Genomic DNA, 70674 nt, shown 5'->3' on the forward strand with positions numbered 1-70674 from the left:
GCCCCAAGCGATGAGTAAAGATGGCTTTCTGAGTTAGCAAACAGCTTAGAATCCTGGAAAGTACTGATCTTTTTAGATGGCATAAAAAACTGTTTCTGAATACCTTGTGTCCCCCTCCCACTGCTTCTAGCAGCCCACTGTGGCTACTGAAGAGGTGAATCGAGTACCATCCTGTCACTCCTTTGTGCCAGCCCAAGCCTGCCCTCCACTGGCATTGCCATGCGTGCTGGCTCTTATTGCTCCCATCAAGCTGAAGACACAAGCTCATTTTTATTAATTCGCTGGAAAAAAATCTACTTTTCTATTTCCTTATAAGAACTTCAGCTCACAAAATAATATTTATAATACATGTTCTCTGACTGAAAGGGGAAACCAGAAAAAAGCAAAATGGAACAAGAAATTAATCTCCAATTTACAAGAATATTAACAGATGATGTATGGTTAGAAAGAATTTCCTGAAATAAAATAGCCACAGCACATTTAAACCTTGCCAGTTTCCCTTAATGTGGTCTGTTTGAATAGTAAATAAGACCTATTACAATAATGCTGGGATTCCTTCGAAGCAAATGTTTTCACTCAGTTAAAGCAAACAAAACCACCCCAAGGCTTCCTTCCTCCCTGGTCCCAGAGATAATGATGATGACCTTGACTTCCAGCAGGGTACAATGCTTTCCTTACTTTATCTCCATAGAGAAGGTCCCTGAAAGGAAAGATACAAACCCAGAATGAAGTGACCAATCCTTTCCCACTCAGACCAGGCCAGCGCAGCCTTCTCCGCCTTGCAGACCACCCAGCACACAGGGAGGCCAGGGCATCACTCCTCCATCCTTTCCTGAGTGCCACTCCTGGGTCTCCATTCTGTCTCACTACACCCCTGGCGGGGGGGCCCTCTCCTCCCCCTTCTCTGCCATCTTGGCTCGCCCATTAGAATGTAAGCTCCCTGCACTTTGCCCACACAGGTGCTACGCATTCATCATATGCATTGCCGCATAACCCTAAATGTTGCGGCTGCTTTAGAGTCAGTGAGCAGTTTATAAATGCTTGCTGCATGTTAATGGGCTAGTGCACCCATCTTCCAAATCCTGACTTCAGCTGGGCCTTTCTCAGCCTCCTAACTGGGAAACTAACAATCAAAGAAGTGCTGAATTAACGGAGTCACCTGGGAGACAGCTGGCTCAGCAGGGCCTGGGGAGCCCCCTGCTCCGGCCTCTCTCATTTATCGGCACCTCAGCCCTACGAATGGCGCGAGGCATTTATTACGATGCCCATTTTCCAGATGAGGAAACTGGAGCTAAAATTTTAGCAACACTACTAAGCTAGATCACGTGGAGAAGCTAGGTGGCACACCGAGTACAGCACCCAGCCCTGAGTTCAAATTCAGTTTTAAGATGCTTCCTAGCTGTGTGACCCCAGGTAAGTTACTTCAACAGCTTTCAGCCTCCATTTCCTCTTCCGTGAAATGGGGATAATGTTAGCATCTGCCTCTCGGGGTTGTAGGAAGATCAAATGGCTCACCACCGCAAAGCTCTTAGCCCCAGTACCTGGCACACGCTGGGCACCACATAAATTTGTTATTAAGCACCCAGTATGTATCAGGCCCTGCTCTCAAGGTGCTCATGGACTACTGGGAGAGACAACAGTGGGCACACAGCTGTGTGCAAACAGCAGCTAAGCTGGAGCTGGGAGTCACTGAGGGGTCCTGGCTCCAAACCCAGGGCAGTGGGCATGTACACTCAGGCTGGGGTTGGGATAGCCTTGCTCTCCACCCTACAGTCCACTAGGCACTATTCTCTACCCTCGAGTCACTTGATCTTGTTGACCATCTACCTTCTAAATACCAGCTTCCTTCCATTCATGTAGCTCCCCTAATCCACCAGTCCACCCATACTCTGCCTGAACTCATTCCCTCACCGTTAAAACACTCCCATCCTCCTTTTGCTTCCCCATCTCCGTGATACTGAACCTCGATGCCAAAAAACCCCCTTTACCCACCCCTGCTGCTTGCTCCTTCACCCCCACCCCACAATATCTGCACTCACTAATTTCCTTTCACTTGAGACCTCATTCATTCTTATGTCCTCCATTTTCTGGGGCTTCCTGGGACCTGGCTCCCGCTCTGGCTTCCTGGACAGTTGTGCCATCTGTCTTCTGACTCACTTGCTTCCCAGACTCTCACAGTACTGTCATCACTCAGACCCTGGTGACCTTCAGGATTTGTGCCCTTTTTTCTCAATGATTTTGGCATCTGGGTCATAGCATATTTTACCCCTCAGAACTTTCACTGGCCATCACCCATGCTGCAGATCACTGTTAATTAGCCAATTACCTGTTAAACAATGATTAAGCATCTACTGCATGTCAAATGCTGGGGATACAAAGAAAAGCAGTCCTTGCTTTCCAGGAGCTCACATCCTAATGGGGGAGAAAACATGCAAAACAACTGTGAATGAACCAGCTATAGATGGGATAAATCAGGAATCAGATGGGATAAATCAGGAATCATCTAGAGAGGGAAGGTGGCAGAACCCAAGGGGATGGATTGGGGAAGGTTTCCTAGAGCTGTTGGGATGTGGGCTGGGACGTGAAGGGAGCTAGGCAAGCCTAAAGATAAGAAGGAATTCCAGGGATGGGAGACATTCAGTGAGAATGCCCAGGTCAGACAATGTTGTGCAAGAAAATGCCAGGAATGTGTGAGGTGCAGAGTGAGGTGGTGGGGGTCGTATGCAAAAAGCCTGGAAAAGTAGAAGGTCAGGTTTGGAAGGGCTTTAAAAGTAAAAAGGGGACTTTCTATTTGATACTGAAGGTAATCAAAGACTGGAGTTTATTATGCTGGGGAGGGGGCAGGGAGAGCCAAGCATGATCAGGCCTGCTCTTTTGTGTAATCTGTTTGACCACTCAGTGAATAAGGAACTGCAGGGGGAGAGACCTGCCTCAGTCGCAATGGTCTGGGCAGGTGATGAGGGCCTGACCAGGCTGGTCACTGTCACAGGAGAAAGGAGGGTCTATGTGTTAGAGATGCGATGAAAGCAGAAACAACAGAACTCGAAAACTGAGCAGACATGGGTGGGTAACAGTGAAGGGTCAAGTGTTAGGCTTGGGTTGTGAGACCCGGTGACAGGGAGGAGGATGGGACCCTAGACAATAGAGTTTGGAAAGCATTTGGGGAAAAGATGAGTTCCACTACAGGCATGGTGAGTTTCAGGCATTTATAAGGCACCCTGTTTGAATGTCCACTATGCAGTTGGGGATAAGAGTCCAGAAGTGAAGAGAGAGGTCAGGGCTGGATAAATGGTTCTGAGGATCATCAGCGCAGAGATGATAACTGAATTCATGTAAGCTGATGAAATCAAGTTGTACAAGGGGGGAAAAGATGAGAAGGCCCAGGACAGAGGCTTCTCAGACTCATAGTTAGTAGTGGGGATGGGGCCCTGGATGAAGATCCAGCCAAGAACACAGTGAAAGCCTGCTCAGAAAGGGAGGGGAGAATGGGGGAGGGGGGAATGTCCCAGAAACCTGGAGAGAAGAAAGTATCCAGGAGAAGAGAGGGACCCACCGTGTCCCAAGCTGCAGCAAGGTCAAGAAGGACTGAGAAAAGGTCATTGGATCTGGTAACTAAGGACTCTTCAGTTAACACTATCTACTGGAGGACCCAGTTCTCTCAGAAGAAGTGTGCCCACCCTGGGGGGTAAAAGGCCAAACTGAAACAAAAAGTTCTAGGAGTGAGCTAGCACTGCTGTTCTCACTCACCCTTCCAGAAGGCAGCACTGGTCAATGAGAAAATGTTCTCTACCAAGGATGTGACCCAATACTTTCATTCTTGTGAAGAAGGTTCCTGTCCTCCAAGAACAGTTAATGTTGTGCCAAGGAGAAAGAGGTCACCCCCTTTGCCGTGTCCTTGCCTAGGCAGGGGCACGTCAGGTGGTTATTCCTCCATCCCTCCCCCCCAGGGTCATCAGTCACTTAGGAGAGAACAGTTTCTGTTGAATGATGAGGCCAGAAGAGCCAAAAGACCAGTGAGAAGAAACCTACTGCCCACGGGCTTCTCAAGGGCTATAACCAGCAGGCTAAGACCACTAGCAGGGCAGCAGAGGGTCAGCCTGGGCAGCAGAGGGTTAGCCTGGGCAGCACGGGGGTCAGCCTGGGCAGCACGGGGGTCAGCCTGGGCAGCAGAGGGTCAGCGTGGGCAGCAGAGGGTCAGCCTGGGCAGCACGGGGGTCAGCCCGGGCAGCAGAGGGTTAGCCTGGGCAGCACGGGGGTCAGCCTGGGCAGCAGAGGGTTAGCTTGGACAGCACGGGGGTCAGCCTGGGCAGCACGGGGGTCAGCCTGGGCAGCAGAGGGTTAGCCTGGGCAGCACGGGGGTCAGCCTGGGCAGCACCGGGCAGGAGGGAGCTCCGGCTGTCGGGGAGACAGAGGCAGGCTCTCCAGAACAGGGGCCTTGGGAGGCCAGCGGGGCCGAGCTTGCTACATTGTAACAACGTGGGAGATACTCGGCTGCCTCTGACTGTGGCGGACCACAGTGGGAGCCCGTGGGAGGGGGGGTCCTGTTCTCCCACCCGTCACCCCAAAGGGGGCGGGGTCTCCTGAACCCCCTGCTCCCACCAGACCACACCGGGACAGTTCCCTCCGGACACACTGGAGGCAGTTCAATCCCGCAGCCTCCGCCCTTCCGTGGCCTCAGTTTCCCCCTCTGTAGGATTAGGGGGGCACCCCACCCCAATAGGGCTTTTCCCACGTGCCGGGCCCCCTCCCCTTCCTCGGCCCGGGAGATGAAAGGGGGCTTCCTGGAGGCGGCGGGCTGGGAAGCTCAGGGTTGGCTTCCCGCCAGGGTCGGATGGGCAGCTTCAGTTTCCCGGGGTGTCGCTGGGACGAGGTTTCCCCGCACGTGCCTCTCTCAGGCCGGCCGCCAAGGCCGTTCACGTTCTGCCTCCAACGTACGCACACCGCAGGCCGGCGTTCCGCAGACGCAATCAGTCTTTGAGGAGGAGGAGGAGGAGGCAGCACAGTGCGCAGGCGTGCCGGCCCTCTACGAGCCGAGAGGAGTTGTGCAGTGCGCCGGCGCATTGGAGACCTCCCTGGAGGCAGGGGAGAAGGGGGAGGGGGTTGGAGGGGCGGGAAGTACGCAGGCGCATTGGGAGCTTCCGAAGGTCAGGGCGGAAGTGGGAGGTTTCCGAGAGAGACGTAGTGACGTCAAGCGGCGCGCGCAGGCGCATCGCGAGCCCCCGCGGGGTCGGCACCGTAAGGCCGGGGACGCCGCCATGCTGGGGCCACACGCGTCCCGCGTCCGAGCGTTGTACCGGCGGCTCCTGACGCTGCACCGTGCGCTGCCGCCCGACCTGCGCGCCCTCGGCGATCAGTACGTAAAGGACGAGTTCCGGCGGCACAAAGGCGTTGGCCGCGAGGAGGCGCTGCGCTTCCTGAGCGAGTGGGAGGCAAGTTTGTGCGCGTGCGCGGCAAGTTGTGCTCGGGCGCTTGCGCGTGCCGTCATCAGTGACGTTCCCCCCCCCCCCCCCCCCCAAGGCTGGCCCTAGGGAAGCTGTAGTCAGCTGTCACTGATTAGGCGCCTACTGGATGCTGAGCGTTGTGCCAAGGGCTTTACAGTTCTTACCTCATAATAACGTATACTGGCACCAGCAGCGCCTACTGTGTGCCAAGCGCTTCCCACTTATAACGCTACTAGTAATCATTGTGATAATGGTAGAGTGACATTTCGGGAGTGCCCGCTGTGTGCCAGGCCCTGTGCCAAGTGCTTTACAGACATCTCACTTGATCCTCACAGCCCTGGGCAGTGGGTGCTGCTGAGGACGCGGAGGCACAAGAGGGTCTCCCAGCTAGTAAATCTCTCAGGCTGGATTCAGATTTAAGTCTTTCTGACTATCCACTGCAACATCTAGCTGCATTTATTAATCACCTCCTGCGTACCAGGTTCATCACTCAGTCACCTAGCATTGGTTAAGTACCTGTTATGTGTCAGGCACTGTGCTGAGCCCTGGGGATCTGGGGCTGCAAAAAGAACTAAAGGCATTGCCTGCCCTCACCGTCTAATGGGGAGACAACATGCAAACAAAGCCAATATAATAAGAAAGCTATATACAGGCTCCATAGGAGACGAGGGAAGACACCAGAATCATGAGGGGCTGGGGAAGGCTTCCTTTGGGTGATGGGAGGAAGCCCGGGAAGTCTGTAGGTGGAGATGAGGAGAAAGTGTTCCAGGACTGGGGAACAGCCATAGAGAGTGTCCAGAGCAGAGAGTGGCTGACAGCCAGGAGGCCAGGGCTGCTGGATCTTAGGGTACATGGAGGGAATTAAGGTAGAGGATGACTGTAAAGGGAGAAGGGGGCAGCAGGTAAAGGGGAGCCCCTGGAGTTTATTGAGTAGGGGCTTTTATGGTCGAACCTCAGCTTTAGGAGAATCATTTTCATGGATAAATGAAGAATGAATTGGAGAATGGGGAAACTTGAGGCACACAGACCCCCCCAGCAGCTATTGTAGTGGTGTGAGGGGATGAGGGTCCACACTGGGTGGAGGCTGTGTGTATGTGTGTGTGTGTATGTGTGTGTGTAGAACAGTAAAATTGTCAAGATGCAGCAGAGGTGAAATGGACCAGAGGTGCAGCAGAGGTGAAATGGACCAGAGGTGCAGCAGAGGTGAAATGGACCAGAGATGCAGCAGAGGTGAAATTGACCAGAGGTGCAGCAGAGGTGAAATGGACCAGAGGTGCAGCAGAGGTGAAATGGACCAGAGGTGCAGCAGAGGTGAAATCGACCAGAGGGGAAATTGATAGGCCTTGGCACCATATTGGATCTGAGGGGTGAGAGAAGTGAGGAGTCCATAGTGACTCCTAGTGAGGGACTTGGAGAATGGGGTGCTCTGGATAATAATAGGGAAGGTAGGTGGGGCATATCACCTCTCTGGGGATGATTACTTTTCCACTTATAAAATAAGGAGACTGAAATAGAGGGTATTTAAACTCCATTCCAGCTTTTAAAATCTTGTGGCCCAGTAATTCAGATAACCTTAGCCAGCAGTTCAGTTCAGGGGACATTTCTTCATCCCCTAATTTGTGCCATGTTGAAGGGCTGCTTAAATGAAAAAACGATAGTCTTTCCAAGAAGAAGACAGCTGGTGGTCCAGTAGATAGTGGTGGGCCTGGAGTCAGGAAGACTTAAGTTCAAATCCAATCTCAGACACTAGCTGTATGACCCTGGGCAAATCAGTATGCCTCAGTATCCTCAACTGTAAAATGGGGACCATAATAACACCCACCTCTCAGGGTTGTTGTGAGGATCAAATGATAGAATGCTTGTAAAGTAATTAGCATGGTGCCTGGCACACAGTAGACACTGTAGAAATGTTCCTTCCCTGCCACCTTCACCCCCACGCCCTCCCCTTTCCCTTCTCCAAATAACTTGAGGATGCTGTGCAGAGATAGCCGTAATCCTGCTCAGAATAATGACTGCATAAAACTCCACAAATTGATATGGAAGATGGAGTCGGGGGGTTTGTATGAAGGGCAGCAGGGGCTCCCAGTGCTGTGAGGGAAGGGAGCCCAGAGGCCAGGGTCAGGAGTCCTGGGTTTGAATCCCACCTTGATACTTCCTTCTTGTGTGTGTCACGATTGTCCCACCCATTAGGGGAGGCTCCTAAGGAAACAGCTGGCTGTAGCTTTTACTCTGTACTCAACAAAGCTGTCAGTCAGGAAGGAGGGGAAACGTCTCCTCAGAAGAGGACGAGAGGACAAGGCTTGTGATGGCACGAGGTGTGTCTTTAGGAGATGGGACCTGATGCTCTGACAGCACTGGTGGCCTTCCAGGGCCAGAGAGTGGGACCAAAAGGAGTGAACTTGGGTTTTTTAGGGAGGAAGACTCAGACTGAAGTCAGCAGCCCAGGCCAGGTGCAGAGCAGGCTTTGGACTTGGGGTCCAGAGTTCCACTCTGTCCTACAGGTACCTGTGGGCTAGTCACTCAGCCCTTGTTGGTCCCCACTAAGCTCAGTGTTATTGCTGATGCCTCTGGGCTCCAGGCTCCTCTGAAGAACATCTAAGAGAGGGTGCTGATCCTCTTTGCACCGATGAATCCCCCAAATTCTGATGCAAAGACTTGTGCCCAAATGACTTTGGTATCAGTTCCCCTCAGTCATGCTGGGTAGCTGGCACACCCTCTTCATTTGTTAAAGCTTTTTAAAAAAATTATTGTATTTGTTTTCAGTGTTCTACAATCACTTCCATATAAGATATTTCCCCTCCTTCCCCCCCCTTCCCCTTCATCTACCCACTCCCTCCCTGTGACAGCACACACTTTTATATAGGTTCTACACATATATTCCTATTAAATACATTTTCACCCTAGTCATGTTGCAAAGAAGAATTAAAATGAATGGGAGAAATCATAAAACAAACCAAAACATAATTCAGAAGAAAATGATCTGCTTCATTCTGCAATCGAATTCCACAGTTCTTTCCCTGGATGTGGAAGGCATTTTGCCTTAAGAGACCACTGGAAATTATTTAAGTCCTTGCATTGCAATGAAATACTAAGTCTACCAGAAAAATTCCTCACACACTGTGGTAGTTGCTGTGTACAAAGTGCTCCTGGTTCTGCTCCTTTCACTCTACACCAGATCATATAAGTCCTTCCAGGCCTCTCTGAAGTCTTCCTGTTCATCATTTCTTATAGCACAATAGTATTCCATTATATTCATATACCACAGTTTATTCAGCCATTCCCCAATTGATGGGCATCTCCTTGATTTCCAGTTTTTGACCATCACAAAGAGAGCTACTATAAATTTTTTTGTACACGTGGGACCTTTTCCCATTTTTATGATCTCTTGGGGATACAGTCCTAGAAGCAATATTGCTGGGTCAAAGGGTATGCACATTTTATAGCCCTTTGGGCATAGTCCAAATTGCTCTCCAGAATGGTTGGATCAGCTCACAGCTCCACCAACAATGAATTAGTGCCAGGCCTAGAGGCCTGAGGGCTACCCGAGTCTTCCCTTACCTCTATCGGAGGTCTTCGGTTGGCCAAACCGGATGCTCGTATGAGAGAAAGGACGTTCCAGAGTCGAACAAGGGTTGAGCTTTATTTCAGGGTCTAGTTACAAGTGCAGGGGAATTCTTCCTCAGGAGGGAGCGAAGAATCTCCCAAGGAGGCAAAGATCTTACAATAAGAGATTGGAAGTAGAAGTATAAGTGGGGAGAGAGGGGGAGGGGAGAGAGGAGAGAGGAAAAGCGGAGCCTTGTGTCCTGTCTGCTCCGTGCCCCTCCACCCAAGAGAGCTTTCAGGCTTTCCTGATCCTACTTAAACTCTCCAGCAGCATAGTTTGCATCTGAATACCGTGCTGTTAGATAACAATAGTGTGCCCAGATCCGGGACAATCTCGAGGGCGGGGAGAGCTCTCTCCCATCACGTTTCTCACGGGAAGAGGAGGAAATACACGAGATAGCTCGGTTCACCTCGATTCCCAGTCGTTTCTTGGGGGGGGCCTCGTGAGAACTCTAAGATTTAGAAGTTCCCACCTTTACCCGCCCGAGACTGTCCACCTGGAATTGAGCTTCCATCCCCAGCAAATTAGTGTTCCAACTCTCCCATATCCTCTCCAGCATTTATCATCTTCCTGTTTTGTCATATTAGCCAATCTGATAGGTGTGATGTGGTATCTCAGAGTTGTTTTGATTTGCATCTCTCTAATCAGTAGTGATTTAGAGCATTTTTTCATGTGACTATAGATATCTTTAATTTCTTCCTCTGAAAACTACCTGTTCATATCCTTTGACCATTTATCAACTGGGGAATGACCTGTATTCTTGTACATTTAACTCAGTTCTCTATATAAATGAGGCCTTTATCCCAGACACTAGTTGCAAAAATTCTCTCCCAGTTTTCTGCTTCCCTCCTAATCTTGGTTGCATTTTCAGTTTTATGTAAAGTTTTTGCACAACCAAACCCAATTTTGCACTTTATAATGCTTTCTATCTTTTGTTTAGTCAAAAATTCTCCCCTTCTCCATAAATCTGATAAATACACTTTTCCTTGCTTCACTAATTTGTTTATAGTATCAATCTTTATACCTAGATCATGTACCCACTTGGACTTTATTCTTGTATGTGGTGTCAGGCATTGGTCTATGCCTGGTTCCCACCACACTTTTATCCAGTTTTCCCAGTAATTTTTGTGGAATAGTAAGTTCTTCTCCCAGAAGCTGGGGTCCTTGGGTTTATCAGACAGTAGATTGCTATATTCATTGACTACTGTGTCTTGAGTACCTAACCTATTCCACTGGTCTACCCTTCTGTTCCTTAGCCAGTACCAAATGGTTTAGATAATTGCTGCTTTGTTTTGAGACCTGGTAGAGCTAGGCCACCTTCCCTAGCACTTCATTAGTTGCTTTGATATTCTGGACCTTTTGTTCTTTCAGGTGGATTTTGATATTGTTAAAGCTTTTTTTAAAAATTTATCTATCTATCTATCTATCTATTTATTTAACTTTTAACCTTCATTTTAAAAAAATTTTGGGTTCCAAATTTTCTCCCCTTTTGTCCCCTCCCCCCACCCTAAAACACCAAGCATTCTAATTGCCCCTATCATCAATCTGCTCTCTCCTCTATCATCCCTCTCTGCCCTTGTCTCCATCTTCTCTTTTGTCCTGTAGGGCCAGATAACTTTCTATACCCCTTTACCTGTATTTCTTATTTCCTAGTGGCAAGAACAGTACTCGACAGTTGTTCCTAAAACTTTGAGTTCCAACTTCTTTACCTCCCTCCCTCCCCACCCCTTCCCTTTGGAAGGCAAGCAATTCAATATAGGCCAAATCTGTGTAGTTTTGCAAATGACTTCCATAATAGTTGTGTTGTATAAGACTAACTATATTTCCCTCCATCCTATCCTGTCCCCCATTAATTCTATTCTCTTTTGATCCTGTCCCTCCCCATGAGTGTCGACCTCAAATTGCGCCGTCCTCCCCATGCCCTCCCTTCCATCATCCCCCCCACCCTGCTTATCCCCCACTTTCCTGTATTGTAAGATAGGTTTTCATACCAAAATGAGTGTGCATTTTATTCCTTCCTTTAGTGGAATGTGATGAGAGTAAACTTCATGTTTTTCTCTCACCTCCCCTCTTTATCCCTCCACTAATAAGTCTTTTGCTTGCCTCTTTTATGAGAGATAATTTGCCCCATTCCATTTCTCCCTTTCTCCTCCCAATATATTTCTCTCTCACTGCTTGATTTCATTTTTTTAAGATGTGATCCCATCCTCTTCAATTCACTCTGTGCACTCTGTCTCTATGTATGTGTGCGTGTGTGCATGTGTGTGTGTGAACTCCCACCCAGTACCCAGATACTGAAACGTTTCAAGAGTTACAAATATTGTCTTTCCATGTAGGAATGTAAACAGTTCAACTTTAGTAAGTCCCTTATGACTTCTCTTTGCTGTTCACCTTTTCATGGTTCTCTTCATTCTTGTGTTTGAAAGTCAAATTTTCTTTTCAGCTCTGGTCTTTTCATCAAGAATGCTTGAAAGTCCTCAATTTCATTGAAAGACCATTTTTTCCCCTGAAGTATTATACTCAGTTTGGCAGGATAGGTAATTCTTGGTTTTAGTCCTAGTTCCTTTGACTTCTGGAATATGATATTCCATGCCCTTCGATCCCTTAATGTAGAAGCTGCTAGATCTTGTGTTATCCTGATTGTATTTCCACAATACTTGAATTGTTTCTTTCTAGCTGCTTGCAATATTTTCTCCTTGATCTGGGAACTCTGGAATTTGGCCACAATGTTCCTAGGAGTTTCTCTTTTTGGATCTCTTTCAGGCGGTGTTCTGTGGATTCCTTGAATACTTATTTTGCCCTCTGGTTCTAGAATCTCAGGGCAGTTTTCCTTGATAATTTCATGAAAGATGATGTCTAGGCTCTTTTTTTGATCATGGCTTTCAGGTAGTCCCATAATTTTTAAATTGTCTCTCCTGGATCTATTCTCCAGGTCAGTTGTTTTTCCAATGAGATATTTCACATTATCTTCCATTTTTTCATTCTTTTGGTTTTGTTTTGTGATTTCTTGGTTTCTCACAAAGCCCTTAGCCTCCATCTGTTCCATTCTAATTTTGAAAGAACTATTTTCTTCAGTGAGCTTTTGAACCTCCTTTTCCATTTGGCTAATTCTGCTTCTGAAAGCATTCTTCTCCTCATTGGCTTTTTGAACCTCTTTTGCCAATTGAGTTAGCCTATTTTTCAAGGTGTTATTTTCTTCAGCATTTTTTTGGGTCTCCTTTAGCAGGGTGTTTACTTGTTTTTCAGGCTTTGCTTGCATGTCTCTCATTTCTCTTCCCAGCTTTTCCTTCACCTCTCTAACTTGATTTTCAGAATCCTTTTTGAGCTCTTCCATGGCCTGAGCCCATTGAGTGGGCTGGGATACAGAAGCCTTGATTTCTGTGTCTTTGCCTGATGGTAAGGATTGTTCTTCCTCATCAGAAAGGAAGGGAGGAAATGCCTGTTCACCAAGAAAGTAACCTTCTATAGTCTTATTTCTTTTCCCTTTTCTGGGCATTTTCCCAGCCAGTGACTTGACCTCTGAATATTCTCCTCACACCCACCTCGCCTCCAGATCCGCCCAGCCAGCACTTGGGGTCTGAGATTCAAATGCTGCTTCCCAGCCTCAGGGCTTTGGGTGGGGGCAGGGCTGCTATTCAGTGTGAGATCAAGTTTAGGTGCTCAGGTGGGGGCAGGGCCACCTCACAGGCTCAGTTCCCTCAGGGGGTTTATGCAGAGACCTTCAACAATGGATCCAGGCTCCTGCCTGCTTGGGGAGCCCTGGTCTACTCCTGCCTCCGCTGCTGCCTCCCAAGGGGGCCTGAGTTATGGGGGCACCCCACTCCCCTCTCGACCCGCCAAAGAGACCCTCTCACCGACCCCCATCACCTGTGGGTGGAGGGACCCGCGTGGCTGCTGGAGATTCCGTCCCCAAAGCCTGCTTGGATCTGCTCCTCTCCGTGCCACGGCCACGGCAGGGCTGGGTTCGGCTCCAAGTCCACAGCACGACGGACCTTTTGCGAGAGGTTTGTAGGTCTCTCTGGAACAGAAATCTCATCTGCTTCATCGTTCTGTGGCCTCTGCTGCTCCAGAATTCACCGGGAGTTTTTTTTTTACAGATGTTCTATGTACTGTGGGTTTGGAGCTATGTGTATGTGTGTCTTTCTACTCCGCCATCTTGGCTCCGCCCCCCTTGTTAAAGCTTTTTTGCCAGGAAAGATTCTCAGTCATAGATTTTGAGAGCAAGTCATAGTAAGAAGGAGCATTTGCCTTAGCCTTTGAGATTGGCAGAGTGCCCTGGTAACATTATCGTAGCCCTACTCCTTTCAGTCTGCATTGGTTCACAGGGTCTTCCCAGATCTCTGAGATCTCTGTCTGCTCCCTCATCTCTTACACCACTGGGGGATCTTCATGTAGCACAGCCATTCAGCCTTTCTTTGTTTCCACCACAGAAAGCACTGCCTCCCCACCACATGCTCTACTGTGGGCTCTGCCTCTTCTCTGCCACAAGCTTGCTTCTCCTTCCTTTTTTGTTCCCAGTCACCTCCATGACCCCCCTCTTCACATCCTCTGCAGAGGGTCCCGTCATCTCATATTGTGCCACCCCAGCTCAGACCTCTTCACCTCCCTTAGGCGAGGGATAAATAGGAATGAATTAGGATGCTAACACATCTTCTCCCTCCCCAGCCTCTCCTGTAAACGGACACCACCTTCATTTTCCTTCAGGTTTCTCCAATCATGTCATCCTGCTGCTTAGAACCCTTTACAGAAGCTCCTCACTGCCTGCCAAATGACACATGTTCATTACTCAGACATTCAAGGCCCTGCTCATGGAGGGTCCCAACCTCACTGCACGTTAATGACCTTCATAAGGTTCACACTCCCATCCCCCGAGGTAGCACAATGGCGGCTGTCATGTTAGAGACTGTAGATGTGGGAGCTCTGCTGCTGTTGACAGAGAAAAGACTTTGTTCTAGAAACCTCAGGAGGCCTTTGCCACCTTCTGTCTGTTCATTGTTCCCCTGGGGTTTCATTCTTAATGCCCTTGGGAGGATCTGGCTTAGTTTCTCTGCAAGCTTCCTGTAAACGGGATTTTTTTCTACTATTTCTAGTCATATGGTGAAGTCATACTGCTCATAATCCTCCAAAATCTTCATGAATTTATTTTAGAATGTAAAATAAATTGATATTCCAAGCTGGGGTTGCTTTTGGCTGCCATTTCTCTTTGCCAAGAAATCAAACGCTTGCTGGATGAGATGGTTTCGTCTTTCCTCATTGTGGCATTTTATTTAAACTTTCCCAGAAAATGTTGATAATTGGTGTCAGTCTGTTCTTTTATCCTTTTCCCATTTAAATAGGTCAGGTCCGACTCAGCAGTCTTGTGCCATACCATCCCCTCAAGTCTGCTCTGATGGTTCAGACAGCTGATGGAGGAATGGTCCCCACAATAGTCTGATAGAATGGAGCCGCTTTCCTTCTTTGTGATGTTGTTACTTGGTGTTCCTCTTGCTCAGCACCTCCTGACTTAGACATTCTCTCCCCCGCCACCTTTCTAGATTAGTTTTTTTTATTCTAAACATGACAGACATGAACAATTCCATATACAAACAACAGAAAAAATTGTCTATGAAACGGAGAATCTCTTCTGTGTTGTTTTTTAAATATATAACCTATTAATTTAGAAGCTGTCCCACTTACCTTTGTCTCCCACTGGACAGACGGATGGATGGATGAATAGACAGGCAAATACAGATAGAGAGAGAACTTCAGCACTTAGTACGTTCTAGGCACTGTGCTAGATTGGGAAAGTGAGTTGAAATGATCATGCCTAGGTCCCCTCCTGAGGCTGTCTGTCAGTCGGGGGTAGAAGTCACTGATCCGGAGAACTGTACCTTCCTCCCACTGCCCACCCTGAGTTTTTTCCAGAGTAGGAAGCCAGCTGGCAAGGACTTCCTTCTCTTCTGTGCGTTTTATTTATTTTTCAGTTAAATTTTACTTTTTTCAATGAATAAATATCCGAATTCTTCCCTAGCACCCACTGCCTCCCCCAACCCCAAAAGAAAAACAAAATCCTTGTAACAGATACATGGTCAAGGAAAATATATGACCATGTTAGCCATGCCTAAAAATGCACGTTTCACTCTACTTGAGAAGTCCACATGTGCGGCGTTCTAGAATTGTGACTGAGCAGAATTCTTTAGTTTTTCAGAATTGCTAAGTTGTATTTATGTTCTCAATTTTTACTTCATGACAGTAAGTTCCTCTTCCACCCCCATCACTCTTTTCCTTTTCTCACCTAGTTTTCCTTTTCACCACAGCCTTTCTTCTTTATATCCTGGCAATGCCACAATCACTTCATGCCCCTGACTGACCTCACTGTTCTTGAGGAAGTCCGTACCATTCACGTCTTTGTGGGTGAAGTACATCCTCTTCATCCCCAGAAAAGCCTTTTTGGTTGCTGGGTTGCATTGATTTTTTTTTTTATTTCTTTTTACTCCCATATTCAGAAGTTTTACTCAGCTCTTGCCCCTCCTTCAGAAGGGCACAGATGTCCTCTGTTTCCTCATTTGTCATCAGTTTTTCCCTTGTAGGGCTATACTAAGTTTTTCTGGGTCAGTTATTGCTGAGTAGAAGCCTATTTCTTTGGCCTTTTGAAATAATCATATTCCATTCTTTCCCTTCCTTTAGGTGACACCTGCTAAATTTTGTCTGATCCTGACTGATTCCTCGAGACTTGAACTCTGTCTGATGGGGAGCTTTTTTTTTTCTTTGAATCTGGGAGTCCGTGACTACTGGAGTTTGTGTTTGAGTTTCTTTCAGGAGGTGATTGACTGATTCTTTCTGTTTTCACTTGGCTTTCTGATCTAAGAGGCATGAGGAGTTTTCTTCCAGAATTTGTTCAAACATGACATTCCGGTTCTTTTTCTGATCAAGACTTGTAGGTAGTCCAGTGATTGTTAAATCACCTCTTCTCCAGTTGTTTTCTAGGTCTTTTGTTTTTTACATGAGCCTTTCCCCTTATTTTTTTCCAGGCTTTTGGCCTTGTCCTAATATTTCTTGTTGCCTCATAAAGTCATTAATCTCTGTTTAGTTTATTCTGATTTTCAGGGAATCTCTTACTTGAATGAGGTTTTGAGCCTCTCATTCCCAGATGTTAATTTTCTCTCCACCTTTCTCCATGGTTCTCATTTCTTTTCCAATTCTTTTTTCTTTCCTCTTGTTTCCTTTCAAATATAATTTTCAAAGTTATTTTTAAACTCTTGCTTCCTTTCTGATTGACCTTTTGGCAAGCTGGGTTTTTCTTTGAGGAATTGTTTGAAGGTGTTCTGCATTGCTCTCCTCTCCTGGGTGTGGGTCTTTGGTATCCCTGCCCTCACTTTTTGCTTAGCCATTCTCCTGGCAGTCTTCTCTATGCACCCCAGTGTGGCTGGCCTACCCAGGGGTTTGAGGGGCTCTCTGTGATCCCACCCTCTCTGGGGCTGCTGGCCTTGGCTGGGGCTGAGTCCAGGGACCCTGAACCACTAATCTGGGGAGCTGCTGGCCTAGTGTGAGCTCCAGGCATGGGGTCCTCACTCCTGGTCCCTCTGTGAGACACCCCTTTCCCCCCAGCCCATAGCTGAGGTTGCACCCAGCTCTGGGAGGGATGAGAGATATTAGCTCTGGGGGACCCCAGGCTGCTTGATTAACTCAGCACTCTGCTTGTTGGTTGACTTAGTGACCTTGGCCAGGAAAGGTGACCACTGGCATCTCTCCTTTGATTTACTGGTCACGACTTGGTCTGGTGTTCTTCTTTGATGGTTGGTTGTTGGAGTGGCCATCTTGGCTGGTCATCTCTGCACGTAGAAGATGCTCCCTTGATACTCTGTCCTCCTTTCTTGTGGCTTCACCGTCTCTGCCCCTTGTCCCATGCCCATCTCCCCCATGTCTTCTTGGAGAACATATTCAGCCATTACCCTGGCTCATTCTCACTCACAGCCCCTGCTTCCCAACATCTCTGACTAACAGTTTTAATTAGGCAGTATCTCATTGTGGTAGGTTTTCCACACTGTTCTGACATGGTTTCTCCAGCTCCTTGATGTCATACTTGGAGACCTGAAGTGACCTTAAGGATCTAGGGGAATGCCATGATGGGGGGGAAGGGCTTCCTCTCCAGGCTTAGAGTCCAACCTCCACCATGGTGTGGGCATTTGGAGAGTGGCGTTCCTGCAGGTTGTGGGAAGGATGCTCTTTAGAGAGCACTAAAGAAATACTCAGCTTTCATTAATTGGGGGGAGGGGCAGGGTATTTATTAGTGGTCTTAACGTGTCTTGGTGATGCCTTAGCTAGTTAGTATCTCAGTGTTCTTGGAATGCATTTTTGCCCTCACTGAAAAAAGTCAGTTTGACCCTGGGGTCTTCCCAATGATAACGTTAGTCCCCAATTTTGAGTCACTCACTTAGCTTGTCTGGGCCTTAGCTCTTCATTCTATAAAATGGGAATAACAGCACCTCCCTGAAACACTGCTAGATTAGACTGGGTCCTTCTCAGCTTTCTAATTTGTGGTTCTAAGAGATGGGATTTAGAACCATCACACTTGTAGCACACTCCCTGAAGTTCTCTAAATAGGTTGGAAGGCCCTGTGTTAATAGTGTCCTATTAGTGAGGCCCTTGCCCTCTCATGACCAGATGCTAGACCCCAGCCATCTGCCAGCATCTCGGCCGAACTGGCCCCTCCCCTGAGCACCAGCCCAGCTTCAGCCATTGCCAGCTGGCCACCTCAGACTGGATGTCCCAGGGACAGCTCAAACTCACCATGTCCAAAGTGAGACTCTCCATCTTTATTCCACCATCATCCATCTAGCATTATCCCCCCCGTCCCTCACCTCTCTTTCTGAACAGTGGCCACATCTGGCTGTTTGGGCCTCCGCAGCATGTCCACTCCTCTGGTGTCGCCTGGGCGGTGATGGCAGCTTTCTCATTGAGCTTTCCTAGTTCTACCGTTCTCAGCCCTTGTGGACTCCAGGCCTTTGATTTGGCGGTCCCTCATGCCTGAGGCACCTTCTGTCCTTCCCTCTGCTTCACTGATGCTTTCTCTTCCTTTAAGATACAGCTCACGTGCTGTCTAATTTGTTGGAGCTTTAACTTTATGTTTACGCTGTAGGTGCTGTGCCTAAACATGTGTGTACGTGTATGATACACATAAGTCACATAGTACATGCATGCACAGTATCTATATGTAGGCACATGTGTGCTGCTTGGCTCCGTGTACACGTGAGGGATTGTTTCCTTGTCTGTGTTTGTTGAATGGACTTCAACGGGCCACTCTCAGCTTGTCTGAGCTAAAGCTGTTGCTTGTCTTTTTTCAGTGGCTGTTGTTGTCTAAAGGGACTTGGCTGATTATGAGAAGGTGGTTTAAATGTTGAATTCGGATTTAAGGAGATGCTGTCATGAACCTGTCTTGGTCATTTGTTTGGATTCTCCACAGGCCAGTCTGTGCAGACTGGTTCTTTGAAGGTCCTCCTGATCTCCCGGGGTGCTTTGGCAGGTGGCCGTCTGGACACTGTACTCTTGGTAATCAGAGTTAACCACAAACTCGCATCTTACCCATGGTATGGTTGAAACACTGAGCATCTGCAGTGTGCACATGCATGCACACACGAACACACATGTGCTCACGCATGCACATACATGCAGACGAACAAGACAAGCACGCCCTTTTAAGCATGTGGATTTCGATCCATGATTTCTTCTGACTGGCGCCACGGCTGCCCCAAACAGCCCTGTTCTGCAAACCACGGTCTGTCTTTAACTAGAACCTCGCCATTTACAATCTCTTTCTTGTAATTAGTTAGCAAGCATCTATTAAGTGCCTGCTGTGTGCCAGGTGTTGGCCTGGGTGTTATGAACACAGCAGTTGCTGACTTCGAGGAGCTTTCCTCCTGTCAAGGAGAGCTGTTTCCAGATAAGTATGAAGTGAATCTGGGGTTGAGGGAAGGGAATTCTTCCTGTAGCAAGGGGGTAGGTCTTGAGCTGAGCTTTTTGGAGGGCGTGCAGATGGGAGGGGGGAGCAGGATGTCATGTGGAAGGGGCTGGAGCTTCTGTGAGAGGTCTACCAAGGCCAGGTGGAAGGTGGAGGGCATCTGTAGGTGAGCAGGAAGGGTGAGGCGGCAGATCATAAAGGGTGGTACATGGCAGCCAGTCTTTGATTTTAGAGGGAATGGGGAAACATTGGAGTTTGAAGCAAAGGCATGGCAAGGTCAGCCCTGTCTTTGCCCATGGTCTGGCTAAGAGCTGATGAGGCCCTGGACCAGGCTGGTGGTCAGGGGAGCAGGGGCTGGGATGAGTTCAGCAGAGCAGGGCTGTGAGGGAAGGAGAGGCTTGAGCACTGCTAGGCAAAGTACTAGGGGCTGGAAAGAGGGTCCTGCCTTCAAGGAACTGACTTTCTAATGGCGAGAAGATGCCTGCAGGTAGCGGATAGACTTCTGTGTCTTGGTATGGGTCCTGATCCCCACCCTCTTCCCCTCCCTCCCCCAAGAATGAGCTCCTGTGCATGTTTTATGTTTGTCCTTCCTCACATCTGGACCTGTGGCCTGCCCTCAGAGGCGGTGAGCTCTGTGGGGTAGGGCCTGGCTCATTTTTGTCTTTGTGCCCAGGGAAGTGCCCACACAGAGGAAGGGACCAATGAACGTGTCCAGTGGCTACCACGTGTTAGTGTGGGTAGCAAACATCTGGACCTTAGGGGCGGCTATTGTAGCCCAAGCCAATGACTTACTTCAGCCATGATCCCTGATTGTGCGTGCCTTCTGTAACACGTGATGTGCACTGGTGTTCACTTAGCACTTTCTGTGCACCCGGCGCTTTGCTGAGCATCTCCTTTGATCCTCACAGCAGCTCTGGTGTGTGGCCCACCCTAGAGCTGAGACAAACAGGTTCAGTATCATGTCAGTCCACGGTCATGCATGGAGCCCTCCGTGTTTCATCTCTGTTTTTTGCTGACATCGAGAATCCAGGAGATGAGAAGGAAGGGACTGATTGTCTTTGGCCTGGGCTGAGCATGACCCGATGTCCACCATTCTTTCTGACATTTTGCAGACTCTCTGCTCACCTCTGCCAACATAAAGCATCCTCTTGAATAGCAGGGCCATTTATTCAGGGCATTTTTGTTGGCTGTCTCATTTTTTAGCATCAGCAGAACCAAGAGCAGGCATCCTGCAGTGTGTGTGTGGGGGGTTGTTTAACACTCCTATTATATGGAGAGGACAGTAGAGGCCGGAGGCCAGGTCCCCAGTCCAAAGGCCCCCAGGCTGATGTGGAGTCCTCGGGTCCCACCCTTGGTCTCATGTCCTTTGCAGCTCGTAGAGCCAACCCTGTCTTTGTTAACTGCCTGGGGGTTTTCCGTGTAGGCCACCCCCAGGAAGGACCACATAGGTCCACAGAGGAGGAATTTGTCCATAGCAGCAGTTTCTTCAGTGACCACAGGAGGGCAGAAGAGCCTCATGTCTGGAAAGACTACCAGGAGCACAGTATTTAACATGGCAGCCTTCAGTCTTCACTTGCTTATTTTATGTAAGATACTCAAGGATGTTTAGCTCCTTTCAAATTTTAAAATGCTTACTCATTTGTGATGAAAGAAAAGAGAGAAGACAGATAGACAGGGAGGGAGGGAGGGAAAGGGAGAGAGACCTAGAGAGAAGAGAGAGACAGACGGACAGAAGGAGGGAGGGGGAGAGAGAGAGCAGTCTTTGAGCTGTGGCCACTCTAGGGATGGTCTCCCATGTCAGTGTCATGAGAGCATGTGGATTATGTCACTGAGTTTGACCACAGGGCCACATGCTAGGGCACATGAAGGGACTTCCTGCAGTCACTTAAGTGGTAGAAGTAGGAGGAGTCAGACCCAGATCCTCTGACTTAGTATCATTTGGTGGAAAAGTGGACATGAGCCTTGGCCCAAACTGGGCCCCTGCCCTCCCAGGAGACTTTCTCTATCAGACGACTTGGAGCAGATGGGATTTTTAGGGGACTCTAGTTCAACATGAGTCAGTTATGGTGGCCTAAAGATGCCAGTGTTTTCCTGAGTGTCATTAAGAAAGATGGCCCAGTGTCCCAGCCTCTGGCCTTTGCATCACTTGGAGCACACCAGGGCTTTTGGATTTAGTTCCAGGCAGTCATCAACCGGAGGGTGTCCACCGGAGCAGATGGAGGATGGCTCTGAAGGGCAACACTACCTCCTCCATAGAGGAACTGGAGCCATAAGGCTTTGGGGAGGTGGGTTTGTAAATCCCTAGTGCTTATATTCCCCATCCTAACATGATTGTCCCTTGGTGTCAGCCCCATTCCCGGTTGGCAGATGTGGAGGGGCTTGGATAAGATGTGGTTCAGGGGATGGGAAGCCAGCATTCTGCTTCTGTGCAGAGCCCCTGGTCATCAGGCTCCCCTGGCTGGAGCTCAGCAGGGCAGAAGCCCTGAGGGGGAGCAGGTTCCTGGGCTAGACTAGACTCACATTCGGTCTTTAACTTCATTCCAAGACGATGGGGATAAGGACCCACACCAAGCTTCTGTCCTCCATTCCCCCAAGATGGGTCAGATGCTGTTTTGTACTGGAGTTATTTGTGTCAGCCCCTTCCCCTTCCCTCCCTTCCCTTATGCCCCCTGAGGACTGTCATCTGGCTTATGCTTAGCATGGTGCTACCATACTTTGCACACAGTTGGCATCTAATAAATGTATATATGTAATGGAATCCGTTTATTTGGGTCAAATGAAAAAAAGAATGAAGCCTTGGCAAAAGATTTAGAATTCAAAAGTACTTGAGAAAAGGAGGATATAACTTGTCCTGAGATGCAGGCTGTGCTAAGAGTGCATAGTAGGTGCTATGTGTACCTTTCTCAGGGTCATGTCTGTCTGAGTGACAAGACCTTCTGTAAGCATCCCCAGCCCAGCCTTTTCTGTCTGCACTTGAGATGAAACTGAGCATTTTGTCCCAGCGTTGCTTTTCTCCTTCCTCTGGTCTCGGCTTCTGGAGACCCCGTTGTAGTGATGAACAGACATATCCAGGCCTCTGTGGGTGGGCACTGCTGCCAGTCATATGTATCACCATGCAGAGACATTTTAATAAGCAGCTTACTGTAGACTCAGACATAATCCCTTGGCACGAAAAGCCCCCAGGCACCTGGGAAGAATTTTCACAAGGCAAGATGGACCCCATTGGAATTTTTACAGAGACAAAAGGAAAGGTCGAGGGTTACCCACCAAAGAACCTGTAGCAGAAGGTAATAATAACCTAATCGTCTAGGACTGGAGGATTTCTATGGAATTTTTAAACTAACCAGGAAATGTTCATCATCAGTAAATAGAGTTAATAGGGCTGAGCCCCAAATCCTTTTATCATGAAGCATTTAATCCCCTACATTTTGCTTTTGGAGGGCAGAATTCCAAAAAACTAAGTACTCGAGACCTGGTGTCTGAGGCAGAATGTCAGCCTCGGAAGTTCTGTGAGGACCCCATTAGAGGCTTTGTGCAGCTTAGGTCTGTTTGGCAATGAGCTCACGCCTTTCTACCCCTGAAGCGTTAGAACAATAATTCTTGCTAATCTTGTTTTGTGGAAGATAGACAGCACTAAACTAGTTTTCACACAAAGCATTCATGACATTGGTAAGATTTGAAGTCATTCACACCCCCCCTTTCTCTAAATATTTATTTTCTGAAGCCGCTTAGGGTTGGAGGAGACTCTGCAGGTCACTTGTTCCACCTTGTTTGGGTTTATCTCTCCAAGTGGGGACCTGGGGTCCTGAGAACCAGAGCTGTCGCCATGTAGCTAAGGTGCTTCAGCCACGCTCACCCCTCGAGACCTTCAGTTTCTTCATTTATTAAATGAGAAGTTTGGATTAAATGTTCTGCAAAGCCCCTTTCAGCTCTGTTATGTGACTCAGCTTTGGATTCAGTAGGCTCACGATTTCGCTTTGTCTGGGTAGCTTCATGATTACAGAATGAAACTGGGAATTATTGTGATAGCCTGCATGTCATGTAAGCCCTTCTTACCCACCCTGGACCCCCAGGCTTTCTCATGTTCTCAGACTTCAGTTCTCCGCCCCCCCAACCCCCACCATGCCACTGTTGGTGACGCCAGCCCCCTCCCTGGTCTTTTCTCTAGCGGATGTCTGCCTCCCGGCTTCCCCAGCTAAAATCCATCCTTCTGCAGGAAGTCTTTCACCTCCCCCTGGTTCTAGTGCCCCCTGTGCTACTTTGTAACACAATCTGAGACCTGGTAGAGCTAGGCCACCTTCCCTCGCATTTCTTTTCATTAGTTCCCTTGATATTCTGGACCTTTTCTTTCAGATGAATTTTGATATTATTTTTTCTAGCTCTGAAAAATTATCTGATAGTTTGATTGGTATGGCACTGAATAAGTAAATTAATTCAGGTAGAATTGTCACTGTTATTATATTGGCTCGGCCTCTCCAAGCTCCAAACTTTCTAATCGAGGGTGTGGCCTGAGCTGTGCCTTCCTAGACTTTCCAGGCTTCAGACCCTAGTTTGGGGCCACACAACAAACACAGACCTGTCCTGGGTTGATTTCCAGTGGATAGTTGCTGGCCCAACCTCTGGCACCATGCTCTTGGGCTCTGCAGGATCAGAACAACAGAAATGCTAAGGCCTCGCTCTCGTCCCTGATCCTGGACACTGTAGGCATAGCCCTGCTGTGAGCCCAGGGAGCTTTATAGCTCAGCTTGCTCTTAGCCCACTGCCAACCTCACTCTGGTTTGGCTCTGGAGCTTGAGTAACTACACTGTGGGTGCAGGCGCTGCCCTGGTCTCTGGCCCCCTGGTCACTGGCCCCCTGGTCACTGGCCTGTGCACTTGGGATAGAAGAATGACTTCCTGTGGTTCCTCTTTGGGTTTCCACATCATTCATCAGCCTGGCACTCCTCTTGAATGTGTGTTAGGATAGTTGTCTGGGGACTGGGCTGGCCCACCTTCTTCTCCTCTGCCATTCTGGCTGACTCCTGAAATGGATGGGTCAAGTGTGTTGTCAGTAGAACAACCATTCTATTGATTGGGCCACAAGAGAAGAAATATGCCAGATCTTCTTGTAAATAATGACTAACATGGAGATGTTGTCCATGATTGTGCAACCCATATCTAATCACTTACTGTCTCAGGGAGGGATAGAATTTGGAACTCAAAACTTTAAATAAAATGTGAAAAAGAAAAGAGAAATATGCAGACACCTAGGAAGAGATTCCGATTGAAGATGCAGTTAGAACCATGCCATGGCCGGACTATAAAAAATACTTGGAAAGCAATGGATTGTGACAGGAGCAGCTGGCCACAGGGCACTGTACCTGTGCTGCCCCAGCTGAGTCTCACAACAGCCCTGTGAGGTGGGGCTGGAGATTTTCTCCATTTTATAGCTGAGAAAACTGAGGTTGAGACAGTTGAAGTTGCCAGAGTCCCACAGTCCCTAAGTGCCTGAAGGTGGATTTGGAGTTCAAATCTCACTATGTTCAGCACTCTTTGCGTCCCCCCCCCCCCCCACCAAGGTGCCTGAGATGCTGGCAGATTCTGTGGTTCATTTGTCAAAGGAATTTACAGGTTTCCTTTGTAAATAAATTGTAATTAATTTATAGTCTGCTTTATGGATTATCTCTTTGAGTGTTTTATTCATATTTATTAAGATTAGAGGAAAAAATTTATTAAAAAAGTAGAGGACTTAGGACAGAGCTTTGGAAAAGAGGTTAGACATATTTAAGGAGCTAAAACAACAGCTTGAGTTGGAGAGAGAAACAGGGAAGAAGGAGGGGGGAGGGAGGATGGGAGAGAGAGAGAGAGAAGAAGAAGGAAGAGGAGGAGGAGGGGAATGAAGGGGGGGGGAGGGAAAAGGGACAGAGAGAGAGGACAGGGGAGAGAGAGCCTGAGTGCAGTGGAGGCAGTTTTACTTCTGTGTTTGTTTGCATTTGATGGGCACTTTATCTGCAGAAGCAGGTGGCCCAGCTCCTAAGATACCCCTCAGTTCTCTTTCTTCTTGTGCCTCTGGAGTCAGTGACCAAGCCGGGCTGACTTCCCTGGGGCCTGTTTTGAGGTGCAGCTGGGCTTTCATTGGGTCCCGTTCTAACTCCATCCTTTCTTTATCTGTCTGTGGGTTGACTGGTCAGGAGCCAGGGCCTCTTGTTCTGCAGTGGAGAGGAGGCCAAATCCCTGGGCCTGGGCGTTGGCCACATCCCACATCCCCTCAGACAGGAGCTGGCCAGACAGACCACCTGGTGGCTCCTGCTCTCCTCTCTCTCCTTTCTCTATGACTGTCCAGCCTTCTCCAGGGCCACCACGATCTTTTTATCCAGACTGAGTCAGTTTGAGCTCCTAAGTGCCCAGCTTCAGCCCCTCCTTCAGGCAAATGTGACTCATCATGTTTCTGGCCCCCCAACCCCAAATCATGTTTCTGCCCTCACTGTCCTAGGAGATGCAAAACATTTACTGTCATTTCTTGTGAACTCTGCCCATTGTCATAATTGTCTGGAAATGTCCAACAGAATCCATGACATTTTGAAGGAATACTTTATAAACTCAGTCGTATCATTATCTCTTGGGACTCTCAAAATAGTATGACTGAAAATAATTTTTTCTCTAGTGACTAGTAAATTTTTCTTCTTTAAAAAAAAACAGTCCATAATTAGACTGGAAAAGGAAGACTAGAAGAGGGGAAAGTTTTAATTGCTCCCCAAGTGTATTTTGCCAAAATAATAACAATTTTTTAATTGGAAAATAGAACTCGCATGCCAGAGACTACTAGTTCATTGAAAGGAGGAACCCATGGACGTGTCTTCCCACCCTGCTGTGTTCATTGCCCCAGTCAGCCTTTTCAGTCGGGTTTTCTCCCTGTGGTTCCCTTTGGAGATTTTAGGGACGCTCTGTTTTGGCTCCTGCTCCTTCTGATTTTGTAAATTTGGAATTCTTTCATTGTTGCAGGTTCGTCCTGTGAATGCTGTGCTTCACGCGTGATTATGTCACAGCCATTCCTCACGTCCTTTCACACACGCTCATGTGTTTGGCCTGCGGGCCTGGGCCGAGTGCCTGAGCCATACAGCTGTTCCTGTCATCATTTCTTGTAACACAGTAGTGTTCCACCACATACATCATAACTTGTTCAGCCATTCCTCCCTCAGTATTAGAAAGTATGTTAAAATGGCACTAAATAGTCAGTGAACAGTTATTAAGTAAATACTGTGTGCTGTGCCAGGTGGTAGCCAGTGAGCAGAGAGAAGGGGATATTTAGGAGAGATATTTCGAAGCTAGAAACGACAGGATTTGGCAGCAGATTGGCTATTGATTGGGGGGTAAAGGTGAGGGGTTGAGGGCTTGACCATGGTGGTGACCTTGACAATAATCAGGAAGTCTGGGAGATGGGAGTGGGGGGAGGGGAAAGAGACTGGGTTCTCCGGTCAGTCCAATGATATGTACTGGAGGTCTGATGGTGACAACATGTACTGCCCCACCTTCTGCTGCAGATGGCTCATGTGTTTGTATGACTGGGCTGTGTGAAATCACTGTAAGGATCCTCTTTTTATTGTTCAGCTGGGGAGGGATGTGGAAGGGAACATAGATGTAAAATAAATAAATGCATTATTGTTTACTTTAAAAGATAGTGAGTTCTGTTTTGGATTGAGTTCAACAGTGAGCTGAAAGATGGGCCTTCTCTAGAGATCTTAGAGTCTTCTCCATAGAGGTGATGATTGAGCTTATGGGAAGTAATGAGTCCCCCAACCTAGACTTCCTCCTTCCTTATCTCAGCCTGTTAAGAATCTTTGACTTTTCTTCAAGGCTCAGTCTGGTGTCTTCTCTGGGAAACCTTCTTTGGCTCCTCCACAGTGTCCATAGGATATCCCTCCAGCAGGTTCCAAGAGCTCTTTTTGGTGTTATTGGTCTGACTTATGTATAGCACAGGGCCTAGGGCTCCCAAGGCCTAGTGTGTGGTGCTTAGAATGGATTTGGATACTAGATAGGAGAGCTGGAGGAGCCCAAGCATCTCAGACTGGGGGCCCTGGAGGATCCAGAGCCAGTCAATCCTTGTTACCGCCTTCCAGGACCTTGGAGAGTGGGCCCTTAGGTGAAAAGCTGGGAGATCTGAGAAGGGGATGTGAGTAAGTAAGTGAAGATCCGATCACCCATGCCAGGCAACAGAGAAATGCCAAAGCAGTGGGATGGACAGACATGAAAGGTGGATCCAAACTGTCCTGAAAGCCCAGGCTGGAAGAGAGGTGCTCTGGGGGCTCTGGTGACGTTATGCTTTAGAAAAACAGAGCCATAAAAACTGCAGAAATGTCTCATTTTGCATAGGGATGTGTGTGTGTGTGTGTGTGTGTGTGTGTGTGTGTGTGTGTGTGAAAAGGAACCCAATGAAACCTTTCTAATGGTAAGGTTTAAAAATATCGATTGTCTTTTATGTGACTTTGGAAAAAGCTTTTGTTTTAAATGTAAAACAGACTCAAGGTGCATTAACCAAATGAATACCTCCAGCAAGCTCCTGTGTCTGGTGTGGGCTATGCATTGACATCTCAGGGCTCTAACTGCAGAGCAAAGAGCACTGGGAAGCCGCACTAACTTCTTTTGTCTTACACCTTTGCTCGCTTTCAGCTGGTGCACGTTGGGCTGCATCAGCCAGAGTCAGTGCAGCTTTGTTCTAATGAGAATAACATTCAATTTGTTCTTTAAAACCCCATCCTGTCACCTGATTATTCCTGTCCTCAGCATGGTAGTTAGGCCTCAGTCACCCCACTTTTGATATTTCTGGATTTACTAAATAGAAACTAACAACAGTTTAGGGGGAGGTAAAAAGCTTCCTGTTTGTGGTCAGCAGCCCAAGGAGAGGGTAGCAAAGGGCCAGCAAGAGACCCAAGCCTTTTCTGAGAATTTCTTCATTTCCACTGGCAGAAGATTCAGTCCTTTTCTCTGCAAGGCACTGGGCAAGTCTCCAAAGGCCTAAAGACAGCTGTGACCCAGAGGGGCATCTCTGGAGGAGGAGAGAAGCCCAAAGCAGTGCTGAGACTTTGGAGGAGGGAAAGAGGGAAGACTCAGGCAGGGATTGACAGCTGAGATCTTAGCACAGGTCTGTGGCTGGGAAGACGCTCGTCCTAGGCACAGAGGAGAGCAGGTGAGCCACAGGATTCCTTCCTGTTGACTCGGAACCGAATCTCAGAGTTGGAAGAGGCCCAAGGACCATGTGTTTGAGTTGTCTTCCACATAGCTGGCCAGGGCCTTTCTCCAGAAAAGCTCTGATCATTGAGAAATGTCTTTTTATAGCCAGCCTCAGTTCCAGCAACTTCTTGTTCCTTATCCTGGGACTGACCAGAGCAAATCCAAATCCCCCCAAAAGTCCCTGACCCATCCCTCCAATTCTGGGAGACTGGGAGGGTCCACATAGGAAAGATGAGAGGGTCAGACAGGCATCCAAGGTTTCTTGTCTCCCAGAATCAGTGATTCTCAACTCAGGTGACTGGTTGACTGCCCAACCAGCACTGGGGACACATGGTCAGTGTGCAGGTGGAGGGAAGATGGCATGGGATGATTGTGCCCCTCATGGGGCAGTTCATGCCCTGCCCCTGGCACCAACACTTCAACACTGGCTGCTTTCTGCTGGAGCATCTCATCTTCCTGGAGGCCATCTTCTCTCTCTGGGCCACCTCAGCCCTCAGTCCCTCATGTTAACCACCAGTCGTGTGGGAAGAGATCCTGCTGTCCTATCCCCTTCTTTTCTTGGTGGCAGTTAGTCCTCCAGTGGGTTTCTCCTCTCCTCAGTCCATGTTTATATTACTGTGCAAGAGTATGTTTGGAATGATCTTCCTTTAGTGAAGGTAGTATGTCCTTCCTGTTTATGTTTACGGGCAGCACGTTGCATCCCACAGACAGCACGCTTCATAAATATTCATTAATTTAATTAGGATCCTCACAACATAGGTTTAGAGCTGAAAGTGATCTAAGCCCCTCACTGTGCTGCACTGATGTGAAAAGGGAACCTGAGAGAGCTCACAGGGCTAGAAAGCTGGCCCTGAGGCAGAATTTGAACTCAAGTACAGCAGTGTTTCTGCTGTACCTCGTTTATATATATGAATCTGGTTTTTCAGGGTAGGGTAGGTTTTCACACTATTTTCATCAGATTGTGGATGATCAGAGATGGAGGAGGGGAAGGAGAGGAAGAAGGGAGAGAGACACACACGGAGATCATGCTATGAAACCCTTGACTCGTCAGAGCATCTCACCTTTGGGTTTCCTTTGGACTGGCCACACCTGTAGAAGACGCTGGAGAAAGTTGGGTGCACATATGGACTTGGCAGCCTAGTATGTGGAGATGATAATTAAACCCAGGGGATTGGGAGAGAGCTGAGGGAGAGGATGGATCGGGATGCAGGAGGACAAAGCCTTGGGGGACAGACAGAAGGTCCCTGAGGATCCTGTGATGTCGGCTGAGAAGGAGCAGTCAGATGGATTGGAGGAGAACCAGGAGGTGGCAAAGGGAGAAAAGGGAGAGTCCAAGCTGGCCAGTAATGCCAGCTTCCTAAAGCTCAAGGAAAGTGAGGATCAAGCTGTTGAAGGTTGGCCGAAAGGGGTGAGGTTGAAAGAGAAAGAACCCTGTTGTGGGCTCATCAGTCGGGCCTTCCCCAAACCAGGCAAGGGATGCAGCCTCCGGGAACATAGGCAATCCAACAGAAGTGAAGATGGAGCTCCCCTCTTGTGGGGGTGTCCCTTTCTGTCCCCTCAGGAGCATGCTGCCTGGCTTTAATGAGTCACATCTCCAAACTATCCACTCGCTTTTCCAGACCCTGCGTTCAGTTTTCCAAGTGTTTCCCGCTCTGGGAATGCTAACATCACCAACTGATGGAAGGGTCCAGACGAGTTAGCAGAAGGTGCCACTGTGTGTGGGAAGGCCAATTCTAGTTATTAGGACAGTTGTCCTTGGAATGGCCCCAGATCAGCTTCTGCACACATTTCCCATAGCCCCAGATCTGCCTTCTAAGCATCCAAGCGCCTCAGAGCCCTCAGCTCTTCATCTTGCTAAAGACTATGGATCCTGCACAGTAAAGCCGGCTCCTTTTATCAGTCCTTGTCTAGCAAGGGTTAGTGGGAGGACCCAGTGAGAAAATGCACCAGACAGCGCTAGAGAAATGTCATACAGAAGCCAGGTGGTCTCCAGTCTGCTCCTTTCATCAGCCAGGCTCCATTCCATCAGGGCCCTCCCTGAATGTGGCACTGAGCTGGACTTTGCCAGCCCTCACCCCTGTGGGCTCATCCTATTAAAAGCATCACCTATGTGGTACCAAGGGCACAAAAGGCCAGGCCTGGAGTCAGGGAGACTCCTTTTCCTGAGTTCAAATCCAGCCTCAGGCACTTTGTAGCTGGGTGACCCTGGGCAAGTCACTTCATTCTGTTTGCCTCAGTCCTCATCTGTAAAATGAGCTGGAGAAGGAAATAGAAAACTGTTCCAAGATCTCTGCAAGGAAACCCCAAATGGGGTCCTAGAGCGCCAGATGCAAGTGAAACAGTGAAAAACAAAACCCCAGCCCCTTCCCTTGTTCCTCTGGCCCCTTTCAGCTGCTGTTTCCTTTCCTTCCTTTCTTTGCCAAGTCTGCCAAGAAGGAGCAGTCTCCCCTGGAGCCTGAGGTGATCCCATCGCCAGCTCTCTGCCTTGCATGTTCTTCCCAGATCCCTGGAAGAGCCTGTGGCCCTGTTGCGTCCTTGGCCATCTTGGCTTTCCTGCCACAGTCAGCGTGCTCCTGGCTCTCCTTCCTCTCCAGCCTCCCCTGGCCAGCTGCTCAGTCTCTTTGTAGGCCCTCCCAGAGGGCCCCTTTTTTCTCCCTCCTCATCTCATCTTCATGGCTTCTATCACCTCTGGACTCCCAGCAGCCCAACTTCCCAACAGCCCAGTGGGGAAACTGAGTCAAACAGGTTAAATGCCTTGCCCAAGGACACACCCACTCTAAGACAGTATTTGAACTCAAACATTGACTGCAGTGCCTACACTTTCTCCGTCTGCCCCCAGCTACTAATTGTTGTGGCCCCCCATTACCTCAGATTCAGCGTAGCCACAGCGGACTTCAGGAAATAGTGTATTATTATAGCGGGTTTGTGACGTGCAGCTGCACAACGTCACCTCTCTGCCTTGACCAAACTTCAAGTATCTGCAAAGTGGCAGCCTTCATTTATTAAAGATTAATTAATTAATTAAGGCAGTAGTTAAGTATGTCACAAGCAGCGGTGTGCCCAATGCTTCAGGGACCTTGGAAGAAAATGGAGTTCTCTCTCTCAGTTTTGTGGATGCATTTTCCCTTGGCAAGTCATGTCCTTTAAGCAAAAGGAAGGTCATTCAGAACTTTCCCCCCAAAGCAAGATGAGTCAAAGAATACTTAAACGTCTCCTAGAAGGTTTTAGGTAATATGCCCATTATGCGCCTTTGACTGTCTCATGCATGTGTCTGACCCAGTGGAAGCCAGGGTTCAGGTCAGTGCAGACATGCTTGAGCTTGTGAAGTGTGAGCCCAGGACCCCCTTCCCTTCCTCTCTCTTGGCCTTACTTTGTGTACTGCTTTCTGCCAGAATGGCCCAGAGTGGGGCCCGGAGCCCGGAGCCTGCTTTGCTGACCCTGGCAGGGGTCCTGGGTACCCAGGCTTGGAAAGTCTGGAGGTTTGGAGGATGCGTGGATCACTGGTTGGTACTACTTGGGATGGGGAAAGCAGAGACATCTTAGAGCTGTTAGAAGCAAAAATTGGTATCTGGATTGCACCAGTGCCAGAAAGGGGATTTACTTCATGAGGAGCTGACTTGTGAATATTGAAACCTGAGTAAAGGAAGCTGGGAAGCCTGACTGTGTTTGTTTACAGTCAGGGTTCTGAAGGCTCAGGCTTCCTGGAATGCCACCTGCTCAGGGCTGAGGATCCCAGGGGCAGCTCTGGCTACTGAGAGCATTGTTGAGCCAGGCCAGTGATATAGAAGTAGCAGTACTAGCTACCATTCCATAGTGTCTGCTTTACCTGATGGACTAAATGTTCTCCTGACACCTGATCCTGTGGTGTTACTACTGCAGCAGCTCGGTCTACTGAATGGAAGACTGGCACAACTGCCACCATGCTGCCCTGCGGGAGTGCCGTGTGGGAGGCCACTCTCTTCCTGCACAAGACGCAGCTTTGTGAAGTTACAAAGGAAAGGGAATCTAGATCCATGCTTTAATCTGAATGACTACTGATGGCTTCAGTTAATATCTGGAGATTTTTGAGACGCCTTTTCTCCGTCAGTATTTGCATCATTAAATTTTCCCTGAATATCTCTCTTCGGGCATTTTTAACTTGATCCCAATAAAATGAAGCTTAATTAAATCCAAAGGAAGTTGATTCTGAAATAGCCTAGTAGTCAGTCCATCAAACCAATGGCCCCGGTGCTTTGCTTCCAGCAGCTCTAAGGTGTCTCTGCTTTCCCCATCCCAGGAAGGACCACCCAGACAGTGACCCACGTGTCCTTCCAGACCTCCAGACTTCCCAAGCTTGGGTGCCCAGGGCCCCTGCAGGGTCAGCAAAGCAGCAAAGCTTTTGGAGTCAGAAAACGCCCTCAGGTTTTAGAGAGTGCGGTGGTAGGAGTGGGGGCAGGGGCAGGAAATGATCCTGAATTTTAGACTGAGTCATCCAGGTGGGAGGGTTCAAGAGGAGGCATTCCACTGGACTCTTCAGACTGCATGGCGGGTGTTCCAAAACAATGACATCAAAGATCACGTCCTACCTCAGTTTCCTGACCTGTAAAATGGGGTTATTGTGGAGATCAAGTGAATCAGTATATGTAAAGTGCTCCGCCAACCTGGAAGCATCCTACAAACGCTAGCTAGTTGTGAGGCTACTCAGTGGCCCAGTGGGTAGGGTGCCAGGCCTGAACACAGGAAGGCCTGAGTTCAAATCTGGCTTCAGAAACTTGCTAGCAGTGATCCTGGGCAAGTCGCTTAATCTCTGTCTCATCTGTAAAATGGAGATAATAGTTTCATCCCTTTTCAACGACTGCTGTGAAGAACACTAAGTCAGTCATGGTAACGTGCTTCCTGTGGGACCCAGCATATGGTACTTAGTAAATGTTTTCTCCCTTGCCCTCCCTTCCCTTCCCCCTTTGTTTCTTTATCTCTCTGATGAGGGGACTGGATTAGACCTTCGCTCCCCACCCCAGTCCCTTCCACTTCTAAGTGAGGGTAAGCATGTAGTAGGCACTTAAGCAGTGCCTATTGGTAAATTAGTGGAGGCCCAAATGTTCTTATGTAAGTTGAGGGATGCTTTCCAGCTCTCTGCCAGTTGGAGAAACACAGGACATTACTTGTAAGATGGTGAGAACTGGTTGATGTTCCAGTGGGTTGAGATCCGTCTAATTAACTCTCAGCTGAAGAAGCAGGCATGTCTAAAGGTACCGTAGGTCCTAGGACCAGACATGGAGCCACTGTTCTCCACATCAAGGCAGGTCAGTGAACTGGGTCCAAACCTTGCCAGTAGTAGCTGCTAATCCTGCTTTCTCTTTCCCAGAGGTATGCAGAGGCCCTGTCACAGCAGATGACGGCAGCGGAGAAGACGCAGCTGGGAGCGCGCCTCACAAAAGAGCAGCTGGACGACTTCAGTGAGGAGCAGATTGGCCAGCTGCAGGAGCTGATGCAGGAAGCCACCAAACCCAACCGGCAGTTCAGTATCGAGGACCCGGCCACACCCAAGGCCTAGCCTGCTTCAAGGCATTCTGGGATCCCCTGTTGGGCAGAGGAGTGATAGGGAAAAATCTGTGTCTAAGAGCCATTGGAGTCATTCCATTTGCTGGGCCTCTTGTGAAGGTGTCCTCCCTTGACATAATAGCAACAGCTTGCATTTGGCTGTTTGGGGAAACTTTACCCTTAAAATGCCAATCCCTTTCAATCCAGACCAGCCTTCATCCAAAGCAGCCGCCCAGTGGCTTGTCTGAAGCCTTTAGAAGACGGGATCATCCGCACTCACATCCGATGACACACATTCAGAGCTGTAACCTGACAGGTTGGTAAAGTTCTGGAAGCTTTGCCACTTCCACCCCACAAATACAGTGTGATCTGCCATCACGTAAGCAGTGTGAGCTGTTGTTTTCTATCATTCCCTGTATCCCTTCTCACAACTGAAGTGACCAGAGGCTTAAGAGATAAGAATCGGCCCGTTACTGATTCTCTGCTGTGCAAACACTAAATGTTTCCGAAGGATTTGCTAACAAAAACGACTGCCGGTTAAATATTGGTACCCACCACAGATACCTCACCTGACAGGTTCTGGGGAGAGCCAAGCCTGACTGCAACCTGTATGGAAATAGATTACTTACAACAATGCTTTGTAAACCCTAAAGAACCTTTGAGTTGTGAAGTGTCCCTCTTGTGTCCTGTTGTTTTTGGTGGGAGCTTGGGCACAGCACAGGGCCGTTGCTGCTGGTGGGCTTCTAATGCCAATCTCATCCATTTGGGATCACCCTCTGGCAAAGCCCTTGGCACCATTCATGCCCAGCATGCTACCATGTAGCATCCATCCTTTCATGCCCTTTGTGGTCAGGCACCAAGAAAGGTAGGATGTCATGGAAATTGCCACCACCACCTTGGGATACTGGCTGGAGACCTGACCCAGACGCTGACTAGCTGGCCTCTGGGTCTGTGGGCATGTCACTGAATCTTGGGCTGCCAGTGTAGTCCAGCCCTGACCTGAACGTGCATGCTGCAAGCCCAACCAGCACCCTCTCTGAGGAGTGTCACGGCTGTGGGTGGGCCCGGAACCCACACTTTGGGTCTGCTCTGGGGTGGCACAGCTGTGACCCTTTTGGGGGCTGCCACTCATGGCTCCATTTGTGAGTCTCCTTCCCTGGCCCCACAGCAGTTACACAGCTGCTCATGCCCAGAGGGCTCAGGAAGTACCAGGCACCTATAGAATGGTGGGAATGGCGAGTATCCCTGGGTGCATCTGGGGAGCTACTTAAGCCACACTGTTGTGCTCAGGGCTTGTCCTTGGCCCTAGCACAGCCCTCATTCTTGCCGGGCAGGCCTTTCCTTCCTTCCTTTCCCATGAAATGAAACATTTGTAAGGTGGCACATAGTAGGCACTTTAAAAACTCTTGCTTCGCCTTCCCCCCAAGTGGCTGTTTCTTCTTTTCCTGAGCATCCTGTTATATTCTCCACCTCCCATCATCTCCCTTGAATGCCTAGATTCTGTCAGGTCAGAGAAGGGCTGCCCTCTATGGAATGCCCGATCTAATCCTTAGAGTTGTGACTACTCTAAGGGGCCTAGTAGTCCCAGTATCAGCCTAGTGAGTGCTGATTGGATTCGATGGGATCCAGCCTCCAGGTAAATTCCCTCGGATGTCCCGAAGTCAGGAACTCAGGACAGAGAAAGGCCCTTCAAAAACGGGCCCAGGAGGAGTCCGATGCCACCTCTTCTTTTGATCTGGGTCACCAGTGAAAACTACTCCAACTCTCTGGGCCTCGGTTTCTTTCTTGTACAATTAGATAGCTAGGTGGCATTGCAGTAGAGGGAGCAAAGGCTGGATTCAGATCCGGACACTTAGTACTTGTGGGATGCTGGGCAAGCCACTTTCCCTACTGGCCTCGGTTTCCTCCACTGTGAATGGCGATGATAACAGTGCCTACCCCTGATGGCTGTTGTGAGAAGCAGCTAAGGTAGCGCAGAGCCTGGCGCATAGTAGGTGTTATGTAAACTTACCGTTTGTTATTGCTATTGAGCTGTTATATAAAGACTATCTGTGAGTATAGCAGTGATATTAGTGCTGTTAATATGAAACCATCTCTTAATTGCCAAATCCAGCGGCCTTTTCCTAGTCCTCAACCTTGCCGTCCTCTCTGCAGTCTTGGACCCTGTTGATCACCTTCTTGATGCTTACTCTAGTACAGGCTTTCCTGATTCTGACTGTTCATGACTCTTCTCCCAGATCTGATTGTTACTTCTTCATCTTTGTCCTGACCATTTCTGGGGTGTTCCCCAGATTCTGCCCTCTTACTCTCTTCCTTGAGGCTGTCATCTACTCCAACATCTGGCCCTGACCTCTCTCCTGTGCTGCAGCCCCCTGTTACCTATATCCCTAGCTGCCTGTTGGATGGCATCTCAAGCTTACACATCCACTGTGTTCCCATGGATGTCATCTCGAGCTCACATATCCCGTGGGTCCTCTTGGATGACATCTCAAGCTCGCATGTCCACCATATTCCTTTGGATGGCATCTTGAGCTCACACATCCATTATGCCCCTGTGGCTAGTGACCTCTGCCTCTGGAATGTTGTAGTCCTGGGTTTGCCCTGTGCTCCCAGGTACTTGAATTGCTTCTTTCCGGTGCTTACAGCATATTTCTTCTTTGACATAGGAGTTTTGGGTTTTGACCAATGTTCCTGGGACTCTTCCTTTGGAGATTCCCTTCAGGAGGTAATTGGTGGATTCTTTCTAGCTTCACTTTGCCCTCTGGTTCTGGAAAATCTGGGCCATTTCCTTATATGGCCTCAAGTCTTTTCTTTTCCCCTAAATTATGGTTTTCAGGGAGTCCAGTTTTCATTTTAAAATGATCTCTCCATGCTTGTCAAGTTGTGTGTGACATGAAGTAGTAGTCCCACTGTACCCTAAGGGATCAACGCACCCCTAAAATGTCATGTTCAGGTTTGTACGTGTCGTGATTTATGAGGAGCTTTGATGAGCTGGAAGGTATGCCAAGGAAGGCAGCCAAGGGCTTAATTACAACCCTGTAATTAATTAGCCCTTGTCTGAACTTGGGAGTCTGTGTAGCTTAGCTTCATTTGAAGGTCTTCTGCAGAGTGAATCATACAGAAACCATACAGGATTTTTGCTTTCTTTTTCTGTCATTTTTCAGTCACATCTGGCTCTTCATGACCACATTTGGGTTTTTCTTGGAAAAGATATTGGAAGGGTTTGCCATTTTCCTAATAAGAAAATTGATGCAAACAGGGTTAAGTGACTTGCCCAGGGTCATACAGCTAGTAAGTGTCTGAGGCTGGATTTGAACACAGGAAGATGAATCTTTTTACTCCCGGCCCCAGCAGCCACCTTTCCCTAGGGAAGCATCCCAACCCATCTGGTTAGACAAACAAAAATTGTCTTTGAGTTAGGAGTTCTGAAGTCAAGAGCTTAGCTGCCTCACAGCGGTAAATGTGAACCCCAGATCTCCAGCCTGCTGCTCCTGCAGGCTAAATGAAAGGAGTGTTGTCAATGAAAACCAGAGGCCTACTCCTCCACCAGTCACCTGCCACCATGTCAGTCTGGATGACGCCTCACCCTGTCTAGCGTGGAGTCACATTCCCAAGACTCAATTTTCTTCCTGTTTCTTACTAAAGCACTGTTCCTACCCACTTTAAAGCAGGGCAGAGTCTGCCTTGTGCCAGGTATAAGCCAGTGCATAGAAGCCAAAAGAAGCAGGAGGCAGTTCAACCATTCTTGTCCTAATAGATGCAGAGCCACGGGGGCAGCTGTGTGAGCCTGACTAAGTGCAGCCTGAGGATGAAAGCACCTTTTCATTCCAGCCATGGTAAAAACTCTGCGCAAAACCTCAGGCGACTACAGCGCTTTGGCTGAGACACAGCCATGGGAGCCTGAAATGGCACATTGACTCGCTCATCATGGTCTTCTGGATTTGCCTTTGCAAACAAATAATGGCCTAAGTTCTTCCCCCCAAAGTGGGAAACACCATGCTACTGAACAGTCCTGGGTGGACTGGCTGACATGCGTGGTCCCAGGACTGCCTCAGGTGTCAGCCAATCAAGAAACGTGTATTGTTGGCCTGTTCCTACAAGACAGACACTTTCTAAGCTTCACAGATACAAAGACAGAGAAAACCATAGTTCCTCAGGGAGTTCCCATGTGACAGAGGAGACTCAGAAACAGCAAATCTGTGGAAAGGAAACAGAGCCTTGAAGACCTCATCACATAAAAATGGTGATCAGAGCAGCCACAAAGCACAAAATCACAGGCCCAGAACAGACTCCCAGTGAGTCCCGAGAAGGAGCCGGAGGAAGAATAAATCATCAGAACAGCCAATAATTAGGTGAAAGAAGGATATGATGAAACAAGGTAGCAGAGGTGCAGCTGAAGCCTTCCTTGGGGAAAACCACATCCCTACAAACATACTCTAACAAAGTAGAATAAGAGTAAATTAATGAACTGAATTTGTGTTTTCAAAAGTTAGAAAGCTAACAAACACCCCTAAAACACAAAGGAGATTTTAGAGAAATGAGAGATGGGAAGAAGAAAAAGCACCACCCTCCTGAAGTGATAAATACAACTAAAAGCTGTTTTCTGAGAAGGCTAATAAAAATGAGAAATCTTTAGCCAGCCTGACTAAAAAGAAGAAAAATAAATAAATCTACAGAATAGCAAATGAACTCATTTAGGGTTGGTAAAACCAGAAGAAATGTAAAAATGATCAGAACCTACTATGCCTAATGTTAATAAAAGCAAGAACACAAACGAAAGAGAGGATTACCTTCAAAAATAGGAGCTACCCAAAGGAACACAACACCAAGATCTTCAGTAATCCAATCTCAGAAAAAAGAAATGTGGACAGCTGGAAAAGAACCTCCAAAGGTGCTAACTGATATGTTGACAGGAGGTTTTCTCAGACTTAAAAGATAAATTAGTGCCCACACTACCCAGATTATTCTCAGAAATCGAGGAAGAAAGCTCTCTCCCAGCTTCCTCTTAGACAGGGAAGGATGAAACACAAAACTGCGAACCAGTATCACCAGAGGTCACAAGTCAGAGAAGTTTGAGACCGTGATCTGACCCTTAGTGAGCAGAGGGGTGAGGCGGGAACATGGGCACTGTCATCCAGGACCATCTATACTGCCCAGCAGGTGCCCTCCACATCATCTGGGGGGGGGGGTGCTTTTTGTGTGCAGGCATAGGCTGGGAGAGGGGGGAAGGGGAGTTTGTTGAGGTCATGTGACCTGGCAATCTAGGAAAATTCTACTCTGACCCTTACCCTGAGGGGCAGAAGGGAAACCCTAGGCCAGTTTAGTTTGCCTCTTGGCAGTTTAGCCAAAATCTTACATCGAAACCCTAAGATTCCTTCTTTGTTTATCTCCGTCCCAAGCACCTTTGAGTAAAGATCCAAACAGTGTCCCTGCACCTTAAAGCCAAACACTGCCCTCCCGCATCTTCTGTTCTAAATTAAGGACAAACAGGAATCAATGCCAGCCGGCACAAAGCTCCTTCTGCCCAGACGCAAAGGGAAGGGAAAGGAGGAAATGATTTCTTTGGTGGCTAAGTTAAAAGGAAGTATACTAGCATCAGAGTTAAACTCATGTACTCCAAATGAAAGTAACTGCCATGGGCCTCAGCAGAATTCCTCCAATGCCCAGCCAGTTCTGAGGATTGGATGTGGAAAGTCTGACCTCTGACCCAGGCTTGGCAAAGGAAGCAGAAGGGCAGGGGGTGTCTGGAGGGAGGCCAGGAGTGTTTCTCCCAGCCCTGAGAAAGCACACCCAGGCTGCTCTTGGCAGTAGAGGGGGCGGGTTGGACAGAAAGGGAGCATTGTCTCCTTGCTGCTTCCTGGGAGAGGCATAGGTGAAGAAAAGGAAATGATGGGGCTACCTGTCCCCTTTATAGTCACAGGAACATGGTGACCCCTGAATTTGTCCCCTATATCTCAGGCACCAATCACTAGCAAGGCACTGTGATGGATGGGGACAATGCATGGAGTCGGGAAACCCTAGGCTGGACCTCACTGGGGACACCTTGGCTATGTGATTGTGAATAAGTTGCTTAGCCTTGCCGAGCCTCAGTTTCCCCATCTCTAAAATGGGGGAGACAGGCCAGGGGTCTTTGAGGTCCCAGCCCTCAGTCAATTATTGACATTAAGCTGTGAGGGTCCTTTGCTCCTCAGGCCTGGGAGGGGCAGAGTTCATGCTGCACAATAAAGTACAACTTCAGAAGAAAATGGCACTAATAGACTGCCCCACTTGGGTTGGTTTAATCACCCCTCATACTGGGGTGTGTGGCCCAGGCCTCCCCCAGGCCAGCCCCCAGTAATTGAGGTCCAGTGCTGGCTTGAAGCTGGGGATTCAGCAGATACCCCCAGGGGCTGACTTGACTGTCTTGGAGGAAGGATCCCATAATACAGAGTAGCGAGGATGGCCTCCCCAGGGTCGGTCCCGATGATCACCCAAGATTAGCAGTTTGAGAGAAGGGCCTGAGCTCCTGGTCACCTTCTAGGCTCGGGCAACATAAAGCCATATGAGCATCCTGAGCCAAACTGTGGAGAATTCCAGTACCTCTTAGGGAAGGAAAAACAATCAAAATGCTCCCAGCTTAGCCTCCTGGGGAAAGGCTTTAGGGAAAGCTAGCCCAACGCAGGTGATGCACACACGAATGAGCGAGACGTCACAATGGATCTGGGTTCCTGCCCAGCCCTCTGATCAATGAAGAATCCCCTTGATAGCCAGGGGTGTTAATGGCTATCCATATTAATGGTTTCCAAACCAGCCATTCCACAGTGGTGGCCAGGCTGGTTTGGGAAGGAGCATCCTGCTCCTGGTGTAGGGTTTAAACAGAGTGGACTCTGAATATAACCTATGCACTTAGTCACTTAAACTGGACTGGGGCTTACCTGTTTCTAAGATGTGTAACTTGCCGAGACCTGTGCTCTCTCTAGTGGTGCAGATTGCGCCTCCTCCTTATGCTCATCCTTGGCCCTTCCCATCAAGGGCCCCTACCCCAAGGCCTCCCCCCACAGGGATTGGGGGGGACCAGAAAATGCTACCCTGCCATGACAGGAGGGTCCTCAGCTCCCTCCCAACAGCCAAACTTCACCTCTTGTGACTTCATGGCTGGCCTCCTGAAAGTTCAATAGGTTTGTGGCTTTCCATAGAACATGTTTCCTGATAGCCACCCCCAGACTCTCAGAACACTGCAGTCTCCTCCAGATTATTTTTAGGACTTGGCAGAGTGTCTACCTAGAAATACAGTCACACACCAAAGTCAATGAACGTACATGGAGGCAGAGCTACCCCAGACCCATCCTAAGTTCAGAAAGTCTGCCTGTGAGCTGTCAAGTACCGTGACCAGCCAGCACCTGCAGTACTTTGAAGGGCACAGAAAAGCTAGACTAGATCTCAGAGGTGCACCCCCAGCTTCAAGCCCCTGTCCAGTGCCACGAACAACTATCCCAGATGCGGGGCAATACCAGAGAGCTGAATTCCAGACCCCTCCCCATAGCCCGGAACCTTGTCTCTGCCTTGAGGTCATTGTGTCTGCTGCCCGACTCTCAAAGGTGAGCGCTCCAGTAGGGGCTCAGCAGCTCGAGTCTGAAGATAACCTCAAGCCTGGAGCCGTGGCTGCTGAGGGGCCCCAGTGAGTGGGGAGCAAGGAGGCAGCCTCAGAGAGGCCTGAGCCATCACACCAATAGATGTCTTCTCCAGGATGTGGGATGATTCTTCCATTTCCCCCGTGTTCTCAAAAGACCCTTTGCTTTCATCCACATTAATTTCCAATCTTTTTCCATTTGAGTTGTTTTGTCTTCCATGGCTCTTTCCACCCCTTTGTGCCATAGAAAACAATTGACTTTCACTGCTCCCTTGTTTCTGAACTGTCAAGTTCCATCTTCATCTTGTATCACTTGATTCCTGTTCACTAAATACCTGCCATCCCCTCAGTGCCTGTGAGGACACAGCTTAGGGGTCTGGCAATTTCTGTTCTGACCAGGAGCCAACCCTTTCTTATCTCTCCCATCTGTGCTTTTGCTCACACTTCCTGCCACCTAGAATGCCCATTCCCATTCACCTGCCAAATGTGTCCATTCCTTAAGCCATTTTAAAGGTGACAACAACTTTTTTTCATGATACAAGTCGGTGTCATTTCTGCCCCATAGTAGGTCCTTGACTTTTTGTTCTTTCCCAGCCTCACCAGAAAGGATATAAGTTCTCAACCTTTTGTATCTGCCTCTCCCAAACCTGACATCAGCACACAGACACAGACACCCAAAGACACCCACGCACTCAACAATGGGTGGGATGGGAAGACCCAGGGAAATACTGTGGGAGGACCTGAGTTCAAGTCCTAGCTTGGTCACTATTGGTGATCCTGCACCTTCTCTGTGGTTCAGTTTCCTCATCTGTAAAAAGGGGGTGATAACTTCCTGTGGTACATGAAAAGGAGCATTGCAGGTGACAGGTAGAGTGTGAACAAAGGCATGGGGGTAGGGGAGAGAGATAAGAAAAGGTTTGTGTCTCTGTTAATGGGGCAAAATGGAAATTGCCAGATCCCCAAGCTGTGTCCCTACAGGTCAGAGAGCCCAAGGAAGCAGTGACCGCAGAGAACTACAGATACAGCAGATCCCAAGGGGCCAGGGTGTTTCTTGCTTTGGGATCAATGTTAAAGTTGTAAAAGATGGGTTGAAATAAGGAAGCCAGGGATTATGGGATATGAGTGTGACTGGGAATCCCTCGTTGAGGGTTTGCATTAAAAATGAGGATGCTGAGGTGGATTGTGGTCTTGCAACATTCCCTCCTCTGAGCCCACGGCTACTAAGTACTGACTTCTAGTTGCTGATACAACTGAGAAGCCTTCAGCCAGGAGGAGAATGGTTGCCCATCACTGGGAGGCAGCTGGTCTCACCCCAAATGAATGTTCATCAGGGAAGCAGTTACGTGATCAGTGCCAACGAGTGTTCATCACATTAATGAAAACACATTGAAGCGAGGTCCCTGCAGCCACAGAATGAGAAGGTGTCTAATGCTTTCCTGCACTGTATAAAGCACGATTATGCGTATTCAGATAAAAGCAAAGAAGATGAGTTTTAAGAAAACAATTGCATGTTTATTGCCTTTCAATTAAGTTTAAATTATACCCCCTGTGTACAGGCTCTTTAGTGGTGCAGGAAATGACTGTAAGTCCTCATACAGAGCACCGCACTTCTAGAAGGCTCCCTGTGGGTTTCCTCATCATGGCACGACTCATCAGCTATGTGCGAGGCATCTGGGAAGCAGACTCAGAAAGCTGAAATGGGACCTTCTCTTTTGGTCTTTGTGTTAAGAAGCAACTATATTTGGGGAAACTTAGTTAATGCTATTTATAAGACACTCTAAGGCTTACAGAGCACTTTACAAATATTATCCTTACCACATCCCTGGGAGATAGGAACTATTATTCTCCCCATTTGTAGCTGAAGAAACTGAGGCAGGCAGAGGTGAAGTGACTTGCCCAGGGTCACACAGCTAGCAAGTATCTGAGGCTGGATTTGAACTCAGGACTTTCTGACTCCAGATCCAATACTCTGTCTTCTGCACCACTTAGTTGCCTAGTTCAAGGACAACCCCAAACACACCTCTTCCCTCTCCTAGGACACTCACTCTCTAAGATGCTCCTGGTGTGCTAGGCTGGGTGGGCAGCCTGGCTTTAGTAGAGTAGCTTCCGTGTTCCCTTTAAAAAATGCTCTGAACAGAAAGAATCCAGAAGACTGCCTACATCTTGTGTTTTCCTCGCTGATCTTGGTACTCTTTGAAGACATCTAGGTGCCAAAGCGACACTTGCTTCTTTTCCCCCATTAGAATGTTAGCACATTTTCTGGCAGATCTTTGCACTTGCTCCAGTTCCCTATTCTGTTTCTCTCGATTCTTGAGTTTATATTTCAAGGTCACTTCTTAGTTCTGATTTGTTTGGGTTTGGTTTTTTATTTGAATAAGCTTCTGATAGGAAGGCTAATGTCCTCTATCCCATTAAAGGTACTTTTTTTCCCCTCTAAGATTATACTCAGTTTTGCAGAATAAATTATTCTTGGCTGCAAGTCCATCTCCTTTACCTTTTGGAGCATTGTATTCCAAGATCTCTGTTCCACTGTGGTAGGAGCTGTCAGATCTTGTGTGATCCTGGTGGCAATTCCTTGGTATCTGAGCAGCTTCTTTCTGGGTGATGGTATCTCTTCTTTGACACAAGACCTCAGATATCCCTAGACTTGACTTTTTTGGGGGGGGGGGGGAGGTAGATTCATTTTTTCTTTACATTGCCCTCTGGGCAGTTTTTGTGTGTGATTTCTTGATGGTTTCTAGGCCTTTTTAGAAATCATGGTTTTTTGGCAAAGATGATGGTTTAAATGGTTTCTCCTTGATCTATTTGCCAGATCAGTTGTTTGTGAAGTCTGATTCCTTACATCTTAATTTTTTCTCAGCCTTTTGGTTTTGTGCCTATATTTCGCTATGTCTCATGCAGTCACTGATTTTGATTTGGTCTTCTTTTCAGGGAGTGAAGTTTGGGTGAAGTTTGCCACTTTCTCTTTTGAAATGAAAGAATTGATTATTTCTTTCTTGTATTTAATAACTAGTTATTGAATTGGGACCAAAGTTTTTCCCTTTTCTACTTCCTCATCCAGAAATCAACCAGTGTGGGAAATCTTGGGCAAAGATTTACCCAGGCTAAGATCTAATCATAGACAATAAAGAAATTCTAAGTTGAACCAAATGGATGAATTCCTGCTTGTTGTGTTTACTCATCCAGGTCTGAGAAAATGTGGATTCCCCCTTTTGTCAGATGGGCGATACAGAGATTGATATCTCTTTGACCAAGATTTGGGTGCTCATTGTCACTAATGAGCCCGCCTCTCATTACAACATTAATTCTCCCATTACTTGTTAACCAATCACAATTGATTTCCACCCTCAGGTGCACCCCTTCTTCCAAGGGCATATAAGCTGTGAGTCCAGCACCAGGAGTCATCTTTGGCTTTGAAGAGTGTCGATGACCTCTTTTATTAACAGCATGCTGGCATTATTAATAAGATGACTAATTACCCAGAAACTATGCCTCTTGAACTCTTTAAATGTCACAAAATTATATTTTATCCTTTAAATTCTTTTCCCCAGAGTGTTTTTTTCTTCCGCTTTTAAGATCCTTTTGCTTCAGTTCTTTGAGGCATTCTGCAGTCTTTGTGAAAAATCTGTTTTTTTCCTGAGTCTCTATTTTCACTCCCTTTTGAAGACCTAGATTTGTACAGATATTTGATGCTAATATGTGTTTTCTTTGATTTGTTCATCTTTCTGCTTTAGCTCTTGATTCCAGGCTTTGTGTCAGGGCCAGGCTCCCCTTCCTTTGGGTGAGGGTGATTGGCTTCTCCTCATCCTGCCCTGGATCCCCCTGATCTTCCTGGGTTCTGAGTTTTGTCCTTTCCGGAGCCTTCCTCAAAGCCCCTGGGCACTTAAGACTAAAACTAAGGGTCATCTACAAGTCATCCACAGGCTGTGTCAGAGAGGCGGCCTAAATGTGCCATTTTAGGGATGGTCAGCTCTCTCCAGTGACAGCTCAGGACAATTACGGGGTACATGCCAGCCTGAAGACAAAGAAGGAAGAAGTAGAGAAAATGGGCTCAGGATTGGTCCCTGATTTTGATTCTGGATCCACTCACTCCTATGCTCTAGAGCTTGGTCTTCCCCAGTCTCCTGCGCTGATCTCCCCCTTCCAGGGTTAGCACTCTCACCCCCAGAAAGCTGAGGTTCACAGCACTGGAGCTTCCTAAAAGTTTGTGGACTTTTGAGGCAGTTAGCCAAGAAGACCCAGATGACCTAAAAGGGTGTCCTAGGCTAAGAGCAGAGGGAAGCGGAGCTGGATGTCCTTCTGCTGTGAATACAGTGAGCTCCGACGGGGCGGGGGGAGGGAAATGAGAAGGTGCATTAATAGAGTGCCTGCTGTGTGCCAAGCACTGTGCTACATCCTGTACACATGTTGTCTCATTTGGTCCTCAAGCCTGGGAGAGAGGCACTATTATCTTCCCCATTTTGTAGATGAGGAAAGAGATTTACAGAGATGAAGTGACTTGCCCAAGGTCCCACAGCTAGTAAATATCTGAGGTTGAATTTGAACTGAGATCTTCCTGACTCTAGGTTCAGCACTCTGTACACTCTGGCACCCACTAGCTGGGCACCAATGAAGGTGCTAGCTGGGAGTATTGGCCTCTTCATCTCCAGGCAAACTGTCTACAGGGGAAGGGGCACATGGTGGCCAGCTCTTCAGATTAGAGACCCAGGAAGGAGGCAGGACCAAGGCGTCCCCCACCAAGGGACCAGTATGTATCCAATAAGTGGGGGCTGTCACTTACCATCATTGTCCATCACTGAGCCCCAGTCCTTCTGCTGCTGTGGTTGCTCCAGAAGCCTCTCTGCCTGCATTGAGGAAGGGGTGAGCTGGTCTCTCTCTATCTAGCTCCCTCTCCCACCCAGGGGAAAAACAAAATGGCAGAGGTTAAGTGAGGCCAGGTAATCACCCTGGGTAGTCAAAGGACTCAGTGCTGTGAGTGACCATCTCTTCCTCCTCAGAACACTTCCTGCCCCCACCCCACCCCCAGCATGGGCAGATTCAGTGCTTTAAAAACCACCCAGCTGTCTTCCTCACTTAGCCTGTCATTTGGGGCTCGTCAGTCCTCCCTTCAGGCTCAGCTTGGACACTTTGACAGCTGCCACTCAGTACCTTCCCAGCTTCCTCAGTGACCAGCAAGTCATCACAGGAGGGTTAGATTGCAGCAACTAGGGAGACGCATGTATTGGGATGGCTGAGCCCAACTTTGGCAGAGTGGTTCTCAGGAGATACTGAGTCCTGAGGAAAATGAGTAGTGAGAATAGAAGCTGGGGAGACAGACACTCTAAAGGCTGCAGTAAGCGAATGCCCCACCACTCATGACAGAGAGAAAGAGAGAAGGGGGCAGGCAGAGACACAGAGACAGACACAGACAGAGAGAGAGAATGTGTATGTATTTGTGTCATAAAGAGAGAGGATATGTTTGTGTGTATGTGTATAGTGTGTGTGTGTGTGTGTGTGTCTGAGAGAGAGAGAGAGAGAGAGAGAATGTGTATGTATTTGTGTCATAAAGAGAGAGGATATGTTTGTGTGTGTGTGCCCATGAGTGTGCATGTATGTGTGTGTGTGAGAGAGAGAGAGAGAGAATGTGTATGTATTTGTGTCATACATAGGATATGTTTGTGTGTATGTGTGTGTGTGTGTGTATGTGAGAGAGAGAGATGGAGAGAGAGAGATGGAGAGAGAGAGAGAGAGAGAGAGAGAGAGAATGTGTATGTATTTGTGTCATAAAGAGAGAGGATATGTTTGTGTGTGTGTGTGCCCATGAGTGTGCATGTATGTGTGTGTGTGAGAGAGAGAGAGAGAGAATGTGTATGTATTTGTGTCATACAGAGGATATGTTTGTGTGTGTGTGTGTGTGTGTGTGTATGTGAGAGAGAGAGATGGAGAGAGAGAGATGGAGAGAGAGAGAGAGAGAGAGAGAATGTGTATGTATTTGTGTCATAAAGAGAGAGGATATGTTTGTGTGTGTGTGTGTGTGTGTATGTGAGAGAGAGAGATGGAGAGAGAGAGAGAGAGAGAGAGAGAGAGAGAGAAAGAATGTGTATTTATTTGTGTCATACAGAGGATATGTTTGTGTGTGCATGTGCGTGTGCGTGTGTGTGTGTGTGTGTGTGTGTGTGTGTGTGTATGTGAGAGAGAGAGATGGAGAGAGAGAGAGAGAGAGAGAGAGAGAGAGCACAATTGTTTGGGAATTCCTGAAACCAGAACCTGAGATGCACAGACCCTCATGTCCCAGACACTTGACAGGTTCTGCATCCTGAGACTCATTGGCGGAGCCAAGGAATTGTGTGAGGATTTTGGAAGGTGCAGAAGACAAGATGCCCCTGGCCCTCCAGCCACTTTCTTTAGCTGAGATCACCCGACCTTCTGTGCCTGCACCAGACCCAGGGAGTGGAGCCAAACTAGGGGCACGAGGCACTCTGTGAGCAGAATTCTTGTGAGCCCTGTTGGGTCCTGAGTCTGGACATGAGGACCAGAAGAGGCAGCAGACTGAGTCCCTCTAGGTGGGTGACTTCAAGGGAACAGATGCCCCACATTCTGTACAAGGAGAAAAGCATACATCTAATCACTGGCTGAGGACTTTTCAGTGGAATGACTTGAGGTGAATATTTCTAGTCACTTACATAAATGAATGAGGCTTTACTCAGGTCTCATCATTTTCATGACTTCATTTTATTTTTTCTGACACTTGGAAGTTTGAATAACACAGAAAGTCATCGTAGAAGAAGGCAGAGGAAAGGCATGGGGTTTGAGCTAAGAATCCGATTGGATAATCCACACATTAAAAACACAAAACTAGACCAATAAGACAAGCAATACTAACCAAAAAAGACAGAGCCAAAGGGGAGAAGGGACCATCTCGCTGGGAGAACTTGGTGACTTTCCCTGGAACATTGCCAAGTACTGTTTGGTGTGTGCAAAAGGTGAGGATAAATGGCTTATGATTAATAATAATAGTTAATAAAATAGTAGCTCGTATTATACAGCACCTGCTACGTGCTGGACACCGCTAAGGACTTGTATCAGTATTTTCATTGGATCCTCATAACAACCCTGGAAGGGAAGTGTTATTATAAACTCCTGTTTTACACATGAGGAAACTGAGGCAAGCAGAGTTGAAGTGACTAGGGTCACACAGCTAGTAATCTGCTGGGCCACCAGCTCCAAGAGGAGATGGATTCTTACCCTCCCCAGCACCATCAGAGATCATTAAAAATGGAGACTCTGATCTTGGGGTCAGCTGTTTGGAGGTAGTATCTGGGCTGTGGAGGTGAATAGGGGCGAGAGGAGAGAGAAGCCAGAAGCTTAGGGGCCCAAGACCGACCCCCTCCTGGTAAGCATGGCCTCCAAATTATTTTGGTGGCTGACATCTGGAGGATTAACTATGAGAGAATGGGGGTCATGGCTTTGCTCCAGCTCAACTTGTCTTTCTCTTCTCTGATGCCAGCACCTGTTCATCAATGAGATGGAATTTTCACAAAGGTGCCTAGTGACTAGACGGCTACCAGGCGCCCTACCGAAGGTGGGGCTTAGATTCTTTACACTTCCCAGTCCCAACATTTTCCCATTAATGATTCCTCCTCAAGGCCTGGAGATTGTCCTGACCCAAGGACTCCTGGAGTTGAAGCCCACCCTCATTTGTGGATTTGCTAAGGTGGTAGCTTAGGGTGGTAGCTCTGAGGCCCCCACTCAGTGATTCAATGGTGCCCGTGGGCTCTTGTAGCCAGTTCTGCCTGGGCCTTAGCACCACTGTCCAGGGGAGGCAGGCCAGTGGGAGCCTCAGCTTCGATGCCCCACACCAAGGCCTCCCCAGGCAAATCTGGTCAGCACTGCCTCAGCCTGCCAATTGTGCTCAGTGTGCCCCCAGTGTCTCCTGCTGCTCCGGCCTCTGTTTTGTCTGAGTCTCAGGAATTAGCGCTGAATAATTCAGGGCCTGGGAATGTTTTCTGAGAACTCACACTCTGGGCTGCTCATTAGCAATCCTAAGAGGAGACATTTCTGAGGCACTTCTGTCTGTTATTTGCACAAAATCACCATCCTCAGACATGGGGCCTCCCAGGACTAAGGATTCTATGCAGCATTTTGCCAGGAAATGTCAGCTCCATTTGTAGAATTGATGAGGAAGCAGGTTGTTTCTGAGAACAAAGCTTCCTTCTCCTCCCTTCTGTCCCTCCCCACTACCAGCACCAAGCACCAGGGTTCAAGAAGGAGGCCAGTCAGAACCTCCCAGAACATCCTGGCCATGGTGTTTAGTATCAAAGGGGACCTGAGGAAAGTTAAGGGACTAGTCAGTGGTCCCATAGCATAGAAATGATGGAACCAGGATTTGCACCCAGGCTTCCCAACCCCCCTTCCACCAAGGTTAGAGGAGAGGGGGTCCGAGGGCTTTACTGATCCGCCGTCTGAGGTGAAAGGCATTCCTCTTTCTAGTATAGACTGCCCCTCTCCTCAGCCTCTCACTGTCCAGTGGCCAAATTGTAGAAGGTAGGACCCTTGACCCCACCAGTAACAGCAGCAGCCCCTGAGGGAGACCCAGGAAGCTGGTGGACCGAGCAACCACGTCCCAAGGTCCCCCTTGGGCACCCTTTCGCTTTGGTCTTTTACAAAGACAGCGCAACAGCCTGAATAGTCTTGGGAAGGGTGGTGTCCCTCTCCCCACAGAGTTCCAGCCCTGATTTAGCCTGGGCCCTGCAGTGGTCACTGAGGAGGGAGGCCCTTTCCTCACTACCACCACCACCCCTGCTGATCACCGATGGATAGCCAAGAGAGCAGAGCCCTGAGAGCAGCTGCATTCCTCAGCCCTGCAATCCTTTTTAGTCAGAGTCCTCCACCTCCCCAAAGAGGCAGCCTGGGGCCAGTGATGGGTGTGCCTTGTCCACACTGCCAGCCAGGGCTTGGCCCATCCACAAAGAGACTGTGTGCTGTAGGACTCCTCCAGCAACCCAGCACTCTCCCCTGTCCCCTGGCATGATGTTTCTGCCTCCTTCAGTTCAGATCCCTTCTTGTGAGTCTGGATGAACCTACAACCCCCTCCTCCTTCCCCTCCATCCCCCAACCAGACGCAATTAGTTAATCAATGAATGCTTTATTGGTGATTTTTCACCTTGACACTGATCCATTGAGAGTTTCTGCAGGATGGATCCAGAGGGGAGATACTGGCAGAGGGGCAGGTAAGGGATTGTCTTAGTGGAAATGAGGAGGAGGGACTGTCTGGAAATGGAGGGGGGTAACTTCCTTCCCCAAGGGCATGTCTGGACTCTGGCTCTTAACTCACCCTATGAGTTTCTCCTCCTCCTTGCCAGCTGCCTTCCTAAGCCAAAGGGACATCTGCTCTCCTCAACATTGATTCCTGGGGCCACAGCTTCAGGAAGAGCCTCAGCCAGGCTTCATCCTCAGGCCTTACGCACTGCTCCCTCTCTTCTCCATCTCCCTCAGTCCCAGCAGGCTCCCTCTTTGTATCAGCAAGCACCCCAGCATGCCAGGAGGATCTGCTGTACAGGCTCTTAGATCTGCCGTTCTAAAAGGAAATCAACTTGGAGGGGTCAGCAATCACTTTAATCAAACACATATCATTCCCTTAGTTCAGGGGGGAAAGTCAGCACCATGAACTCCAGAGAAAATACAAACAGAAATGACACAGAAAGACCAACAGACAGGCCTTCCCACTGTCTGACCATAGACAATACTTACATTATTACCAGAGAGAGAAGTGTGCACATCTGGGTTTTCAAAGCCAGGGAGGTCCTTAAAAGGGCTGCCCATGGTCTCATCTGGCACACCAACCTTCTTCCAAAAAGTAAGCCCCAAAGCAAAGTCTTACCTCAGAGTATATATGCACTTTTCAGAGCTCAACGGCATGACCCTGGTGACCCAGTGCCTCATTAGGAATTAACCAAAGGTTCAGAGGCGTATTAGTGGGCAGGGAAGATCTTTGACTCTTCCCCTTAACCACCATTAACCTGGCATTATACTCTTGTTGGTACCTTTCTGTGGTATGTGTTGCCTTTCTCAGTTGGACTGTGAGCTCTTGAGGGACTTTGGAGATGAAAGATGAAGACCCTGGACTCTCCAAAAGAGTGCATGTATTTGTATCCCCAGATTTAGTGCATAGTAAGTGCTTAATCAATGTTCTCTGTCTCCATCCTCTCTCTCTCTCTCTCTCTCTCTCTCTCTCTCTCTCTCTCTCTCTCTCTCTCTCTCTCTCTCTCTCTCTCTCTCCCTCTCTGTCTGTCTGCTTCTCTCTGTCTCTCTCCCTCTCTGTCTCTCTATCTGTCTCTGTCTCTCTCTCTTTCCTGGCTCTCTCTGTCTTCCTTCCTTCCTCCTTCCACCCCCATGGTCAAGTCCAAGGTACAGGCACCAACTAAGTGACGCCTGAAAAAGCACCCACTGAGGAAGTTTTGCTGGAGGTTGCCTGGATCTTCAGTGACTAAACGGCTTCTGCTCTCATGCTAGTGTCTTGGGATCAGGCCTGATGGCCAAGGACCATGGAGATGACTGGGCCTCCCAGGGCATCTTGGAGTTTGGGTTGTTCATCTCTGGGTTTCCTTCTATAAAAAGTCACTGAGAAGTGCCTGGAGATGCCTGGACATTGCCCAGAGGAGGGAGGGCTGGGCTTCCAGCACCAGGCGTAGGGGAGTACCCACATGGGTAGAGGGGCTGCAACTTTACTTTGCAGAGCCTTCACTCTCCAAGGCTGCAGTGACTAAGTGGCCCCTAGGGCTTTCTGTTTGTTTTATTTCTGAAGGGGCCAGGCAGCAGACACCCCTGGAGGTTTCTCAGGTCTCGGGAAAAAGTTGGAAATTGGGTCCTTTGGGAATAAATGAAGCAAAATATGGCAGTCATTTCTTTGGGGGCTGCAGGAGGACTGGTCCCCCAATTTGGTAATAGGGAAAATAGATTTTAGTGGGGAGAAGGGTCAGAGAGGCTGTTAGGTTGAGCAGCTGTGGGAAGAAGGACCCTCCTTCCCATCCCATCTCCATCTCTTTTTCCCTCAGAGACCAACAACTCCTCAGCAGAGAAGACTCTGAAGAAATCCTGGTATTCCAGATGAGCCCTGTCCTTTTCTTTTAAAAAATAAAACCTTGTGCTCCTTAAACTTTTTTTTAACTTAGAATTCTCAGAATTTAATCTCTTCGTTGCTCTTCCTCAGCCCGGGGGACATTCCTGCTCAGCCTGGCAGGGAGGGGGCCCTTCCGTGCTAATAAAGACTTGAATTCCCTCCCCCCCCAAGCAAAAATGACTCCTTGGGGAGGGACCCCAAGAGAGATTGCATTAATTAGAAAATCAGCCTAGGTGGGGGCAAGGGAGGAGAGAGGGAAGCTCCTGCCCCAGGTAAGAAATCCAAAGAAAGCCAATCCAAGTACGTGACCTGCTCCCTAGGGTTGCTGTTGATTGGCAGCGGGCATGGGGATGAACGGAGAAGTCCCTGGACTGTCTGGGGCCAGCTGAGGTTGAGTCCTGAGAGGAACCTACTCCCCACTGAAGATTGAAATAGTGGGTTGTGCTGTCAAGACTGCCCAGGGGGCCTCCCCACCCCCACTCCTGCTTCTCGGTCAGGGAGCTCTCACACAATACATGTTTAGTGATTGGATGACTCGGTTGCAGAAAATAATAATAGGCTAACATTTTTATATAGTTATATCGCACCTACTATGTGTCAGGCATCATACTAAGCACCTTATAAATATCTCATTTAATTATCATAACATAACAACCCTAGGAAGCAGGTGCTGTGATGATCCCCATTTTATAGCTGAGGAAACTGTGGCAGACAAAGGTAAAGTTACTACCCAGGGTCCTACAGCTAGGAAATGTCTGTGGCTGAATTTGACTTACAGGTTGAATCACATCCATTGGGGAATGGCTGAACAAGTTGTGGTATATGATTGTGATGGAGTACTATTGTGCTCTAAGAAATAATGAACAAAATGCTCTCAGAAAAACTGGACTTACATGAACTGATGCAAAGTGAAAGGAACAGAACCAGAAGAAGGTTGTACGTAGTAACAGCAATGTTGTGTGAGGGTGCGTTTGTGAATGACTTAGCTGTTCTCAGCAACCCAATGGCCTGGGACAGTTTGGAAGGATCCCTGATGAAAGGGGCTGTCCCTCTCCAGAGAGAGCTGGTGCAGCCTGAATGCAGATCAAAGATACTTTTGCTTTGCTTTCTTTCTTTTTCTTCCTGTAGTTTTTGTCTGTTTTCTTTCACAGCAAGACTTACATGAACATGTATTTTGCCTGACTCCACATGTATAACCTATGTCAAATTGCCTGCCTTCTTAATGAGGGGAAGAGGGGAGGGAAGGAGAGAATTTGGAACTCAAAATTTGAAAAAAGTGCTAAAATTGTTTTTACATGTAATTGGGGAGAAATAAAATATTACTTTTTTTTTTTTTTTACAAAAGACTGTCAGCTTGGCAGCTGTGTGGAGGATAAAGGGGAGAGGGGAGCCTAGAAGAAGAGAAATCACCACGCAGCTGTCAGGGTTGTCAAGGCAGGAGCCTAACTTGGATCTGACTGATTGTGCCCATGAGAAGGGAGCTGTGTAGGTGGAGGGAAGGGCAGAGATAGAGAGATGCTGTGTGGAGGAAGAATCACTGAGACCTTTGAACTTATTGGTTTGGACAGGGCTGGTGGCAGTGAGGGAGAGTGAGAAGCTGGATGTGATGCCAAAGTAGGGAGTGTGGGGTGGGGGTGGGGTGCCAGTAGTAAGAGAGAAGCCAGGAAGATGTTTAGGACATGTTGAGTCCATGATATCCAGAGCACATCCAATCAGAGACGTCCAGCAGGCGGTTGGTGATACAGGGCTGGGGTTCATAAGAAAGATGGATCCTGGCTCAGTGGACTTGGGGGAGGGGTAAGGGCTAGCTATGTAGCTCTGGGTATCACTTGGACAAAGAGCATCACCGAAATATGGGAACTAATGAGGTTACTTAGGAGGAAAGCCTCACCATGGAAGGGAAGCAAAAGGAGCAGAAACTGTAAGCCCCTCTTTGAAGCAGAATGTGACCCTGCAGTGGAGAGAACCAGGATCCCTTGGCAGTGAGTGCTGAAGGCTTGCCCATCAGAAGAGTTGTAAGGGGTCTGGAACTCTCAGGTTATCAGGGTCATGATGCCCTTGGGAGAAATCTCTTGAGATGACATGTCCTTGCATGACTTACGTGATGGACCCTTGTGCAATAACCAACCTTCACAATTACCTTGATCAAGAACAACAACAGCCAAGTACATAAGCTCAGCACAGTGTTTACAAACCTCTTGCATGAATGGAAGTAGAATGCCTACATATAATCTGAGCTAGCTGAGAATAAACAGGGTGCATACCATCTTTGCTCCCACCTCATTCATTCGTGCCTGGAAGAAAGATCTCATGCAGGCATGAGATCTTTGGGAACTTAACAAAGAATGAGCTGTCCTGAGAACTCACTGAAATAGGGGAGTTGTGAGCCATTTTGTTGTCAGGGAGGGGCAGAGCGTGGTTATATAGAAAGGAAGATGGAACAAGGGACCAACGTGCTTCACTTGTTATGCCTGTCTCTTAGAAACCTTTCCTGGCCTCATCCTTCAGTGATGCTCTGTAGCCTGGCAGTGACCCTGCACTTTCAAAGATTTGCCCATGGGAGTGTGGGTTCTGGCAGGTCTACCAAGCTGGTGATGGAAGCATGTCTGCCATCCAAGAGTTGGCTTCCAGTAGTTCAGAGAGATCCTGGGCCAGAGAGATCTGCTTAGGCACAGACTTCTTAGATCAGACAGGGTTGGAGTGGGGGTGGGGGTGGGATCAATGTTAGTGTAAGGAGTGTGTATATAACAAAGTAGAAGGTCTTTATGGGCTTGGTATATGGCATTTAGGGAAGCTTCAATCCTTGGTTTTTCTTCCATTTTCTTTCATTTCCCACACCTTGCCCCTTTACATACACTCACTCCCCATTATTCAGTCATTGGGTATTGACATACCCATCTGGAAGCCATAATGTCTATGTTCAGCCCAAGTCAATGTGGGGAGACATCCTGGAAGGTCAAGGGGACTCAGCTTTCCTGAGTAGAATGCCCCCTGAATTGTGCCCATATCTCTCCCCGGGTTCAGTCTTCTGCCTGCCTGAGATACCTGTCTCTGCCCATGATGCCCACCATTTTTGCTAGTGGGGAGATGGTAGGAGAGTAAGATGGTGGTGAAGTCTGCCCCCCTCCCTGTGCAAGTGCAGCAGGAGAGATGATTGAGGGGGTAGTAACTCTAGAATCCTGAGCCTGCCCTAGTCCTGTGTCTGACCACTAACTTGTCCTTGGAAAGCTGCTTTGGGCTCCAAGTGGTTGAATTTATGGAAGTGTTAGTGTCTCTACTGCCTTGGGATCTCATTACTCCAAGTGACCGAGCAGTTGACATCAGGTTAACAAAGTTCTGCATGTCTTTGTGCAGTGGTAAATGGGAGGGGAGTCTTAGAAGGAGAGGCTGGCAGTTGCTTTAGCTCACATCCATGAGCCTTGCCTCAGCAATCAGTCAGCTCCCCAACCCATGCAGAGCAGCTGGACAGCCAAGGTAGCACTTATCTAGACTCCACATGAGGAGGGGAGGAACAGTAAGGCAAGGCTAAGTCAGGCCACACCGGGTCAGGGTGACCAGAGATTCCAGGATGCCTCCCTATTTCCTGCCATGAGGACTTGCTCACTGTATCCAGGATGCCTACCATCACTCAGCCACTCTCAAGCACTGGCAGAGGGCTGTTGTCAGTACAATCAGCCCAGAGTTTGAGCTCTGAGGCCTTTCCAGTTCCTAACACAGTACCTGGTATGGTATGAATGCTAAATAGAATCATGCTGGTTTACTGGTCAGTGCCTGTTTGCTGACCCAGCATGATCAAACATGGGGGAGTTTCTGAACACACAATATGGCTCTTGCCTGTTGGGCTCAAAATGGCTGCCAGCCCTTGGAAGGAGCAGAAGGAGCTCTGAAGCATGAAGTCTCCGACGTCCAAATCCCATCCTGACCCAAAGACCAGCATCCTGGTCAGTACTGAGTGAGAATGGGAAGGCATGGGAAGAAAAGGCTGCCTGCCCCCAGCCATGGAATGTCTGAAGGGCAAAGCAGTTGGAGACAGAAATGGGGATAGAATCAGCATTTCTGGTTTCGGCACTTAGCTACACAGCCCCAGTCCAGGCTCGGAACTCCTCTGAACCTTCCTGTTCCCCATGTTCTCCGCCTCCCAGAGCTCCTGGGACCAGCTTCTGAGGGCCAAGGACCCAGGAGCTGCCACGGGACAGTGTCTCCATGAAGTTCTTGGAGAGCTGAGCCTTCAAAGGGGTCTCTGGCTTTGTTTTATCAGAGCCTCAAAACTAGGGGGCAAAATCCAAGCTGTGGCAGAATAGGGAAGAGGGCAGGTGGGTCCAGGAGTCAGCTGTGGCAGTGGAGAAGAGCAGGAGCAGATTTGTAACAAAGCTTCTCCCCATCTGGAACCATCCAAGCACATTGGAGGAGAAGGGGGAGAAGACAGGCCTGTTATTATTACCTTTCACCCTCCCTGGTGTTCTGGCCATTTACCTCCATCTATCATCCTCTGCTTTACTTTTCTCCAGACACTTCTTTTATATCAGGCATCAGCAGGACCAACGATTTATTACCCTTGCAAAAGAAAACAAGCTTATCTTATGCTCAGCAAAATTTAATGGAAAAAATCCTTCACATCATGTGGATCTTTGGAAGTTCAATATTTTGGAAATTATTAGACTCCTTTAGAAAGCCAACTGATAGCTCGGGTTCATTTCCACAGCGATAACATTTAGCAACCATAACACCACCCAGCGGCTGTGATCCTAGCTTCCCCTTTGAAAGGCAGAGGAAAAAAGTGCCTTTCATGGAGCCCTTTATTAAAAAGCTAATGGATTAACTGGCTTTTCTCATTAACCTCTCCTGACCCCACCAAGAAAGAATACTGGAGATCCTCAGTCTTAGAACCACAGCCAGCCAGGATTTCTTGGAGCCCCGGGAATCCAACTTCCCACTGAAGTGAGAAGTCCTGCATAGCCTGTACTGAAATTCTCCAGTTCAGGGACATATCATCTTCTGAATCTTGATCTCTGTTTCTGTTTGTCTATGTGTCTCCTAAGTGTGGTGCTCTCTCTGGGATACTTCCCTCAGTGTGAAAGCAAGGGTTAGTCCCCAGAGGGTAGTGGCTGTCTTGGGTTCTAGAGGTTACCTTGTGGGTGGCTATTTCTACTACTGTGGCTCACAACCCCCCACCCCCCCAACCATGTGCTTCCTATTAACAACCATATCAGGAGGCACATTTGGCTTGTAGTAAAAGCATTTGCTAAGATGTCATAGTAAGAAGAGTTGCTCCAAAACCTTTATGTGACATGGGAGACTCTGGCACAGGATGCCCAGCACGCTGTGCCCTTGTCAGAGAAGGCAGTGTGCTCGGTGGGCAAAGCAGAATTGAGAGCTCAAAGGAAGCACAAGGTGCACAGATTTAGAGAATCTACCCAAATGTTCACACAGACTGTTTGTGCCTGACCTGTGGTAAAGCCTTCTGAGCTCGTGTTGGTCTGATCAGCCACAGTTAGACACACTGGGGCTTGACTCAAGTAGAGTGATGTCATCTTGGCCTTCTTTGAGAATGAGGGACAACAGTTCAGGTAAAGCCTGATGCAGGCTGTAAGTTTGTGCCCACCTTCTGACTGACCTTTATCTTTCCTGGAGGTGGTATCCCTGTTTGAAGGCTTTCACACAATATCTCAAGCAAGAGACAATAAATAATTCATACCAACCACGCTTGGACCTCTCAAGTATAAACAGATCATGTAGGTCCAGAGTCCGGTTAGATCCTACCTCTCCTCTCATTGGCAGAGCTTTAATGTTGGACTACTTGATCCTCATAGGACCAACTGGAAGAAACCCTTGCTGAGGTGGCCCAGGTCCTTGAGTCAGGGAGAACCCCTTCCAAGAAGGAGTGGGACCAGTGCAGGCCCAGGCTTACTGTAGCCTTCGTCAGCTCTTGTCAGTGCAGTGACTACTGAACTCAGTCATCCTGGGGGAGACATTTTGGGGCATACTTTCCACCTCTCAATAATTCTCTATCTTTATCCTTGGATATCCCAAAATATCTTCTAAAGAGAGCATGAGAGAAACTCAGGAGGAAATGAATGTTTGTTTCTGTAATCTAAAAACTCAGGCAGACCACACACAGCCCCATTAGGGTTAGAGAAGAGACTGATGTCACAAAATGCCTGAGAGTGGCCTTATGTGACCTCTGAGGTCCCTTCCAGTTCTGCAACTCTCTGCTCAGCTTGCAAAGCTAAGGGGTCACTGCCATCAGGATACTTCTCTCAGATTCCAGTCTGCCACTCAGTCTACAATATGAGGACAGGATGGTTATTGGTTCACCGTTTGGAAAGACTCAGGTATTATTTACAGCAAATCCCCTCAAGAAGGTCCATTTTGGAAGGTTTTCTCTTGCAAATCTTTCAAGAGTTTAGGTCTTTCCAATCTACCTTCAGGTGCCCAGGCATGGTCCCTCATCCCCCTAGACAAGCCAGGAAAGCTTCCAAGTGCCCTTTTCCTGAGGACTTTGATCTGATGATGATGGTGTCTCTTTGAAAAGGGATAAATTCCTGATTCAGATTTATAAAGGGTAAGAGTTATTTTCCAAATGATCAAAGGTAAGGGACAGGTAGTTTTCAAAGGAAGAAAAATTTAAGCTATCAATATCTATTCAAAAAATGTTCTAAATTACAAATAATTGGAGAAAAGCAAATTTAAGCTACTCTGAGGTCCCATCTCATACCCATTAGACTGGCAAAGATGGTAAAAAGAGAAAGAGGATGAATGTTAGAGGGTTGCTGGAAAACCAGGCACCACTAGGGCAGCCATTCTAGGGAGTAATTTATAACTGTGCCCTAAAAACCCCTAACATGCGAGTACCCTGTGACCCTGCTCTGCTGCCTTCTGGGCCCAGGGCTCAGAAAGTTCAAAGAAAGAGAAAAATGGACAAATACTTATGTCAACTGCTCCATAGGAGCTCCAAACTAGAAACTGAGGCAGTGCCACCCTCTGGGGAATGGTTAAATAATTTGGAGTAGGTGGGAATAATGTAATATTATTGTGGCACAAGATATTATGAGGTGGGTGGTTTCAGAGGAGACCTCTTTGGTCTAATACAGAATGAAGTGAGGAGAACTGGGAGAACAGTTTACATGAGATAGCATTAAAGAGGAAAACAGCTTGGGAAATGAATCATGCCACCCACTCCTGCTAGGAAGGCAATGAACTTAAAAGTCCACAATGAGACATTTTTGACATGGCCAGTGTGAGAATTCATTTGATTAACTACACACATTTATTGTGAGCTTTTAAAAATTGTTCAGTTGGAGGGTTCTATAGGAGGGAGGAATGTTTTGTAAAAAGAAGAACGTCTATAATTTTTAAGGGGCATGAATTTCTTGCCTTGTCCTTCAGCCTAGGGCAGAAGGGACTTCAGGCGCCTCCTAGCCCAAGGTCACGTAGGCAGTAAGTATCCTATTGAGATTTGAACCCAAGTCTTGAGAGTCTAGAGCTCTTCGCATATCCCAAACTTCTGCTCACAATGACCTTTCAATGAGGAAACCCATGGATAATTTAGTGATTAATGTTCATACACTTGGCTGCATCCATGGACTTGGCTTTTACAGTCAAGAGCAGAGAGACAGAACCTGGAGAGGACAAGGACTGAGAGGGCAGAGAGAGGGAAATGGGGCACACACATACAGTCTTGGCTCCCTAGAGCGATGGCATCAAGGGATCCGTGAAGAGTTCCTCCACTAATCTGGGAGCTGGAGCAGCACCATGGACAGAGGCACAGGGGGGAGCACCCCACTGAACCTCTCCTTTTATAAGTTCAGTGGCCCTGCACAGAGAGAGCTTCCTTTGAAGCAAAGCCCCTTCCCTCCCAAGATCTTTACAGGGGCCTCAGAAGGTGCGGCTCCCTGAGGGCATGGTTTGCTTCACTTTCTAGCAGCCCCCAATTTTTTTCTTAGATGTGGGGTGGGATCTTCTCCTAAGGTAGTTCTATGAGACCCAGAGATTGCACAGGTCCCTGGGGAGATGGGGAGTGGGCTATTCCACTCTCTAACAATGAGAATTTTTTCTCAAATTGGGAGTGGCGTGGTTGCATGGGTGCAAAGGGAAAGTGGGGAAGAGTTCCTCTAGAGTCAGCCTAGAAGCCCCAGAGACTATCTAAGTCCCTGGGAAACTGAAACTCACCAGAGAAAGGAAAGCTGTCTTGGTATTTGTGAGATTGCTAGCCCTTTGTGAATTTGGGGTGGGGGCCTTAAAAAAAGTCTACACGACATTTAGTATGATTTTAGCCTGAATCCTTGCCTTGGGAACTGAGATCTAGACACAAACTAAATTCTGATGTTTTCCAGGGAAACCCAGGATAAGTGTGATGATGGAGAAGCCCCCGTGATTAAACCTGAACTGGATTAGTCCCAAGCGTCAGTTCTTGGTCAAACATTCCATGTTTGTCATTTCCCCTCTCTTTCTCCTCCTCAGTAAGGAAAATGTGAGCCGCTGGCATCCTGAATAAGAACAATAAAGAATCTGCATCTGTCGGGGTCCATGGCCGAGAGTACAGAGGACATTTTAAACAATGAGCATTGAAACTTAACTGACTAAAACTCTTAAAAGGAAAATGAGAACTGGGTCCACTTGCACTTTAAAGTTCCGATTTTAAAAGCTCTATCTCACAAGCCATAAAGGTCCATAATTTCTTACTCAGAAACTAGCATCAAAGGAAGGATCCCAGGAGTCAAAGAAGTGGTGGAGAGAGAGGGCAAATGAAGCCTTTCCCCACACCCTGCCAGCCCTCATGTAGCCAGACATAGTCTTTTTGGTCATGCCGAGGGCACCAGGTGTTCAAAGGCACTCAAGGGACCTTGCTCTAAGCTATAACTTTTCTCCCAAGGACAAAAAGTGAGGCATGACCATCCACTAGGTATGACTTACTGGCTAACTCACCCATGCTCACAGGCCTTTTCTGTGTAGTGGGACTGAAAAATGTTTCTCTTTGGAAAAATGTGTGAAGTGGAAGTGGCCTGTCCGCTCTCCCCCATTCCCCAACACTATCATGGGAAGGCACTCAGCACTTCTAGGCCTTCCTTCCAGTGCCCTCATCCTGGGATGTTGTAAGAGGCTTCAGGGAGATTGAAGAGTTTGCTGGGAAGTCAAGGAGTCCCCAAAGGAATCCCAAGTTGAAAGCAGGGTGCCCCGATGACTAAGCAAGAGCCTTACAGAATCGTGGGGAGAGGGGGACATCTGGAGAGGAGTACTTTGTGTATGTGTGGCAGGGGCGGGGGTGGGGAGAGAGCATTGCTTTGTAGTAGGGAAAGCAGCTCCTTGCTGAAATCCCAGTCAATGATGGTGAGTTGTGGAAGAAGGCAGAGCCCTGTGGAACAAAGAGGACCCGCACCACCTGGTGGTGAATTATATGCACAGCAGTTTCACTAGAAGGCAGACTTTGGGGAAACCACTCAGGGATAGAAAGGCAACAGCTTCTAGAAGTTCCCAGGGCTGTAAGGCTTCTGGAGAGAGTTGCTCCATGGCAATTTTTCTGGGTCCATAACATGAGTTCCACTTATTTTCCTAGATCTGAAAATAAAGTTGTCTACACTTTGAGCCATGTGAACCTGAGTGCTATTAAGGAGAGCTGGGGGATTGGATGTGGGAGTAACAGATGCTGAAGTTCCTAGGTTGTCAGAGATGTGTACAATACCTCAAAGGGTCATGTCATGAAGGAGGCTATGATACAAGTGTTACACTTAATGACTTTTGTCCTGGATTCAAGAAGAACAGTCAAGTGTGCAAAAAACCAAGGGAGATTTTATCCAAATGACATTGGATCCATCCTACTTTCACTTGTCAGAACAAATGGAAGAATTTAAAATGAAGATTTACTCAGAAGAAGACACTGGTATCAGGCATTCTGTAGGGTTAGAGGTATGACTTTATCCTTCCACATATGAGTCCCAGAAACATGGGTTCCCCATGTGTATATGAACCACATATGATTCCTATGCATTGTCTTTCTTCCCAGAATGTGTGTGTGTGTGTGTGTGCATGTATTCAGGGAAGAATGGGATCAACATTAATAGAGAGAACATTCTGCTTTTATTTTTTTTAGTACTATGCTATTTTATGAAATGAATTTTCTTTGAACTGCAAGTAAAAGTGGGCACATCCATGAGCACTTGGGAGCACCTGGCCAGCACATTACCCAGCACCTAGGGCAGCCTCTGGGAACTGGGCTGGCTCGTTGTCCTGTCCGGATGCCCTCATCCCACAGGGATCCTGCAGGGAGAAGTGGGGCAAATTCAGACTGTGATTAGACAGCTCTAAATAACCATTTAATGTTGCATGTCAAGGAGCCATCGGAATACCTTTGTTTATTACTATGGTGATTAAGTGGTGGGCTGGAATGAAAAACACAAAGATGCTAGATAATGTTGGTTTGCAGCCCCAGTGCCCAGCGATGCGTTTAAAGCCACGTGAGGGCTGTTAGTTGGGAAGGATGAGAATGCTGCAATTGTCCCACTTCTAGCATGGTGACTGGCACATAGTAGGTACTAACTCAATACCGGACAATTGATTGATGACAGGATGCTGAAGCTTTTGGAGGGAGATGCGCATAGAGTGTGGCATTGGGAGGGAGGAAGCCCCAGGTATGAATCTCACTGGTAATTACTAGCTCTTTAGACATAGGTCAATAACTCACTGAGCCTTGGGTTCTTTCTTTTTCTTTTTTATAAAATGGAAATGGTATTACATGTGGTGTTTGTAATACAGAGCTGTTATGAGAATCACATGAGATATTGCACAGAAAGTGCTCTTCAAGCTTCATAACTCTTTATAAATGTCAGTGATTATGAATTCTCCATGTTTGATAAACTGCCTGAAGTGGCTGCCTACTAGAAAATGTGCTAAGAGGAAAATTGGAGGGGAGATGAAGGCAGGTCCCTAAGCCATCTCCCAAAGAAGAAAATGTGGAAAGGAGACCCCAGACTTTCTAGTAAAGCACCATCTGAAGGTGCTGTGAAGGGGAGGAAGGGAATAAACTTTTATTAAGTACCTTTATGTGCCATAAAGGCTTTGCAAATATCTCAGTGGATCCTTACAGCAAGCCTGGGAGACAGGTGCTATTATTATCCCCATTTTATGGTTGAGGCAACTGAGGCAGGCAGATATTAAGCAATATGCCTGGGGTCCCATAGCTAGTAATTATCTGAGTCTAGATTTGAATTCAGGTCTTCTTCACTTAAGGCTTGATGCTCTAACCTCTGCACTACCCAGCTGATTCATAGCTATAAAAGGTGAGTGGGTATGGATGGGGAAGTGAGCATTTGGAGACAGGGCAAGATCTGGGCTTCACTAGGACCAATCTGCAGCTCAAGTCCTGGGAAGGAGCTGCCAGAGAAATGTTGGAGCAGCAGCAGCAGCCAAGTCACATAGAAAATCAGAGGAGATGAGTGGAAAGTCTCAAGGGACTAGCACTCAATCCCCTCTGTAGTCTGAAATCACACCACCCTGGGCGGCCAGCCCCAGCCAGTGCTGGAGTCTTGGAGGAGGCTGGAGAAACAACTTGGCAGGATCCTCCCAGCCAAGGAACCTGGTCCAAAGTGTGAGAAGAAGAAATCTTCCCAGGACTGGCTGTGTATGGACAAAGCCATGAAGACATGAGACACTGCCAGACTGCGCCAAGTTAACTCTGGTCTGGGAGACCAGACAGTGAACATGATCAGACTGGAAAGAAGGAAACAGGCAATGAGATAGAAGAAGCTGCTGGACACACTGAAACTATGGGGTGGGGTAGAGGGAGAGGGTTAAAAGGGGAGAGATGGGGGAGAGAGGGGAAAGGGAGAGACAGAGACACAGAGAAAGGAAGGAGAGACAGTGAGAAGGGAAGGAGAGAGACAGGGACAGAAAGGAAGGAGAGAGGGAGACAGAGTTGGTGGGGAGAGGAGAGAAGGGGGAGGGAGAGAGAAAGGAGAGGAGAGAGAGGGAGAGACAGAGAGGAAGGAGAGAGAGTGAGAAGGGAGGGAGAGAGATAGAGACAGAACAGAGAGAGGGAGAGACAGAAAGGATAGAGAGAGGGAGACAGAGAGAAGGAGCAGAAGAAGGGAGAGAGAAAAGAGAAAGAGACAGAAAGAAAGGGACAGAGACAGAGAGGAAAGGAAAGGGAAACAGAGACAGAGTGAGACAAAGAGATGAGGAAAGGAGAAAGGGAGAGACAGGGACAGAGAGACAGAGAGGAAGGAGAGAGGGAGACAGAGATAGAGTAAGGAGAGAGGGAGAGAGGGGAAGAAGAGAAACAGAGTGGGAAGGGAGGGAGAGAGATGGGCACAGAGACAGGAAAAGAGAGGAAGGAGAGAGGGAAACAGGCAGAGTGAGACAGAAGGGGGAGAGAGAGAGAAAGGAGAGGAGAGGAGAGGAAAGAAGAGAAGAGAGGAGAGGAGGAGGGGAAGGGAGGGGAGGAGAGGAAAGAAGGAGGGGAGGGGAGGGGAGGAAAGGAGGAAGGGAGGGGAGGGGAGGAGAGGAGAGAGAGACACACAGATAGCAGGAGGAGAGAGAGGATTTGAGCTCCTCAAAAATATTCTGAGAATAGCCTAGTGGTCAGTATTGTCCTCCCCGGAAAAAACAAAGGCTCATGGGATCAAAGAGCAGAGCAGTCTCCTACTACATGCTCAAGTATCCAGTGAGGGTCAAGAGGAAAAGTTGTCTTCCCTTACAGTCACAGTCCAGACGTGCTGGACTATGGTGAGCCTAGGATGTTTAGGTTTAGCCTGATTCATTCTGGAGCATAGACATGGTCCTCAGTAGAGAGCAACCAACGAGACCGACGCAAGATACTCAACTCCGCAGAACTGAAGGTGTGGTTCTTCTTCCTCATAGGCGGGGTGGTCACATGGTCTGATCATCTATGTGCCTCATTATGCTCCCTTTAGAGGTATGACATCCTTATTTTGCATCTATATATTTGCAGGCATGGGAGATCAAAGTTTATTAGGGAAATCTTCTGTACATTTTATTCTTATGCTATTTAATTCAATGCCTTTGCTTTGAATTGGGTGTCCTCTGAATGACAGGTAAAAGCAAACACGTTGGTGGGGGCTCCTGAGATCTGGTTCAGAAAGGTTCTCACTAACAGTGTCAAGGGTTGGGGGGCCCACGGCTGAGCTCGAGCCTTCATAGGCACCGGTAACCATCAGGGATGATTTTTTTTAGTCACCTTCTCATATCCCCTTTCCTTTCATCAGTGGACCATACACAATGAGACAGGATCCTTCTGAAGGGGAGCTACCAGGCTAATCAGTGACTTACATTTCTACTGACCCCATATTTTCTCTTTTTACAAATGAGGAAAATGAAGCCCAGAAAGTGAAATACCTTGCCAAGGGTCACAAATGCAGGCAGAGGGAGAGCTGGAATTTGAACCCAGCTCCTCTGACTCTTCAGCACTAGAGCAGTAACTGACCTGGGCTGACAGGGACTTTGTCCCAAGGTGTGGACATGGGAGGGAATCCAGCTTCCCTGGATTGGGGTGGGGGAGATGGGCAAGAACTCCTCCTGCCAGACCCCCATTCCTCACTGTCCTCCACAACGTAGGGACCACTCCAGGCTCTGGGACCCCGGCACCCTCTCACTGTCCTCCATCTGACTTGTCCCCTAGGTCTGATCACTCACCTGGTCTCACTGGCCCCTGGCGCTGACCTCCCCAGCCCAACTCATCTTTCTTTTCCTTAGGGAAGAAAAAGTCCCCCAGGACTCTATTTTAGGCAGGTCAAGATATTTAGAAAAATATCACGATCTCTTTCACATCAAAGAGTGAAGATGGATGAGCCCATTCACTGTTCTCCCTGGTAGTGGTTGGGAAGAAAAGTAGAATCTGCAGATGTGTGAGTGACACCAAGCTGTCTGCCCCCACAGCTGTGCAGCCTCCCTGTTCAGGAGCCAGTCTTGACCAAGGGCTTGGCTTCTAGGCTTCCCATCCATGTCCTCACTGCTCACTACAAGGCCCCACTCCTTGACCCTGGCTTCCACCACACATTTGTTCACTCTCTTTCTTCTCCTGTGTCTCCTCCCTTCCCTTCTCTCTTCTTCTCTTCCTCCCCTCTCCTCTCTTTTCCTCCCTTTCCTCTTTCCTCCTCTCTCATCCCTTCCTGGTCCTGGTTGGTGCCAGTCCAATGATCTGGACATTTAGCAGTTGCAGAGGATGGCACTCCTTGACATGGTTCATGATGCACGATAACTTCCATCATGGAATTACCAGATTTGTCTCCTGGTCTGTAGATGACAGATGAAGTCGACTCATGGAGGAAAAGCCCAAGGACCTAAAGAAGATGGCCAATCTTAGCTTCTAATTGTGCCTGTTCCAACATTCCTTGGGAGAGCAGAATGAGAGCCTGGGCAGACTGTGCCTCAGTGCACTTGTCTGTTGAGTGAAAGTGATCATGAGTGTGTTAGTCTTGAAGCCTAAGGCTTAGACGAAGACTCACCAAATGGGAGCCTGGGACCCAGAAAACACAGAGGTCATTGTGAAGGGAGAAGGTGATGCTCCTCTCCCAGGAGAGAAAATGAGCTGGGGGAGGGCAGCCCTTGACACCCACCCCCTCAGTGACTCTCCAAGCCCTTTTCCATTCATTTTTCCATTGCAGCCTCATGATTGCCATGTCAGGAGAGTAGGAGAGGTGGGACTTCCATTACAGAAGGCCCTGAAATTCAGAGACGGTGATGAATTACCTGAGGCTGGCATAGCTGGTCAGTGGCCAAGCCAGGGATGGGATCCTCTTTCCAACCCTCTCCCCACCCGACTGGCTGTTTCCCACATTTAGGCTCTGCTTTCCTCCCCCAGAATGTGATGGCCACACTCCACAAGAACAGAGTGAAGACAGACCTTGTGATGGACAAGTGCATCAGAGGAGGTGGCAGGGAAACAAAGTTACCCATGGTTACTAATGCAAAGTTACTCATTGTAACGGGTAGTAAGAAAGAAACATTGCCTCCTCTTACTAAAGGGAGGCTACTGGAGGGAACTGATAGATGGCCCAGCCCATTCTAGAGGGCTCCTCAAGCCCCTGGGCTGCTCTCAGCTCTCAGAGGAACAGAATTCCCCTTCACCCCTTGGCTCTGGTCCTTCCTGGATGACTCACTCTGGGAGCTGTCTATACAATGTTCCCATCCCGTTGGTCAAACTGCCTTCCCAACAAGGCTTAGATCAGAATGGCAGACAGGATTCGGGATGGGTTAATGTGAATACCCCTGGCCTGGGTGTTCTCAGTCAGACCTTTCTGGGCCCTGAAGCAGCAGCAGCACCAGTAGCAGCATTCTCTTGGCTCCCCACTAGGGTCACCTTTGCCTCACTCATATCTGCTAACATGAAGTCAAGACACCACCCTCGTGATGTCATCGGTCCCCTTTGAGAATGAAGGGCAAACAACAAGAACGTTTGATCACTTATATTCTGTAAGATATTTGGGTGGAGGGAGGCTCTAGCAGAAAGACCTCATGTAGAGGGTGCAGCTAGGGGGCGCCCTAGTGTACACAGCACCTGGCCAGGAGTCAGGACTCCTCTTCTTGAGTTCAAATCCAGCCTCAGACATATCCTAGCTGTGTGACCCTGAGCAAGTCACTGAACCCTGTTTGCCTCAGTTTTCCCATAGGCAGAATGAGTTGGAGAAGGAAATGGCAAACCACTCCAGGATCTCTGCCAAGAAGACCTCAAAAGAATTCATGGAGTTGGCATGACTCAAATGACTGAACAAGAGGGTGGCAGATGAACTGAGCTTTGTCAAACATTTGAAGAGTTTTGAGGGTTCTAAGAAGTGGAGCCTAAGAAGGGAGGATATTCCAGACATGGGAACAGTCAGGACAAAGCTATGAAGGTGGTAGATGAGGTGCTGTTTGTGAGGGTTGATCGAGAGGCCAGTTTGGCTGCACTCTGGGGCGCAGGAGGGAGAATAATGTATAACTGGCCAGAGAAGGGGAGGGTGAAGGCAGTTGCCTGGGAGGATGCTTCCAGGGAAGTGGTCAGCAGAGCTGGAGCAGGTCTAGGCCAGGAGCCCTGGCAGGGCCCTGGGCATGGCTATGATGCCCTGAAGACTGTGAGTTCAGTGCCAAAGGGGAGGCCTGGCCCAGTGGTGGGCTCCCGACCCCCTTTAGTATGCCTGTCAGGAAGGGTCTGCTTGAAGGAGTGGGCTGGCCCAGGTGGACTGAGGGGAGTCAGGGGATGGCTTTGGTGAGCTGGCTCTCTGTCCCCAGGGCCTGGGTCCTCTGATCCCCAGCTTCTCCTTCCATCCCAGTTTCTTTGCTGATACATGCTCCCCACCTCCATCCAGGTGCCAAGGGAGCAAGGACATGGTGTTGGCAGGTCCTAGTGGAAGGAGAGATAGACGCCGAATGGCTGGCCCACCACAGTCCGGGAAGACTAGTTGATGGGTCTTTAATTCATGAGCGAATGTTGATGAAACAGCTTTGACACAGAGAGAAAGGAAGAGGAGTTTGTCTTTGGACAAATCGCTTCCCAGTTCCTCTCCTTTTCTCTGTGGCTTCTCTAAGAGGCCTTGCTGCTCCTGGGGTGGGCTTGAGATTTCAATTCTGTCACCAAAACAGGGTTGCTCAGGCAGCTACTCCAGCCAGGCTCTCTTTCCTCTCATACCCAGGCTCTCCCCACCTCCCTGCTGCCCACAAGCACATCCACTCCCCCTTATTTGTCCCTGCCAGCCTTTCTTCCTTCTTCAGATGCTGAGGGGAGGGGATGTACCCTTGCTGCCTCCCCTCCTCAGCCCCCTCATGGCTCCACTCCTGGCAGTTGGCTTTCTGAGCAGTATCTGCTGAACTCTGGTCTCTTCCCTGTCCACTTTCAGCCCTCATGTGTGGCTCCACCTTCCTCCTGGATACTCCCCAGTGGTCCCTGTGATACTTTTCTCTGACCTTCTCCTTCCTGTATGGTCCAGTCTCTTAGAAATCCTTGACAGCCTCACATAGAGGGCACCCCTGAGGCTCTGTGCTGCCCCCTCTTCTTTCTCTGTATCATTTTCTCACTGGTCCAGGGATCCCGTTATCATCTCTGTGCAGCTCTATATAGCCAGATCTTGTCTCCTGAATTCAGGTCTTGTGTAACCCAGCACCTACCAGACATCTCCCCTTGGACGTCTCATTGGCAGCTCCAAAGTGATATCGACCCTCTTCCCCCAAATCCTTCCCCCTCCTGACTGTGGTTGTTTTTTCAAGGACACCCCCACCCTCTCAGTCACCAAGGTTCACAATCTGGGTGCTATCACCCTTGACTCATTCACTCCATCATCTCATCAGCTGCCAAGTCCTGCTGGCACCACTTTTTCAACACTTGGGACATCCACCCCTTTCTCCCTACTCACAAGGCCACTGTCCTACATTGAGATGCATCACCAGTCATTTTATTTTCCTGTTTCTGCTGAATCTTCCAAGGTCACTCGCCATTGGTAAGATGCTGTAGCTGCTTCATGCTTTTCTTCACATCCTTCTCCCCTGCCCTTTAGGTGACCACCAGATGAGGCTTTGGACAGCATAAGGGCCAGCTACCACTACCATCTGCCTCCAGCCTCATCGCACAAGTTCTTCTTTATATACCTTGCTGAAGTCAACTGGACCAGCACCTTTCCTCCAAACCTGGCATTCCTTGTCCTATCTCTGATGGTCTGGAATATCCTTCCTGCCCTTGGGATCCTTCTCTCCTACCAATGGCTTCTCTCAGGAGCCATCTTTTCTGTGAAGTCTTTCCAGCTTCCTCCAGGCATTAATGATCCACCTTTCCTCCTATGAATGGTACAGAATGATTATCAATAGTAACTGTGGCTGGTTCCCTCCCAGCCTGATGTGTTTCTTTTTCTTGGCCTCATTAAAGGGGCCATGCCCTGGCTACTTCTTAAACAGGCCTATTCAATGAATGGGTGTTGCTTCACCCTAAGTGAGTACCTGCAAGGACCTTTGCCTAAAGGGCCCAAGGTCTCCCCAGGGCATCCTGGGTCATCTCCAGTCATCCTGAGGAATATCTGGCCACTGGATTCAGATGGCTCTGGACCTGCACAGCGCTCCCTCACTCAAAACAAAGTCAAGGTCAAGTCATGCCATCATTTCTCTGATGGCAATGAAGGACAAACACAAATCCTGTGACAGTTTCTCCATAAAGACGTCATATTCCCTGTAGACTATGAGCTCCCTGAGGGTGTGGCTTCTCTTGATCTTCTCACCAAAAGGTGCTTAGCCAATGCTGGAAGAATGGAGTTCCCTCTTAGAGACACATTCGGTGCTCTTGTTGTTT

The 70674-nt window shown here is 48.3% G+C and overlaps 1 protein-coding gene and 1 long non-coding RNA gene across 4 annotated transcripts; one reads left to right on the forward strand and one right to left on the reverse strand.

Annotated features, from left to right (window-relative positions):
- Positions 1 to 251: 251 nt before the first annotated feature.
- On the reverse strand, positions 252 to 4879 carry LOC140532357 (uncharacterized). 3 transcript variants are annotated; one of them, XR_011976470.1, is made up of 3 exons: positions 4713 to 4879; positions 2327 to 2412; positions 252 to 700 (listed from the first exon to the last, which is right to left on the reverse strand). It is a non-coding gene; the product is annotated as an uncharacterized lncRNA (long non-coding RNA). The 3 variants fall into 3 exon arrangements; XR_011976472.1 differs by lacking the exon at positions 4713 to 4879 and adding an exon at positions 3748 to 4706; XR_011976471.1 differs by lacking the exon at positions 4713 to 4879 and adding an exon at positions 3554 to 3741.
- Positions 4880 to 5180: 301 nt separating this feature from the next.
- SDHAF3 (succinate dehydrogenase complex assembly factor 3) lies at positions 5181 to 34383 on the forward strand. Its single transcript, XM_072650754.1, has 2 exons — positions 5181 to 5429; positions 33533 to 34383. The coding sequence occupies exons 1-2, from the start codon at positions 5256 to 5258 to the stop codon at positions 33719 to 33721; spliced, it is 363 nt and encodes a 120-aa protein (XP_072506855.1). The 5' UTR covers positions 5181 to 5255; the 3' UTR covers positions 33722 to 34383.
- Positions 34384 to 70674: the final 36291 nt, after the last annotated feature.

Source organism: Notamacropus eugenii, chromosome 3 (genome assembly GCF_028372415.1).
Source record: "Notamacropus eugenii isolate mMacEug1 chromosome 3, mMacEug1.pri_v2, whole genome shotgun sequence".
NCBI classification, from domain to species: domain Eukaryota; kingdom Metazoa; phylum Chordata; class Mammalia; order Diprotodontia; family Macropodidae; genus Notamacropus; species Notamacropus eugenii.

Bases quoted from the DNA above. Each gene is read 5' to 3' on its own strand.
- SDHAF3 (XM_072650754.1), top strand. From the start codon at position 5,256: ATGCTGGGGCCACACGCGTCCCGCGTCCGAGCGTTGTACCGGCGGCTC. The intron at 5,430-33,532 runs GCAAGTTTGTGC...TCTCTTTCCCAG, and splicing joins GCTTCCTGAGCGAGTGGGAG to AGGTATGCAGAGGCCCTGTC.